The sequence below is a fragment of the Equus quagga genome, chromosome 14, assembly GCF_021613505.1.
Source record: "Equus quagga isolate Etosha38 chromosome 14, UCLA_HA_Equagga_1.0, whole genome shotgun sequence".
Taxonomy (NCBI): domain Eukaryota; kingdom Metazoa; phylum Chordata; class Mammalia; order Perissodactyla; family Equidae; genus Equus; species Equus quagga.
The window spans coordinates 21,171,627-21,232,574 of NC_060280.1; the positions used below are offsets into that span (position 1 = coordinate 21,171,627).

The 60,948-nt window shown below is 36.0% G+C and overlaps 2 protein-coding genes and 3 pseudogenes across 2 annotated transcripts; 3 read left to right on the forward strand and 2 right to left on the reverse strand.

The window, feature by feature from the left end:
- Positions 1 to 7,349: 7,349 nt before the first annotated feature.
- On the reverse strand, positions 7,350 to 8,294 carry LOC124225210 (olfactory receptor 502-like). Its single transcript, XM_046637720.1, has one exon. It carries the CDS (start codon positions 8,292 to 8,294, stop codon positions 7,350 to 7,352), a length of 945 nt encoding a protein of 314 aa, XP_046493676.1.
- Positions 8,295 to 11,065: 2,771 nt separating this feature from the next.
- On the forward strand, positions 11,066 to 17,847 carry LOC124252231 (olfactory receptor 10T2-like; annotated as a pseudogene).
- Positions 17,848 to 29,320: 11,473 nt separating this feature from the next.
- LOC124225187 (olfactory receptor 502-like) lies at positions 29,321 to 30,265 on the reverse strand. Its single transcript, XM_046637677.1, has one exon. It carries the CDS (start codon positions 30,263 to 30,265, stop codon positions 29,321 to 29,323), a length of 945 nt encoding a protein of 314 aa, XP_046493633.1.
- A 7,504-nt stretch (positions 30,266 to 37,769) lies between these two features.
- LOC124252235 (olfactory receptor 10R2-like) lies at positions 37,770 to 45,866 on the forward strand (annotated as a pseudogene).
- Positions 45,867 to 55,586: 9,720 nt separating this feature from the next.
- On the forward strand, positions 55,587 to 56,572 carry LOC124252236 (olfactory receptor 10J4-like; annotated as a pseudogene).
- The last annotated feature ends 4,376 nt before the right edge of the window (positions 56,573 to 60,948 follow it).

Genomic DNA, 60,948 nt, shown 5'->3' on the forward strand with positions numbered 1-60,948 from the left:
ATGGAGAAAGAATAGTCTTTTCAACAAATGGTTTTGGAATAATTGGACTTTCATAGGCACAAACAAACAAAGAAACCTCAACTTAAACATCACAGCTTATACAAAAATTAACTCAAAATGGATCATAGATCAAAATGTAAAGTATAAGACTTCCAGAAGAAAATGTAGAAGAATTATTCCTGACTAGAGTTAGGGAAGCGCTCTTAGACAACACCAAAAGCTCAATGCATAAATGAAAAGATTAAGAAATTGGACAGTATCAAAATGCAAATTAAAAGCATAAATAGACACCACTACACACCCATTAATAGGCTAAATTTAAAGAAAACCAATAATACCAAATGTTGGCAAGATTTTAGAAAAATTGAAACTCTCAAAATAGCAAGTAGGATTGTAAAACAATAGAGTCATTTTGGAAAATGGTTTGAAAATTTAAAAATGAAAACTGTGTCTCCCAGCAATTCCATCCCGAAGTGTTTGCCTAAGACAAATGGAAAATCACATCCACACAGAAATGACTTCACTGTTCATAGCAGCTTCATTCACATTGGCCCAAAACTGGAAACATCCCCCACCAACCGCTGAGTGGATTAAAATAAGTGATATAGTTCACTGCTGGTGGCAGTGCAAACTGGTGCAGCCCCTATGGAAAGCAGTATGGAGTATCCTCAGAAAATTAAGGATAGATCTACCGTATGATCCAGCTATTCCACTGCTGGGTATTTATCCAAAGAACTTGAAAACACAAAGGCATAAAGATACTTGCACCCCTATGTTCATTGCGGCATTATTCTCAATAGCCAAGACTTGGAAGCAACCTAGGTGCCCATCAAGGGACGAATGGATAAAGAAGATGTGGTATTTATACACGATGGGCTACTACTCAGCCATAAGAAATGATGAAATCCGGCCATTTGTGACAACATGGATGGACCTTGAGGGTATTATGCTGAGTGAAATAAGTCAGAGGGAGAAAGTCAAATACCATATGATCTCACTCATAAGTAGAAGATAAAAACGACAAAAAAAAAAAACAACACATAGCATTGGAGATTGGACTGGTGGTTACCATCGGGAAGGGGTGAGAGGGAGGGCAAAAGGGGTGATTAGGCACACATGTGAGGGGATGCACTGTAATAAGTGTTTGGGTGGTGAACATGGTATAATGTATCCAGAATTCAAAATATGATGTACATCCGAAAAAAAATTAAAAATAAAATAAAAAAATAAGTGGTATATCTGCGTGATGATATATTATTCGCCAGTAAAAACAAACAAACTGATGATACATACATTATTAATGAATCAAAATAATTATGCAGAAAGGAGTCAGATGCAATAGTGTACATGCTATGTGATTCTCACTTTATAAATTTACCAAAAAAGGAAATTAATCTCTATTGCCAAAAAGCAAATCCGTAGTTGCCTGTGACTGGGGGAAGAGAGAAAAACAGGTTGCAGAGGTTCAGAAGTAATGATCGGAAGGTAATTGAAATGCTCTTTTGCTTGATTGTGATTGTGGTTTCATAGTTGTATAAAATAGACAAAAGGCTCAAATTGTATAATTTAAATGGATGTTTTATTATACTTTGGAATAGTTTTTTTAAAACTCTAAAGCCTGCAGTTTGAATATATAGGATCTTCTTGTGTGATGGCATTGATCTTCATCTTGATTAGTGTGTTGGTTACATGAGTGGATACATTGGTCAAAACTGCTCAAACTGTATACCTAAGATATATGCGTTTTACTATACGTAAGTGTACTTCAATAAATAAAGTAGCATAAAATTTTAAACGTTCTCTTTCTGGCATCTTAGTGGGGTTTGGGGAGGAAGCAAAATTTGATGCTTGTATTTAATTCATCAACTTTATCCAGAAGTTCCTAGTTCCACACAGGTTTTAGAATTGATTTGTATATTTTCTAAAAAATTCAATTGGAATTTTATCTAGAATTACCTGAGTGTTAGAGATTAGTATAAGTAGAATTGACATTTTTATTATGTTGAGTTTCTTAACCCGGGGCATGGTGTGTCTCATTTTGTTTGCGCCCTTTTTTTTTGGTTCTTGTATTAGTTTTCTATTACTGCATAGAAGATTACCATTTAGCAGCCTAAAACACACACACACATATATTGTATACACAAATATTTTTCATTTCTAGTGTACTTTATTCTTTCATATACATTCAAATAACAGCCTGGAATTATTTCTTACAGCTTATCACTTTCCTTTAGCTTTTTATTGAAGTTCAGGTCTACAGACAACAAATTTTCCCAAATTGGTTTATCTGAAAATACCTTCAATTTTCCTTCCTTTTAAAAAGATAGTTTTATAGTTATAAAATTCTTTCTTGAAAGTTTATTTTCCCTTTTACACCTTTGAATATTTCATTCCAATAGATTCTGGCCTCCACGTTTTCTGATGAGAAATCAGCCATCAGTCACATCACTGTTCCCTGTGTATAATGCGTTCTTTTTCTTGTGTTACTTTCAGGATTTACTTTTTACTGTGGTTTTTAGCACTTAGCTATTATGTTCACAACTATATGTGTGAGTGTGTGTGTGTGTTTATCTTGCTTCGCATTCACTGAGTTTTTAGATTTCTAAGTTAATGTTTTTGGGGTTTTTTTAAACCAGATTTGGGAACTTCATAATTAACTTGTCAAATATTTCTATGGCCTTTTGCTCTCTCTTCATCTCTGAGACATTTTTCTTCCTTAGGTACTTGATTATTTTATGTTATTGTAAAATTTTTAAAGTCATTTTCTAATTGCTTGTTACTGGTGTATAGAAAAATAACTTATTTTTACATTGACTTTGTTTCCCTCAATCTTAAGATTTCTTTAATTCTGATCATTTATCTGCACTTTCTTATTTTCTACATAAAGAATCACTTCATATGACTTTATTTCTATATATCCAATCATTGTGCCTTTATTTCTTTTTCTTGCCATAGTACACTGGCTGGTGCCATTCATACCAGGAGGAATAGAAATGCTAATAATAGGCATCTCTTACTTGCTCTCAGACACAAAGGGAAATCTTTTGCAGTTTCAAATATAAATAGGTCTTCCTTAGATCAAGTATTTTTTCTTCTATTCCACTTTTGCTAAGATTTTTAAAGCATAACTGGATGTTGAAAATTACCAGTCTTTTCTGAATCTATATACCATCATGTTTTTATTTTTTAATCTACTATGTTTAGAATTCAATTTATTGCTTTTCTAATGTTAAATACACATTTCATTCCTAGAATGAACCCAGCTTTTTCTTAACGTATTATTCTTTTCACATATTGCTGATTAAGTTTACTAATTTTTTTTAAGAATTTTTCATCTATGCTCATTAAAGGTGGCCTATAATTTCTTTCTTTCTTGTCCTTCTTGAGTGTTAATATCAGGATTCCAGGTGTCATTTTGACTTCGTGTACCCTCTTTTCCATTGTTTCAGGGAGTTTGTGTAACACTGGAATTACTTCATACTTGAATGTCTTTAATATTTGGCAGGACTTATCAAGGGAATCATTCATATGTCCTTTTTCTTTGTGGGAAGATTTTTATATATTAATAAATTTATTTAATGGTTAAATGATTCTTCAGTTACTTTTTCTGTTTTAGTTAGTTTTGATTACTATTATTCTAGGAATACCGTTTTATCTAAGTTATCAAAATTTTGCATAGAATTATTCATAATTACTCTATAGTCTTATCAATAGCTGCAAAATCTGTAGTTATATCCCAGTTTACCTTCTTTATATTGGCTATTTATACATTTTTAAATTTTTCTTGATAAGTCCAATAAAAATCACTATTAAAAACACATATTTGGCATTGGTGGTCTTAATTGCACGTTGATTTTGTATTTGATTAATTTCTGCTGGTAATTGTATAATTCTTTTCCTTCTACAACCATGGTTTTATATTACTATTCTTTCCTACATATTGAAATAAATGCAAATGTTATTCATTTTTAGCCTTTTTGTCTTTTCTAGTATTTCTATTATAAGTTTTCTTCTAAGAAATTATGTACCTGCAGCACAAGGTTTTATATGTTTATTATTCCATTTTTTTCTAATTTATATTTGATTTTTGATCCCTAGTTATTTAATAGTATATTAATTCATTTCCAAATAAATGGATGTTTTTCTAATTATCTGTTATCGCTTTCTAGCTTTATTGCACTGTATTTAGAAACGATACTTGTTAAAATGAAAATTGTTAAAACTAATTGAGACTTGCCTTATTTCCTGCTCAATTTTAAAAAATATACTATTTCATAAAAAATAACGTATTTTCTGCAGTTGGTTGCTGTGTTCTAAATATGTTCTGTATGTGTTTAGTGTTGTCAATTTCGTGGTTCAGATTTTGCACATAATGCTACTTAAGAAAATGATAAAATCAATTATGAAAAAGTCAATTATTAACTTTTTCATTTGGTTTAGCAGAGATGAGTTTTAGACTTTTCCCAAGCTGTTAAATTTTTTTATTGACTAAGAGAATTAGAACGTGCCAATAACATTTATGTACAAATGCCAAATAATTCCTATAAAAACCATCAAGTCCAACCAAGAAAATAATTTTTGTTAAGCTTATGTTTTCATCATAGGCTCACTAAGATTTAGGCATGTAATTTGGCAAAGGACTTGACAATTTTGCCCAGAAAAACCCCCAAAGGATTCCAAAGTCTATAGTAGCACCTCTTTTAAAAAAATCCAAAGGTGTTTCATAATTTCTCTGAGAACCCTATATGTGGCATGCAGGGTAGGCAATTCATTTCTCAAATACCCCCACACAGGGTCCTTATGTTCTGCCTGTGATCCAGTACAGAATCATAAACGGTGCATTTGCTCGGAATTCTCTGTGGAGATGACACGGCAGTTAAGATCTCAGATGATGTGTGTCATCCTCTTTACAGAGAAAGGTTAGCAAAAATCCTTTGACTTCTCCAAGGACAAATTGACTTTTGTGAACTTTCTATTTCCCCTAAATTCTGAAAAATGGAATGTCAGCTGTGTCAAATGTAACATTGCATATAATAAAAACAACTCTTTAATTATAAAATGCATCTAGACAGGGATGACAGTGTATGAAATATATTCTATTTCATGCTTTGAGTGCAGTGATTCTGATAACTGGAAACAATGCTTGTGGGGACCCTGGAACTATACCTAACAATATTACAAGATGCATTAGTTTCAATTATGGCCATGAGGCTCCCAAGCTAGGACGTGCTTCTTCTGTCTCTTGGGATCCAGTGCAAAAACCTGTGAGGATTATGCTCCCCACAGAGAAATGCCTGAAATAACAGCTGCTGCGGTGAATTTTTCAGTTATGAAGTTCTATATTATTGTTTTGCATACTTTGGTCATTATTTTTGGTTTTCTGTGATTGTATGCATTTTCTGAAATTGTCCTTTATCTTTTTAAACCAAGTAATATTATAGTCTGTGTCTATTAACTCCCGTATCTTAAATCTTAGTGGTTCTGTTTCTATTGTCTGTTGTTTCCACTGGATCCCACATTTGATATTTTGTTTCCTTTTGTGCTAGTCCTTATTTCTCACTGGGTGCTGGTTATTGCGTTTGAATAATTATTGGTAGGAATAATTGAGGCTTGAGTTGTTTGTTTGCTTATGCAGTTCACCCTGAGGCACCACCTGTCCAAGGCTTGAGACTCTCTAGATCTTCAGGGTGGCACACCTGGGCAAGACTTGGTCATTCCAAGTTTCCTCTTATCCTGAGGATATACGTGAGGCGTATCAGTCAGAATTCTCACCTGGACCTGGGGTAGGTTTGGACATAGCCTTCTCTCATTTCAGAAGAACACTAAATCCACAGCTTGGGATGGGAACTCTTCCTCTGGCTTGTCAAATGCTCTCGTGGCAAAAGCATTTTTGAATGTCAGGTCTACTTCCCTGGTTGTCACAGTTTCTGGTGAGGGAATTTCTTATTCTCCTGTAAGCTCTAATGTGAAATTTAAGACACAGTTAACATTTTATCATTTGTTCTAGTTGTGCTCACCATGAGACTGATTAAAATTACCAAGCCTGCCATAGGTAAATTATATGGTTGTGAGTTGAAGATTAGACTTGCACAAATGTACACAGGAAACACCATATCAGACAGGAAGTGTCCTCATCTCCTGCATCCTGGCTGAGATGTTATCTTCCCGGTGAGACAGCACTGACACTCCCCGCCCCTGGCATGTTAATCTCCATTACTCTGCTCTGCTTTTTCTTTCTCCACAGCACGTATCCCCTTCAAATAGTCTGTATCACTAACTTGTTAGTTTTATTGTCTCTCTGATGCTATAAGATAAATTCCATGAAGGCAGATTTATTGGATGCTTGTTACCTATATTCCCAATAGCCCAGGACAATCCCTAGAATACAAGAATCATTCAATATAATTTTTGAAGGTATGAAAGAAGAAATGAATGAATTAGTGATAGATGGCCTATGAGTCTGTCAGCAAAAATATAAAATTTGTGTCTGAAACACTAAAGAGGGGACAGGAAAGGTAAATAAACATGGTTGTCGTCATATAGAGATTGATTAACCTTCTCCAATGGGCAGTCACTCAGGAGAGAGACAATCCAGTTCCTTCCCAATTCCTGAGCAGGATGTGGGCCTGACCATGAACGAGTTACTCCAAGAGTTTGTTCCACTCAGTCCCTGAGGAGTTCAGGAACCCTGTTCATTCCCACAGAGAAGTCACCTGTTTTAATCTGACAGAATTCACAGGTCAGAAGGGACATCTATCCTGCTCTGAGGACCCCCTATATGGTGACTAGAGCCAGAGAACAGGTACACAGGCCAGAATTTTATGGATCCACAAAGCCCATCCTCAGCAGATAACCTTCCTGCAAGAAAACCATCTCCACTGATTTTCTATCTGGCTCCACTTTATCATTTCCTCTATACATTCAGTACATTCAGTTGTATAATTACTCAGTTGTAATGATAATTGTCACACTTATTACAGGGTAAACTAGTGTTGAAAAAATGAACACTGTCTTAAAGGTTTGGGGGTAAAATATCCTTAATTTATGGCAGAGAACAGCTATGGAACAAAAAATAGGAATAAAAGTTTTAAAAGATTTCAACAGTTAAGGTTTTTTGTGAACCAATATGCGTTTTTAATTATAAATTTAACTTAATTCTTTTAAAAATTACTCACTATAGGCCTGATTTAAATTTGGTACCAGAAAATGTACTCCATACCCTTACTAAAAAGCTTCACACTGGCTAATGACATATGGACCAATATATTTTGACCACAGACACTCCTTGTCCTTTTATTATTATATTTATGGCATATTATTACATCAAATACTATAAAATAACAGATTAATTAAGAACATATTTTTCTAGCAAGCTCTTTCTTCAGAGCTCCTTTAATCTCATTGCTCCTGAGGCTGTAGATGAGGGGGTTCAACATGGGGATCACCACCATGTAGAACACAGACACCACCTTGTTCTGGTCAGTTGAGTAGTAGGATTTGGGCATCACATAAATGAATGTGATGGTCCCATAGTAGAGAGTGACCACTGTGAGGTGAGAGGTGCAGGTGGAGAAGGCCTTGTGGCGCCCCTCAGTGGAGCGCATCTTCAGGATGGTGATGAGGATGTAGATATAGGAGACGGCTATGACAAGCACTGTGACCACAATGATGGAACCAGCAGTAAATGAGGGGACAACTGCAGGAATACTGATATCTGAACAGGAGAGTTCAACTAAAGGAGCAAAATCACAGAAAAAATGATTGACTTGATTTGGTCCACAAAAGACTAAAGAAGAAAAGGAAATAGTAAAAGAGCAAGCATTGAGAAAACCACCCACATAAGCCACTATGAGTAACTGGACATAGACTTGTGTGGACATTTTGGTGGAATAAAGCAGTGGGCTGCAGATTGCTACAAAGCGATCATATGCCATGGCAGCCAGAAGGAAGCACTCCACTGACCCAAAGAAAACCGCTGAACCAAGCTGAATGGCACATCCAAGATAGGAGATGGTATTTCTTCCCAACAGAAAGTTTACAAGCATATTTGGTGTGACAGAAGATGATAAACCCATGTCAGCAAAAGCCAAGTGGCTCAAAAAAACATACATGGGATGATGGAGCTGAGAAGAGATTCTGATAATAATGATTGTACCAAGATTGCCAGATATGGTCACCAAGTAGATACATAGGATGATCATGAAGAGAATGACTTGAAGGATTGGGTCATCAGTTAAGCCCAATAAAATGAACCCTGTCACTTCAGTGTGGTTCCCATCCCCCAAGGCATCCATGACACAATGTAACTACTACCAAAATGAACCTGTGATGAAACATTACATTAAAGAGGTTGTAAATTTGATAGCTTCATTGTCATTCATACATATATGGGAAGTCATTATAAATAAAAGTATTGAATAATCAGTGCATATTTACATGTGATGATGAGGATCTGTAGTTTTAAAATTATTTTTAGCAGAATTTTCGGAAAACTTTCTTCAGATAATGTCACCTTTTCTTTTTATATTATATTGTTTCCACAGATGCACTTAAGGTCGCTTTGAGGTCAAAGAATAAATAAGACAGACGGAAAATACAAAAAAGACTGGTTAGTATATCAAATATGCACACATATATATAACTTTACATATATATATATGAGGTTTTGTCATACACATTTTAGTAATAGCTAATATTTACTACAAGCTTACTAACTGATAAGCATGGGCCAAGAATTTATAGACACATATATATGTATATAGTCTATTTCATTTCCCATAAAATAATGTTAATTAATCTCATTATTTTATATATGTGTAAACAGTCTAAAAGAAGTCATGTAACTTGCACAAGGTTACACAAGTGGTAGAGTCAAAACATGAAGCCCAGGAAGTATGACTGTCCATTCCTCTAGAAACTATACAATAAATGAAATTAAATAAACTTACCATGAAGTCAGTACATCTGGCAATAAGTGGACAGCAGATTATCCTTTAAGCCTTCTGGTAGTTATGTATAGAAGAGGCAGCTGATTATTTACACATTTCACAATCTCAACCAGTTAAATAACTTCTTTTAAAAAGAAGAAATAAAATTATTCTTGATACTATTCCACAAAGGAATTTCAAATTAGGGTTATCAATGAGGTCCTCTATTGTAAATTTTTTGATATTTTAAAAATATTTGTAACTCAAAATATCATTATTGTATCAAGTAATTTGAAATGTCAATGTAATCACTATGCAATAAGCATGATTGATAGTCAAAAAAATTAAAATACACCTATTCAACAAATCAAATCACTTCTTCCTGTAACAATGTTTCTCATTTAGAGTTTTGTAGAATAAAATAAGATTATTTTCAACTTAATATGTAGCTGAATAAAGTATAGCTTAAAAGCTGAAAAATGTTCACCCAGTTTGTGACCAGGTTGACCTTCATCTCCAAATTTTCTGACTTTATAATCCAAGCTTGTCTAATGTGTTATTGCCTTGAAGCTAAAGCATTTTGACCCATAAACAAAGTAAGTCTTTCTGCAAAGGTATTTACAATATCTTTCAATTTTTAAATCTTCAATTTAAACATGTAAATCTTTACATATCAATAAATGCCCAGAGTATCTCAAAGATAGTGAATTTACTATCTTACTATATAATTGGGGAGTTTTGAGTTTGGATAGCGTTGAAAGACCTTATAAGAATTTATTTCTTGTGGGTAGACAAACAGGGAAGCCTGATAACTGAGATTATGCCTGTTTATTCACATGAACTGATGGTGGAGACAGCAATTCAGCCAAAGTTGCTTACTAGCTGATTGCTTAATTACATCTTCCCTGTTTCCCCACCATGACTTCTGAGTACAGATATAATTTTAGGGAGTAAAGGGTTCTCAAATGGTAAATGAAAATCAATACATGTGATTCCCTAAAAAAACCAAACTCTTACCTCTTGGAATAAGAACTCAATCTTTCAGCAGCAGAGTAAAGTCATTGTGGTTATATAGCTATCTTTTACGCCTTTGGGGCTAAATCTCTGAAGATTCAAATGTGGTTTCAAAAGCATAATGGAGCATCACTATGTTCTGTAGTGAATATTGAGCAGTTCAAATTCACACACAAAAACAACTAACCTTTCAAGATTCTGTCAATTCTCAAGTGGTCAATTTATTCTTTTGTTTCTATCTAAGTGTTCATGCATAGATATATTTATTAATTATTAGAGAATTTAGTAATTTATTAAATTATTTAATAACTATTAGAGAATATAATATAAAAAATTGTCTTATAGGTAAATATTGGTCCTAAGTTTACTTTGCTATTTCTTATTAAGAAATACTTGGCACCAAACGTCAGGTATAAAAAGATAACTTTAGCTTTATCCATTCCATATGTGTTTATTGATAAGTATTTTGTACTGATATCTATAAGACATATCCTTAATTACTTTGGGGGAATATGATATGGAAGTTGATGTAAAGTTGAATTTTAAATAACAAATTTTTAAAGACATGTATGTTAGTTATCATATTAAAAGTAGGAAAATAAAAGCCTTGAAAGTTGTATAGAGAACTATGAAGACAAAGGGGTTTGGATGACTTCCAGGTAAGAAATAGCCTCCCAGGTCAATAACCTCAAAGTGTTGCATCCTGAGTAGTGCCTTCTGATGGTGGTGGAATATAGGTATCTTCAACCTTAAGATTAAATCTTACCCTAATTCTCTTGCTAATCTTAATTTTATTATCTTCTATCCCAACCCCTGAAGTTCCTCTTTTGAGAAACTGGAGTTTGCCATCAACAAAACGATAAGAACAAACATCCATTCAGGGCTCACTTTTTGCCAAGAACTGTGCTTAACAGTTTACACTGAGTTAATCTTCACAACAATTTCACGATCTAAGTTCTTTATTATCCTCATTGATCAGATGGGAGAACTGAGACTGAAGAATTAATCCACTTGTGCTGGGTGATTCTGACTCACATTGTCAGCTTCCCACTTCTGGTGCTGCCATAATATGTCCACTTCAGCCTTCCAGTCCTTCCCTGAAACCTAAGATTTTCTGGGAATCCATGAGCAGCATGCTCAGTCCACAGGCAAGTAAGTCCCAGTGTGGAAGCAGTTAAGGTCCCAGGGCCAACACTAATCAATGGAGGCTGAGATTCAGAGCATATACATTCCTCCCCCACTCTTCAGCTGGACAATTCTAGAAGACAATCTCTGGGCCTCTCACATGTCTTAGTGGAATCAAATCACTGTTGCTACAGCAGTAACCTTGGTCATACAGCCAGGAAGGAAGATATCAATGGGGAAAATGGAAATCTCTCATTTGCAGGAATGAATGAAGAGAATCGAAAATGATAAATACTAGTTTAATATAAAAATATATTGTATTCTTCTTAATTTCTTTAAAATACATAAAATTCAGCAGATAAAAAATTGTAATATTGTCTTGTGAGGTCTTTATGTATAGAGTGTATAGAGATGTAAGACATATATGCAACAAATATAGGAAAAAGATGGAAGGAGGAAAATCAACATGTAGGGTCTTAGGGTCTCTATAAATTATTAACTCTAGGCAAACTGTGAATATTTAGGAACATACATTCTTATCCTAAAAGCAAGCACTAATGCAAAGAGATATGCCTAAAATGCCAGTGGAAAAATTTTAATAGAATTTTTAAAAATTCAAATAATCTAAAAGATGACAGGAAAGGGTAAGAGGAGAACAACATCAACAACAATATCTGATAAAGAGCATCCATGAAAAATGTTCAGCTAGCATCATTCTTAGTGGTAAAATGTTGAAAGAATTCCATCTACATTTGGGATAAACACAAGGAATCTATCCTAAGGACTTTTATTCAACATTATACTAGAGGTCCCAGGTATTTAAATAGGGTAACCAATAATAAAAATAGTATAAAGACGAAACAGGAAAAAGTAAAACTGTCTCCAATTGTAGATGTGTTCATGCAAAAATGCTAAGAAAATGTTAAGGAATATGTAAAACGTACTATAACTCATTTAGTAAGAGCACAGGATGGAAGTATAATATACAAAAGCAATTCTATTTTTATATACTGGCAGCAAACAATGGAAATATTAAAATGAAAAAAATACATTTATACTATGTTAAAAAATAAATATTTAGGAATAAATTTATGAAAAGCTATACAATACACCTTCAAAAAATTGTAGAACTTGGAGAAATTAAAGACATAAATAAATGGAGCATAATATACTACGTTCATGGATTGGAAAACTTAATACTATTAAAGTGTTAATTCTCCAAAAATTTATATATGTATTCAATGCAATATATGGATAAAAATTCTAGAAGGACTTTTTGTATAAATAAACAAACTGATTCTATGTGGATATGCAAATTAACCAGAACAGTGAAAGCAATTTTTAAAAATGAAGAATAAATTTGGAGAATTTGCACTACATGCCTTGAGGACTTACCATAAAACTAAGATAGTGCCGTGTGGGGAAATGATGGACACACAAGTCAAAGGAACAAAACGTCCATAAATAGATCCCCATAAGTACTGGATATATCCATAATATACTGATCAATTGATATTGAACTAATGTTAAGCGTAATTCTACGGTGAAAGAATTTTCAGCATATGTTATTGAAACAACTCTTTATTCATATGGAAAATGTGACCAACAATCCTTATCTCATACTCTACACAAAAATTAACTCAAAAAGTATCACAGGTGTAAATACAAAACTTATAAAATTTCTAGAGCTACACATATGAAAAAAAATCTTTGTGACTTTAGAGTAAGCAAAGATTTTTTAGGTAGGACACAGAAGCACAAACCATAAAAGAAAGAAAAATGACATATTGGAATTCCTCAAAATTTAAAATATTTGCTTTCCAAACAGAAAAGTCCAGAACACTGAAAGGGAGAAAATGTTTGCAATACATACACATGAAAAAGGTCTTGCATGTAGATTGTATAAAGAACTCTTAGAACTGAATAATAAGAAGACCAAGAGCCTAATTTTTAAAATGGGGTAAGCTTTGAACAGGTACATCAAAAAGGAGATATACAAATGGGCAGTAAACATGTGAGAAGATGCTTAGCATCATGAGTCATCAGAGAAATACAAGCTAAAATTAAAAAGAGGTGCTCTTGTACAATTATTAGAATGGCTAAAATCAAAGAATAATATCAAATGTTATCAAGGTTTTGGAGCAACTGGAATTCTCAACATTACACATGGGAATATAAAACCATATAACCATTTTAGAAACTAGTTTCTTAAAAATATTTTAATATATAGGTGTAAATATTTTTATATCTACTATAAGATCCAGCATGCCCACTTCTTTGTATTTAACTAAGACAAGTGAAAACATATATTGGTACCCAGGTCACTTGAATGTTCATAATAACACCTTAATTCACAGAAGCCCCAAAGTAGAAACAACCTCAAAGCCTGCTAACAGGTGAGTGGATAAAAATTTGATATATCGATATAAGAGAATACTACTCGGTAATAAGAAGAGATAAATTACTCATATACAAAACATGAATGAATCTCAAACTAAATATATTAATAGAAAAATGTCAGATATGATGGGCACATGCTATGTTATTCTCCTTTATAAAACTCTAGGAAAACAAATTAATCTATATTGTCAAAAAGTAGATCAACAGTTATTTGGGGCCAGGGACAGAGGGAAGTATGGACTGCAAATGGACATGAGGAATCTTTAGAAGGCGATTGAAATGTTCTCTTTTATTATTATTAAGTTATTGAAATGAATAACAAGGATCAATGCTATCAAAAAAGATAATTTTTTCTCTTTCAGAACAACTGCATCATTTATAAAGTATTATTTTTGCATTCAAGAAAATGGGCTGCTAAGTCAAACAAGTAATTCTCACTCCGATGTTATTTATTTGTGTTTTGTCTCACTTCTTTCCTTTTTCTAAATCTCCAGTATTGATCTTCCTCTTTCTGTTCTTTCCAGAAGCTGGTAGAGGAAGTTTAAATGATTTGATTTTAATTGATGACTACTCTGCCTGACAGAGTTATCAAGTTATTCTTTCCTAGTTTAATTTTTTGGCATATTCAGTTAATGCTAGGCCACAGTTTCTTCTCTTTCTTCTTTGCAAATGCTGATGATAAATTCTATGCACGCAGACGTCATTGGCTGTTTGTTACTTATATTTCCCATAGACTCAGACAGTGCCTACAATATAAGAGCACACAATATAATTTTTTGAAAGAATGAATGAAATGATTAATGGCCTATGTTATTATTTCCAAGAAGATTGTTAACACTGTTATGAAGAAAATTCAACACACAGATTTCTTCATAATTGAAGAGAGGAGCAGTGGTATCTTTAGCTCCATTTTCCAGAAGGAAATGACACTGTTATTTCCATTACTCTACCTGTAGCAGATTTCCTTTGCATTTGGAAGAGTGGTGGATGGAGATAATAGCAAAGATAGACTGTGTCTGGTTTGAGGATACAGTAGATAGAGGATGTGGTGGAGACTGAGGCAGGAGCAGTGTCTAGGGATCAGTTTGCGATCAGCACCAAATATGCGGGGGTATCTGGATTTCCTCCTCTAAGCAGTGTGTAGCCACTCACTATTTCTGTCACTATCAGTGATTTAATACATCCTGTTTTAAGAAATCTAACACTGGGTCACCATGTAGTGATGAAGATAAAAATGCAGAATTGTGACTACTAGACAAGCACGGAGGCACCATATTCACCCTATGGGATAGGTCCAGGACAGTAGCAGAGGGAATAAAAAAAGAGGATAAGGATGCTAGTAAAAGGACATCTGGAATTTTGAAGTGACTTATTGGATAAAAAGATGATGGAGGAATGAAAAATAGAGCCTGATAGCAGCTCTCTGATGACTGTAACTAACTTAAATAGGAAGTAGAAGAGGAAATTCTGACTTGGGGAAATACAGCTAGATTAGTTCTGAAAACATTGCATCCAATTAGTGGAGATCATTCCAGCACTGGAGACGTGCCAAAGGAAATTGGAGGTTCCTTTTTGCTAGAGGAGGAAATTGGAGAGTCACACAAGGTAAGTGGTACCTGAAACAATAAGAATGGAAAGATGTTTCCATTAGAGGTAAATAGACAGGGAAAGCTTCCAAGGAAAGAGACTGGAGTGGTCTTCACAGTAAACCGTATGGGTCTTGGCTGAATTGCTTGGGTAGATGAATTTCCCGTGTGAGGGTCTTGTGTTTGCTGTGTAACTGTGCCTGTGGCGCTCTCTCCCCTGATCTTTACCTGTTGGCTGCTCATTCCCATTCTACTCTCCCCTTAAGTATGTCACCTCCTCAGAGAGGGCTTCCCAACTCCACAAACAAAAGTAGTCATTCTCCCACATCACAGAGATCCTGTGTGTCTGGTTCCTTGTTGTGTTTCCCATGTAAAAAAGTCTGGCACATCATATGCATTTAGTCAATATTTGTATAATAAAGTTATAACTTATATAATCACTTAATCACTCTGTAGCTTGCTCTGTCTTTTACAAAATCAGAAGAAAAATTTCCAGCACATAGACTGGTAAGGATTACACAAGACAGCTCTGTCTAACCCCAGCATATTGTCCGGCACATTATAGGTATTAAATTAGGTACTGGTTACCGGTCTAACTCCTCTTTTACTCTTTGCCCGTAACTACAATACAAATAGAAAACACCAAATCTTCAAATAACAACATCTTTGTTAGTTCTACAGAATAATTCCCAGCCAGTGTTTCTCTCTTTCTCTTGCACACTATTTCATTTTCCACTGCTAACTCCTTACTATTTTTCTTTCTTTTTCCCTTTAAAAATGACAGAAGTTAAAATCAAAATTCTATGGCATGTCTTCATATCACTTTTCTGCCCTCATCTCCTACAAGGTTAGATGTTTAATTAAAGTCCGAAATAGAAATATGATTTGTAAATTGATCTGATGAATGGTACTTGGTTCTATTCAGTTCTGCACTTCACAGTAAACTGCATAACAAGTATACCTGCTAGAAAACATCCTTGAGGTTCTGACAAAAGTCCAAAAGTTGACTAGAACACAATGATCAGAATCTGCCATTCTAGAATGCGACAGTATCTTTGAAATCATTTTGTCTCCAAGCTAGTCCATTATATTGTATTAGGCATCAGGAAAAGAACTTCAATAAGAAGCTCTTAAGAAATTAAAAATTATTTATACGTATTAAGAACTAATGATATTACGTATCTCAAGCTCCAATTACCATGGATAGGAATCAAGAAGTCACAACATGTTAAATTAATTTACGTGGTCTAGTCATTGTCACAATTAACACCTTCAGAGCTGCTTCATAACGGTGCACTGAAAAAGTGAAATGAAAGAGTGCTGCATTGAAAGAAAAGTCAGTTCTTTCAGAAAATGTCACTGATCTCCCTAAATTTTTTAAATGTCATATCCATTTTACGTGATGCAAATGATTGAATTATGTTATTTATTTGATCAATAGTTTACCAAGCACTTCTGAGTACCAAGGTACCAGTGACATTACAAAATCCAGTGGATCAGAACAAAGTAGTTTAATTCATATTTTGCCTCTTACCTGCAGATCTTGATTGGGAAAAAAGAGAGATTAATAGTGCTTTTGTGAGTAGAATTCTAGAAGAAATTTGGACCTACGCTCTGTCATTTATGCAGATTCTCATACTAGAATCACTCTCATCATTCTGATTCCTGAACTTGACTTCAGTCAGGTGCACATTGCATCCCTTTCTCAGGCTCTCCCATGAAGACGTGCCTGCAACTTGCCCAGGTGCCCTTGATTAAAGTCCAAGTGACATCACTGCATAAGGATCTTTTTATAATCATCTCAGAGTCTTAACTTCAAGAACCTCTGCACCCTTGGAACAAAGTTGCTTTGCCCACCCCATTCCTTCTATGGGGTTTTTCCAGTTTCCCAGACCTGCCGAGTCTCCTTTTTGTGGTATTTTTCTTCTCCCGTGTGACCATCTCAACTGCAAACATGTCCATAAAGGTGGCTATCAAGCTCATTCACAACCTTCACACCTCCATGTGCTTTTTCCTCTGTGGCCTGTCCTTTTCAGAAACTTGTACCACTATGGTAATCCTCCCTGAATGTTAATGGACTTGCTATCAGACAGCAAGACCACTTGTCTTCCTGAGTGTGCCACACAGATGTTTTTCTTCTTTGGCTTGTCAGGCAATAACTGCTTCATCATAGCTGCCATGTTCTATGACTGATATACTACCATTCACAACCCACCACATTATGACATCTGAATGACCCATAAAATCTGCTTAAAAGCACATGATCCCTCTTGGGTGGTTTGGTTCCTGCTTTCTCTGAGCATTGTCATCACTGTATTCAACTCACTTTTTTGTTATTCCAACACCATCTAGCACTTCTGTGACATCTCTGCTATGGTTTCCCTTGCTTGTAATTATACTTTATATCATGAAATGGCTGTTTTTGTACTCTCTGCCTTTGTGTTGGTGGGAAGCTTTATTTTAGTTACTATTTCCTACATCTTCCTTGGGTCCATAGTTTTGAAGACGCCTTCTGCAAAGGGCAGGTATAAGGCCTTCTCAACTTGCTCCTCCCACCTCACTGCAGTGTACACCCACTATGGGTTTGCTTGCTTTGTTTATTTGAGGTCCAAGGACAGTGATACATTCTGTGAGGATGTGTTTATGGCTGTGACATATACAGTACTGACACCTCTGCTTAATCTCACCCTTTACAGTCTGAGAAACAAACAAATGCAGAAGCCCTAAGGAAAGTCCTAGGTAATGCAAATAGGTTTATCCCTCAAACGGTAAATAAAAGAACCCAAAACATTTAAAAATGTACAGATACTGATAAATAAAAGTGGAAAAACAGGACTACTTCCAAAAATTATCACTTTGTATACAAAACAATTAAAGTACTACCTAATTACCGTATGTATTCTGACATCACCATTGTTCTAGTACAAACAGGATACAGTTTTAACATATTTTTAAATATATGAGTGTGTTAGATTGTGTGTGTAAAGATAAATGCATACGCTAAACAATTTAAAACATGTTGTGGAACACAGTATTTTCATGATAGTAGTTAGATGAATCTTTCTGTATTGTAGTTTTAGTGTCAATTCCCAAAACTTTTTGACTGGCCCTATGTCTTAAATATTTTCACCTATTTTTTCCTAAAGGCTTATAGTTTATAGTTCTACATTTTACATTTAAGACTATGATCTGTTTTGAGTTAATTCCTGTCTGACTTGTGAGGTTTAGGGTGAGGGGTTTCCACCCTCCATGGACGGCCTATTGCTCCAGCACAATTTTGGAAAAGCCTTCTATCTTTCAGTGGATGGTTTTTGCACCTTTTGAAAAAATCATTCAGGCATATCTGGTGGGTCTTTCTGTAGTTTCTCCAGTTGGTTCATTGATCTGTGTGTCTGTTCTTCTACCATTACCACACTGTTTTGATAACTGTAGCTATAAAATAAGCCTTTATATCAGGTAGAATGATTCTTCCCACTGTATTCTTCTTTTCAAGATTATTTTATATATTCTAGGACCTTTCCTCTTTAGTAATGCAAGTATTTAGAGCTGTGAATTTCCCTCTCAGCACTGCTTTAAATGCATCTCACATTTTCATATGTTGTCTTTTAAAATTTTCATTCTGGAAGAGTGACATCAACATCATGGCAGAGTGAACTTGCCCAGGACTCTCTCCCCTCCAACATACAACAAAAAGGGACATCCATACTCCAACAAAGGACACCCTAACATCATATAAAAACCTAGGAGAGACACGCAGCCACATGACAGAGGGCAGAGAGGCTGGAGCCTCCCTCATAGGAGCTGGAATGGGTAAGAGAGATCTTTGCTCCCTTCCCTAAAGACTTCAATCAGGACTGAGGGGGTATCCATGAGGGAAGGAGCTGGGGAGGGCATGCTGGTTCACAGGATCACCCAGGGCTCCCTAGGGCCCCTGCAGCCTAAGGGGAAGCTCTTTAATGGGGTGAAAGCTTTCCTGGGGTGTGACCTCATCAAGCCAACACCCCAGGAGACCACATAGGCAGAGCTGAGTGAGAAATCCCAGACTGCACGCAGGAGAAAGTGCCCTTTTCCCCACCCACCCCTTGCCGAGCTGCTCCACTGCCTGAGATTTTGACAAAAAGCAGAGGGCTCAAAATATGTGGCTCTCGACCCCCACCCAGAGGTGATAGGTGGTAACTGCAACCAAGTAATATCAGAATGAGAAAGACCTGCCCTTCCAACATCAGACACTACATCAAATCTCCAGACCGGAGAGAAAATGACATGCACCCAGAACTCAGTCCTGAGGACACAGAAGTATGTAAGCTAAACGACAATGAACTCAAAATAGCTATCATGAAAAAACTCAATGAAGTAAAAGAGAATGTAGAGAAACAATTCAAAGAGTTCAGGAGCTACTTCACAAAAGAGATTGACACTATAAAGAAGAATCAAGCAGAAATATTAGAGATGAAAGACACAATGGAAGAGATAAAATAAAATATAGATTCCCTGAATGCTCGAGTGGACATCATAGAGAAGTAAATCAGCATAATCGAAGATGGACATGTTGAAATGCTCCAGAGAGAGGAGGAGAGAGAACTAAGACTAAAAAGAAATGAAGAAACTCTCCAAGAAATATCTGACTCAATGAGGAAATGCAACATAAGAATTATAGGTATTCAAGAAGATGAAGAGGAGAATGGAGCAGAAAGCATGTTCAAAGAAATAATAACAGAGAACTTCCCAAATACAGAGAAAGAGAGGGGAATATGTATGGAAGAGGCTTCCAGATCTCCTAGATTCGTCAGTGTAAAAAAGACCTACTGCAAGGCATATAGTAGTAAAACTGGCAAAAATGAATGACAAAGAAAGAACGCTAAGTGCAGCAAGGCAGAAGAAAATAACCTACAAAGGAACCTCTATCAGGCTTTCAGTGGATTTCTCTGCAGAAACCTTACAAGCTAGGAGAGAATGGAACAACATATTCAAATCTTTAAAAGACAAGAATCTTCATCCAAGAATACTCTAACAAGCAAAAATATCCTTCAGATATGAGGGAGAAATTACATCTTTCCCAGACAAACAAAAGCTAAGGGACTTCGTAGCCACAAGACCTCGCTATAAGAAATCCTCAAGAAGGCCCTCATATGCAAAAAAAAAGAAAAAAAGGGAGAAAGGGTTCACAAAACACAGAGTAAGGAGATAAATAGGTAGACATAAGTAGAATAGGATAGCAAATATTCAACTATAGCATTAGGCTAAAGGGAAGGAAAACACCAAAAACAAAGACAATCTTGTCACTTTAACCACAAACTCACAACACAGGTTGGAATAAGATATGAGAAAAACAACTTAGGGGGAGAGGAGGAAAGGGACTGAATCTGGTTTACACTAAGGAAATAAGAGGCCATCAGAAAAGGGACTATCTTATACTCGAGATTCTAAATACAAACCTCATGGTAATCACTAAACAAAGAAGCAGAACAGAGACATAAAAAATAAATAAGGAAAAAACAAAGAAATATATCATGAAAAAACTACATAATTCACTGGGTGGACCAGAACACATGGGATGAGAAAAAAAGGAAATGCAGGAAAACCAGAAAACAAGTGATAAAATGACAGCATTAAGCCCTCATACATCAATGATCACCCTAAATGTAAACGGATTGAATTCTCCAATAAAAAGACACAGAGTAGCGAGATGGATTAAAGAACAAGACCCAACAATTTACTGCCTCCAGGAAACACATCTCAGCTCCAATGACAAACACAGCCTCAGAGTGAAGGGGTGGAAGGTGATTCTCCAAGCCAATGGCAAACAAAAGAAAGCAGGTGATGCAATACTCATATCAGATAAAGTAGACTTCAAGATAAGACAGATAAAGAGAGACAAAGAGGGCAGTATATAATGATCAAAGGGACACTCCATCAAGAAGAAATAATGCTTATAAATATCTACGCACTCAACATAGGAGCACCAAAGTTCATAAAGCAACTATTAACAAACCTAAAAGAAGATATTAATAATAACACAGTAATAGTGGGGGGCCTCAACACCCCACTCACATCAATGTATAGATCATCCAGACAGAAAATCAACAAGGAAACAGTGGAATTAAATGAAAAGCTAAACAAGTTGGACTTAATAGAAATATATAGAACACTCCATCCAAAACCAGTAGGATACACATTCTTCGCAAGTGTGCATGGAACATTCTCAAGGATAGACCATATATTGGAAAACAAGGCAAGCCTCAATAAATTTAAGAAAATAGAAATAATAACAAGCATCTTTTCCAACCATAATGCTATAAAGCTAGAAATTAATTGCAAGAAAGAAGCTGAGAAAGGGACAAAGATGTGGAGACTAAACAACGTGCTATTGAACAAGCAATGGACCATTGAAGAAATTAAAGGAGAAATCAAAAAATATCTGGAGACAAATGAAAATGAACACATACCACACCAACTCATATGGGATGCAGCAAAAGCTGTATTAAGAGGGAAATTCTTCGCAATACAAGCTCACCTTAACAAACAAGAATAAATCCAAATAAGCAATCTCAAACTACACCTAATTGAATTAGAAAAAGAAGAATAAACAAAGCCCAAAGTCAGCAGACGGAGAGAAATAATAAAAATCAGAGCAGAAATAAATTCTGTTGAAACAAAAAAGGCAATAGAAAGGATCAATGAAACAAACAGCTGGTTCTTTGAGAAGATGTATAAAATTGACAAACCCCTACCCAGACTTACAAGGAAAAAAGAGAGAAAGCTCAGATAAACAAAATAAGAAGTGAAAGAGGAGAAATAACAAGAGACTTCAAAGAAATATAACAGATTACAAGAGAATACTATGAAAAACTATATGCCAACAAAATGGATAACCTAGAGGAAATGGATAAATTCTTAGACTTACAACCTCCCAAAGCTGTCAAGAAGAAACAGACAATCTGAATATACTAATCACAAGGAAAGAGGTTGAAACAGTAATCAAAAGCATCCCAAAGAATAAAACTCCAGGACCAGATGGCTTTCCTGGGGAATTTTACCAAACTTTCAGAGAGTATTTAATACCTATACTTCTCAAGCTATTCCAAAAAATTAGGGAAGATGGAACACTTCCTAACACATTCTGATACCAAAGCCTGACAAGGACAGCACAAAAAAGGAAACTACAGGCCAATATTGCTGATGAACATTGATGAAAAAATCCTCAACAGAATTTTGACAACCTGAATTCAGCAATACATCAAAAGGATTATACATCATGATCAAGTGGGATTCATACCAGGGACACAGGGATAGTTCAACATCTGCAAATCAATCAACATGATACACCACATCAACAAATTGAGGAATAAAAACCATATGATCATCTCAATAGATGCAGAGAAAGCATTTGACAAGATCCAATAGCCATTTATGATAAAAAAAAAAAGAAACTCTTAACAAAATGGGAATAGAAGGAACTTACCTCAACATAGTAAAGGCCATATACGACAAATCCACAGGCAACATCATACTCAATGGGCAAAAATTGAACACTATCCCACTGAGAACAGGAACAAGACAAGGATGCCCAGTATCACCACTCTTATTCAACATAGTACTGGAGGTTTGGGCCAGAGCAATTAGGCAAGAGAAAGGAATAAAAGGAATCTAAATAGGGAGTGAAGAAGTGAAACTTGCACTGTTTGCAGATGACATGATCTTATATAGAGAAAATCCAAAAAAATCCATTGGAAAACTAATAGAAATAATTAAAAACTGCAGTAAAGTTGCAGGGTACTGAATAAACTTAGAAAAATCAGTTGCTTTTCTATACTCCAATAATGAACTGACAGAAAGAGAACTCAAGAATACAATTCCATTTGCAATCGCAACTAAAAGAATAAAGCATCTAGGAATAAATTTAACCAAGGAGGTGAAGGACTTACACAATGAAAACTGTAAGACATTACTGAAAGAAATTGATAATGACATAAAGAGATAGAAAGAGATTCCCTGCATATGGATTGGAAGAATAAACATAGTTAAATTGTTGATACTACCCAAAGCAATCCAAATCAGAATCCCAATGACATTCTTCACGGAAATAGAGCAAAGAATCCTAAAATTCATATGGGGCAAAGACAGACCCTGAATTGCTAAGGCAATCCTGAGAAAAAAGAACAAAGCTGAAAGTATCACAATCCCTGACTTCAAAATGTACTACAAAGCCATAGTGATCAAAGTGGCATGGTACTGGTACAAAAACAGGCACACAGATCAAGGGAACAGAACTGAAAGCCCAGAAATAAAACTACACATCTATGGACAGCTAATCTTCAACAAAGGTGCCAAGAATATACAATGGAGAAAAGATAGCCTCTTCAATAAATGATGTTGGGAGAACTGGACAGCCACATGCAAAAGAATCAAGGTAGACCACTACCTCACACCATACACAAAAATAAACTCAAAATGGATCAAAGACTTGAAGATACATCCTGAAACTATAAAACCCCTGGAAGATAATATCGGTAGTACCCTCTTTGACATCAAACTAAAAAGGATCTTTTCAAATACCATGTCATCTCAGACAAGGGAAACAAAAGAAAAAATAAACAAGTGGGAGTTCATCAGACTAAAGAGCTTTTGCAAGGCAAAAGAAACTAGAATCAAAACAAAGAGACAACCCACCAATTGGGAGAAAATATTTGCAAATTGTATATCTGACAAGGGGTTAATCTCCATAATATATATAGAACTCACACAATTGAACAATAAAGAAGCAAACAACCTGATCAAAAATTGGGCAGAGGATATGAACAGACATTTTTCCAAAGAAGATATACAGATGGCAAATAAACACATGAAAAGATGTTCAATGTCACTAATCACCAAGGAAATGCAAACAAAAACTACTCTAAGATACCACCTTATGCCTGTTAAAATGGCTATAATCACTAAGACTAAAAATAACAAATGTTGGAGTGGGTGTGGAGAACAAGGAATGCTCATACACTGCTGGTGGGACTGCAAACTCGTGCAGCCACTGTGGAAAACAGTATGGAGATTCCTCAAAAAAACTAAAAATAGAACTACCATATGACCCAGCTATCCCACTACTGGATATCTACCCAAACAATTTGAAATCAATGATCCAAAGTAGCCTATGTACCCCTATGTTCACTGCAGCATTATTCACAATAGCTAAGACATGGAAACAATCCAAGTGCCCATTGACTGATGATTGGATAAAGAAGATGTGGTATATATACATATACAATGAAATACTACTCAGACAGAAAAAAGACAAATTCATTCCATTTGCAATAACATGGAAGGACCTGGAGGGAATTATTCTAAGTGAAATAAGCCATTCTGAGAAAGACAAACAGATGATTTCACTCATATATGGAATAGGAACAAATACCTAGACAGAGAAAACAGTTCAGTGGTTACCAGGGAAAGGGGGTGGGAGGAGCGCACAGGGGGTGAAGGGGAGCACTTATGTAGTGACAGTCAAAAAATAATGTACAACTGAAATCTCACATTGATGTAAACTATTATGAATTCAATTTAAAAAAATGTCATTCTGTACTGTGTATATTTTAACTACTGAAGTTCCAAATCTCCTTTTTCTTATTTATTTTCTGTTTAGAGAACTTCATTTTGTGATTACTTAAAGGTAGATTTGTTGGGAAAAAGTTCTCTTAGCTTTCCTTCATCAGAAATGTCTTTATTTCTCCTTCATTCTTGAAGGCTATTTGTGCCAAATATAGAATTTACATTTGCAAATTCTTTGCTTTTTAGTACTTGAAAAATATTGTGCCACTTCCTTCTGGCCTTCACAGTTTCATGAGAAACTTGTTGTCTTTTACATTACTTTTTCAAATAAATAATGAGTCCTTTCTCTCTGGGTGCTTCCAAAATTTTTCTTTGTTTTAACTTTTTAGAACTTTAATTATGCTGTGTCTTGCTATGTATCTCTTTGGGTTTATCCTGCTTGAAGTTTGCTGAGCTTCCTGAATCTGTAGCTCTATGTCTTTCATCAAATTTGGGAAGTTTTCAGCCTTCATTTCCTTAAATACTTACTCAGTCCCTCTTTCTTTCTCCTCCTCTTCTGGGACTCCCATTTTATGGATGTTAGTTCAGTTTTTATTGTCCCACAAACCCATGTAGTTCTGTTCTTTTTTTCAATTTATTTTATTTTTGTTTAGATCAGGCATTTCTATTTATCTTTATTCAAGTTCACTTATTCTATCCTCTATCATGTCTGCTTTACTGTTGAGCCCATCCAGAAAGTTGTTTTATTTTTTATGTCAGTGATTATATTTTTCAGTTCTATCATTTTCACTTATTTTTATAACCTATTTTTTTGCTGAAATTTTCTTTTTTTAGTAATATCAAGAAAACTAATGGTAGCTTATTGATGTGCTTGTTTGATGGCTGCTTTAAAATCTTTGTCAGATAGTTTGAACATCCCATTCATCTTGGTATCAGCATATATTGTCTTTTCTCATTCAAGTAGTGATTTTTCTGGTTCTTGGTATGACAAAGGGTTTTCAATTGTATCATAGACATTTAGGATATTATGTTATGAGACTCTGGATCACATTCAATCATTTTTTAGGAGGAGGTCCCCCTGTTGAGTGTTGCTGCAACCAAGAGATGAGTGTAGATGTTCAGCTTCCTGCTCAGCACTATTGACACAACTCTGGAAAAAATAGAGTGATGACTCACACTGCCTCCTTGCAGATGAGTGAGATGGAAGATCAATTCTGCCCTCTGCCCTGTTGGCTCCTTCTCAGTGATAATGGGACTTCCATGCCTCCTTGCTTCCAAGAAAGCTCAGGTCCTTGTTTGGCCACACTGGCTCTAGGGAAGGAGGAAGTGTAAAGCTGTTCACACTGCTTAGTTGTTACAGGGTAGATGTGGAAGCTCAACTTCCCACCGGAGCACTCACAAATAGGGTTGGAGTAGAGGAGAGCAGAGTATAATTATCTCCACCTCACACTCCCTCAGTAAGTCTCATTGCTTCCAAATGACAGTGGAGGCTCGTTTCCTCACTAGACCCCACAGACACCAGCCTGGCTGAGGAATCAGAGGGTGGATGGACCAAAGATCAGCTCCCTACTTGGCCTCATTGAAATCTGGGGGAGGGAGAGAGGTATGACTTTTGCACTGGTGTTTGTCTGGAATAGGGCAGGTAGTGCCAAAAGGTTTTGTGTTCTGTTAAGACCACCCTTTCCCCAGTTATTTGGCTAGAAGGAACAGGCTTTTCTTAGAGCTCTTTTTGTAGCTTTTGGTGGTTCTGGTTTGGAGGCTTCTGCAGCACCCTGTGCAGGATATATAGAAGCAATAAGAAAACTCAGGGACTCATTGCTATGTGGTTCCTCGGGTCCCATGTTCTAGGAGTCTGCCTTCTTCCTCCTTTCAGAGTCTTCCTATGCTTGTTTGTTGTGTCACATCTAGGGATAATTTCAGTAACGATCAGGAGGACCTAGAGGAATGGATCTGCTTCGTCTTCAGTGGAACCAGAAGTCTATGCCTTCAAACATTTAAAGATATTTATCCACCTTCTTATTTACTTTGTGGCATAAAATTAGTCTAGCACAGGTTAGCCTGATATATCCCAATGTAGAAGTCTCCACACTTACTTTGAAGACAAAGAGTTGGCTAGAATGGGATGTGTCGGAGTCAAATGAAAGTCCTTTAGTGGTGAAATATTCTCAAAGAGTTCCTCCACAGAAAGTATATGCTCTAAAAGAAGTCAAAACATTAAGAGGATATTTGTGACCTTGAGGTTTGGCTCAATCTTGTAAATCACCATGAATAATACCTGAAATCTAGGGTGCAATCTCATCTTATAGCTCCTATTGCTGATGCTCTTACTACTGCTACTATTACTAATGTTTGGTTTCTAGATCTTTTAACTCTCCAAACATGCAAACACATAAGGGAGATAAATGTTCTTCAGAAGAGAGTGATTATAAAACTTTTACTAAAATAGGCTAAACTAGGCTGGGATTGTAGTTGCCAATCTGAGTTAAACAGTGTTGAGGCAGTGGCATAATTGTGGTGAGGATGGTTTTGTGTAAAATCCTGTCACAGTTGTACCAGGATCTGACACATTCAATCACTTGAATCAGCCTGACATTCAACAGATTCAAAGGCAGCAGAGTCAGTGATTCATACCAGAGCAAAATCTTCATTCAGCCATCCATTCATTTATTAATTTTTCTTTCATTCATGTCAAATAGGGAAAGGAGAAAGACATTGTAGCTGTCTATATGAAACTGCCAGCATTGTGGAGAAAACAAATACTGATTCTGTAACTACAAGTGCACTGAGTATTCCAAAGAAAATACACAGGATTCTAAGGGGGATAACAGTTGTCCTTAATTAGGTCTCAAGTTTCAAGAAGGCTTCTAAGAGGATGGGAAACAACATTTAGGTTGGTACCTATAGCATAAGAAGGTGTTAGGTGAAGGGAAAATGCATCCAAGTAGAGGTAGTGAATGTGAGAGGGTCCTGAGGCAGCAAAGAAATTGAACATGTTTAAGGATTTAAAAGAAGACCAATGATGGCTTCCTAGAGTTTGGCTGTTGGGGATTAAGGGAAGAGCAATGAGAGAGAGAGAAATAAAACAGGGGCCATATGCAGGACTTTGTAAACCATGTTAAGAATTGTTGCCTTTACTCTAAGATCTTTGGGGTATATTAATGAAGAAATTAATCTGTTTAGATTTATGGCAGTGGTTGGCATATGAAGAATGAATTGGAAGAGAGTAAGAGAGGAGAACTAGTTAGGGTTGTACTAGTACGGATTACCGGAGAAAGAGAGAGAGATTTATTTTAAGGAATTGGCTCATGCAATTGTGAGAGATTTCAATTCCAAAATCCACAGGACTGTTCAGTAGACTAGAAATCCAATAAGAGTTGATGTCACAGTCTTGAGTACGAAAGCAGACTGGAGACAGAATCCCTCTTTTTCAGGGGCCCTCAGTTTTTTCTCTTAAGGTTTTCAACTGATTAAACAAGGGCCACACACATTATGGAGGGTAATCTGCTTTACTCAAAGTCTACTGATTTAAATGTTAATCACATCTAAAAAATACCTTCACAGCAACATCTAGACTGGTTTTTGGTCAAACAGCTGGTCACCATGGCCTAGCCAAGTTAACACATAAAGTTAGTTACCACAGGAGTGCTACTATAAAATAAATATATAAGATGGTAACTGAATATAGAAGGACTGACAATGAAAATGAAGAAAGTAAGAGATAATATTGTTTTCGGAATGTACAAGACTTTGTGATTGAGTGTAGGCATGTCGAGGGGGAAAAAATAAATTTCTCTCCGTTTCTGAATCAATGAATTGATTGAATAATGGTGCTTCTTACTGGGTACAGAACACTGAGGGGAGCAAGTTGGTGGTAGAAGGAGAAAATTAATTTAGTTTTAGGCAATTTGTGCTTGAGTTTCATTAGTCAAAAATATTTTTGTCTAAAACACTAAACAGAGGACAGCGAATGAGAAACAAATGTGGTGGTCATCAGGATATAGAGGTAAATTAAGCTTCACAGAGTAAACACCATGCAGTTCCCTCAAGCTTTCTTAACAGGATGTGTGAGTCTGACCATGAACAAGTCACTCCAAGAGTTTGTTCATTCAACCCCCGAGGAGTTCAGGAACCCTTCTCATTCCCATGGGGAAGTCACCTGTTTTGACCTGAGAGGAAACTTCACAGTTTGATCAGGGGTATTTCATCCCATTCTTTTATGAGTTATCCCCTTACTAGGCTGGAGCAAGAGACCAGGAACACAGACCAGAATTTACGGGTCCAGAAAGCCCATTGCCAGCAGATAAGCTTTCTGCAAGAAGAATGTCTCCAGTAATTTTACTGTCTGGTTCCACTTGGTCAATTCCCCTTAGAATGTACTCAGTCATAACTATAATTATCACACTCACTTCAGGATAAACTGCAGTTAAAAATGGACATAGTCTTAAAGGTTTGGAGGTACATTTATCTTAACTGATGGCAGAGAGCTACTTTTGAAATGAAAAAAATTATAAAATAATTTTCAGCATATTAAGTATTCTTTCATATTAACCAATTTGTTTTACTAATTGGGCCTCTGACTTAAAGTTTGATCTCAGAAAAACCACTCCCTACCTTTACTAAAATTCTCCACATTGACTAATGACACATGGACCGATGTATTTCTACCACAGACACTCTTTGTCCTATTATTATGTTTATTGTATATTATTACATTAAATAACAGATTAATTAAGAAAATATTTTTCTAGCAAGCTCTCTCTTCAGAGCCCCCTTAATCTCATTGTTCCTGAGGCTGTAGATGAGGGGGTTCAACATGGGGATCACCACCATGTAGAACACAGACACCACCTTGTTCTGGTCAGTTGAGTAGCAAGACTTGGGCACCACATAAATGTATGTGATGGTTCCGTAGAACAGAGTGACCACTGTGAGGTGAGAGGTACAGGTGGAGAAGGCCTTGTGGCGCCCTTCGGTGGAGCGCATCTTCAGGATGGTGATGAGGATGTAGATGTAGGAGATGACTATGACAAGCACTGTGGCTACAGTGACGGAGCCAGCAGTAACTGAGGGGACAACTGCAGGAATACTGATATCAGAACAGGAGAGTTCAACTAAAGGAGCAAAATCACAGAAAAAATGATTGACTCGATTTGGTCCACAAAAGACTAAAGAATAAAAGCAAATAGTAAAAGAGCAAGCATTGAGAAAACCACCTATATAAGCCACTACAAGTAACTGGACACAAACTTCTGTGGACATTTTGGTGGAATAAAGCAGTGGGCTGCAAATTGCCACAAAGCGATCATATGCCATGGCAGCCAGGAGGAAGAACTCAGCTGTCCCAAAGAAAACAACTGAACCAAGCTGGGTGGCACATCCAAAATAGGAGATGGTATTTCTTCCCACCAGGAAGTTTACGAGCATATTGGGTGTGACAGATGATGAATAGCCTATGTCAGCCAAAGCCAAGTGGCTCAGAAAAAAATACATAGGATGATGGAGCTGAGAAGAGATTCTGATAAGAATGATTGTACCAAGATTGCCAGATATGGTCACCAGGTAGATACACAGTATGATCATGAAGAGAATGATTCGAAGGATCGGGTCATTAGTTAAGCCCAATAAAATGAACCCTGTCGTTGAAGTGTGGTTCCCATCGCCCAAGGCATCCATGACACAAAATGTACCTGCTACCAAAATGAACCTGCAATGAAACATTATATAAAAGAAGTTGTAAATTTGATGGTTTCATTTTCATTAATACACATAGACACTATTATGAACAAATAATTCAAGCTGCGTTTGGACTTTTCTTTTGCTTCAGAGTCTAGAGTTTATATATTTATGTGTAGTGAGTCTTCTATATTTTAAAAATTGCTTTTAGTAGAAACACTAGAAAATCTACTTCAGATAATGTATATCTTTTTTGTGTTATATACTTATAAAATGTTCTTAAATTGCCTTTAAATATAAAGATTGAAAAATATAAGCATTATGAGAATAACAAAATAAAATGATAAGTATAACAAAAAATATATAAATATAGGATTATGTAATGGAGACTTGGGTAATAGCTAACATTTATTGAATGATCACTAAATTGCAGGCACAGGGTTAAGAGTTTTATACCTGTAGTTTTATTTTAATTTCCATGTAATAATATTGAGTAGTTTTATTTTATTTATAAATGAAGAAACTGACAATGTTAAGTAATTTATCTATCTAAATTTATGTAGCAAGTGGTGGAATCAAGATGTGAATCCAAGGCAGCTTGAATCCAGTCCATTTCTGTAGGAATTATGTTATAAATGAAACTAAATAATACTTATGGTAAAGTTGAGTCTCTTGGAAATGGGTGGACAGCAAATTATTCTCTACTTTCTGATAGCTAATGTATAAAAGAAGTGCCTAGTTAATCACAAAGTTTACAATTTCTATCAGTAAAATAAGAATGTTTTTTAAAAGGAGAAATACAATTTTCTCCATAGGACAAAGAAGAAATAGAAAAGAATTTCAAATTAAAGTTATGAATGAAGTCACCTATTCAAAATTTGTTACAGAGGTTTAATATTTACAATTAAAATATTGTTTTGTCAAGTAGTTTGAAATACCAATCCATTTACTATGCAAAACATTATGTCATTAATATCTAAGACATAATTAGAGTACATTTATTTGAATAAATCAAATCATTTCTTAATGTAACACTGTTTTCTAATTGGAGTATAACAGAATGAAATAATATTAGTTTCAATATAATACATAGCTGAACAAAGTTCCAGCCTAAAAAGTTAAGTTTACTGAAGTTCACCCAGAGAGTGGCCAGGTTAAACCTCATCTCCAAGTGTTCTGACCTTACATTCTTGACTTTGTCCCACGTATCTGGTTGCCTGTAAGCTAAAACATTCAAAACAATAAACAAACGAAGTCTTTCCACAAGATATTTACTAATCGTAAATCCTCAACGCATCTCAAAGCTACTGAATTTATTAACATTGTGACTGAGTGCCAAGTTTAGAAAATATTGAAATATCATGTGAGTTTCTGGTCTTATAGGTGAAAAAATGAGGATGCTGGTACCTTGAATTGTGCTTGTTTATACACACTGAATAGACTAAAAACAAGCTAATTCAGCTAGCTTTACTTGCTAGCTGATGGTGAATTACATCTGCACTGTTTCTCAACTATGGCCTGAGAGTACTGATAAAACTTTAGAGACCAAATTCTTCTCAAATGGTAAACGAGAATCAGTACGTCAGATTAACTCACAAAAGCCAAAATCTTACCATTTGAAATAAGAATGCATTCATCTGACAGCAATAAATTCAAAGTCATTGTTATATAGCAGCCATGCTATCTTATTATTGTTTGCATTTGAGTATAAATCTCTGAAGATTCTAAAGATTCAGTTGTGAATTCAAAATCACTGGGGATCATTACACATTCTCAAGTGAATATTGGGCAGTTCACTTCACACAAACATAACTAGTCTTGAAGGGTTTTGTCAATTCTCAAGTGGTCAGTTTTTTTCTTTTTATCTAGGTGTTGGCGCACTTTCATTTGATAATTGTTGTGGTATAATATAATATATTATCTCATAGCTAAATATCAGTTCTAAGTTTACTTTGATATTTCAGGTTAAGGACACTAAACTTTACATATAAAAAAGTAACCTCAGCTTCATTCATTTTATGTGTCCATTTCATAAGTGTTTTACGTGGCATATGTAAGGCACTCCATTAGGTGCCTTGCAGAATGGAGTGGAATGCCATGTAAAGTTGAATTTTAAATAACACATTTATTTAAGATGTGTATATTTTTTTAGCAAAAAGTATAAAATAAATATCTTTAAAGTTGTGTCGATAGAGAACTGTGAAATAAAAAGAGCTTTGGATGACTTCCCGATCAGACTTAGTCTACATGCCTCAAAGTGATGATTATTGGCTAGTGGCTTATTTGATTATATGGATGGTGGGAGAAACAGCTATCTTCAACCTGAGGACTCAATCTAATTCTCTCACTAATTCTAGTTATAGAAAATTCTAGCTCACCCTCCTGATGCGCCCTTAAATGGTCTTTGCACTAATAATACCAACCAACTTTCATTCAGACCTTACTCTTTGCCAAGCACCATGCTTAACACTTTACTTACATTTTCTTATTTAATCCTCACAATAATTTAGTGAGCTAAGTATTCTCATTATCCTAATTTTACAGACAGAGAACTGAGGCTTACTTTAAGACAGCTGTCCAAATGTTCTCAACTGGTTGAATTAAATCCACCTTTAAAATTCAGATCAGAGTGAATACTGGAATGTGTACTCCTCATTACTGCTGTCGTCTAGTCAGCTTCAAGACCTAAATGCTAAGTGATGACCACTGGTTCCCAACTAGTCTCTGATTCATAGTTTCCTCTCTCCACCCTCAACACTGCCTATTTTCCTAAAACTGACTAGCCCTACAGTCTGGCGCTGAGCACTAGGTCAGTACTCAGGATCCTAATTTCCTCTCCTATGCTCACCAATGACCAACTCCTGTTGATCTTACCTCCTATATTCCTACCTAATGTGTCCATTTCTCTCTATCTCAAACCTGCCATAGTTGTACTAATTGATTTTCTTATATGTACGATTGGTCTTCTGCACAACAGTGAGAATGAGCTATTAATTTAAAATTTTTAGTATTATTCATTTTTAGTGCTATCAAATAATTACATGCATGTAGTTAAAATGGCTCATAGAGAAAACAATGATACTTTCCCCATTCTTTAAAAGTCCAAAGTCCACTTCCCAACAGGGAACCACTCTTGACTCTTTCAAGATTAAGATGCCTCAGTATCTGTAAATAATGTGCTTTATTGGAGAAAAACTAGAATTTCTCTCTGTGTTCCTGCTAGTTTTCAACTATTTATTTAATTTGAAAATAATTCATACAAGGAGAAAATCAGTGGTTTTTCCAAGTCTGAGAAGATCATTACAGATATTACTTGTTGAATTTATTATAACAAAGTCAGAACAGAATAATCAATGAGTTAAATACCAAAAAAGAGAGTAAATTTTAATTTAATATATTATTGCAAAGATAAAAATTAATCATTTCTCACAGCTAACAGGCAATAGAATGTGGTGGTATCTTGAAAGTTACATAACAATAAGCAGATAGATTTAAAGTGGAATCTCACAAGTGAGTTTATTACTAATAAGCAACTCAATTTTATTCTAGCGAAGTAGAGGATAAATATAAATCTTATGCCCCAAAAAACCATGTTTTTAGTTTCTTTAATTGACTATCATACATATTTTTTCCAACATTTTACCCATATCTCTATAACAAGATTTTATGGTTAACTAAGTTCATTGTCATCTTAGTCTACGTTACTTAAAAATTCAGTTTCTAAATCTTTCAAGTTTCCAGCTATTATTATAAGTCTTCTGGTTGTAACTCTAATTTTAATCAAAGCTAAGTTAAATAACTTGGAATTTAAAGCTTTTATTTCTACAGTTTATACCTTTTTTATTGATCCAGAATTTTTATATATTCATCTATTGACATTCTGTACACTTCCACCATTCACATAAATACACACGTCTTCCATTCTTTCTATCCTTTCAATATAATCACATTTTGATTTTCTAAAACTTTGAAACTTTATGTAATATACATTTCACATTTAATTGTTTTACTTTATAGAAAATATCTTATGAACCCCTACTTTATGAGGATAAAGATATCTGTACACCTACACTTCTTTGCAGCTCTTTTCCCAAAATTGGCTTCCATATTTCAGTCCCCTCTACCTTGGCACTGCATTCTGTAATTAAAATTGTTTTATAAATTTTATATATTGATTACAAAATATTAAAGTAAATAAGTCTTTATACTGTTACAACTATATAAATAATATTCACTGGAGAACCAGGACTTTTCCTGTAATTGCACCCTTATTTGCTTTCTTCCCTTTCCCTGTCCTGCGTCCCTGACTCCCTCACCAGTTTCTCCTGGGAGCATTTCCTTAATAAATCACTTTAAAACAAACCTTCTCAGGATCTGTTTCTAGGAGAACTGATCTAAGACAACATTGATGAAGAACACCAAGTCAGGGCTTGCTCAGTGTGATCTCACCCACCCCGCCCTCCAAAAAAGACAAAAAATAAGATCAGTCCAACAATATTTCACTAATTATGCAGTTCAAAGACATATTAGAGCATATGTATAGGGGAGTAATTTCTAGAGTGGACTTATTTATAGAATGAATTGTTGGAGTGGCATTGTCCCTTCCATAACCTTTGGATAAGGTGGTGTGGGTAGGGAGATGTTGCACACACTTGATACCTATATCACATGCTCTTGCCTCAATTATGATTTTAAGAGCATATATGGATGGTTATAACTCATGTTGTCAGTTTCCCGCTTCAAGAGTTAACCACTAATGTCTCCACTAAATGTCCCAGTCCTTCTCTGAAGCCTAAGACCCTCTGGGAAGTCAGTAGTAGCCTGCTCAGTCCACATGCAAGCACATCTAAGATGTGGGGACTAGCTAAAACCCTTAGGTAACCCCTAATCAATGGAGGCTGGAATTCAGTGGATAGACATCCTTCCTCATTCTTCAATTTAAAAATTCTGGAAGGCAATCTCTGGACTTCTCACATGTCCCAGTGGAATCAAGCCACTGTTGCCACAGCAGTGATCTTGTGCTGGGTTTTGCTCCTTGCCTGTCTCACCGCTCTTACTTCCTCACTCCTGCTTCCTTGGGTCACCTCCCTCATAAAGTGCCTCATGCCAAATCCTCGTCTCAGGCTCTGCCCTCCAGGAAATTCAAACTAAGACAGAAATGCCCCATCCCCAATCACAAAACAATTAAGGAAGTATCTGAGAATCACTCCAAGTTTGACATGTAAGCCCTGGAATGCAAAGGAATGACATCTGACTCATGCCTGAAAAGGCCTAACATTGAGAAGATGGCTGGATCTCTGGTCAAGTATAGCTTTTGCTGTTGCTTACCTCTTGTCCCTTCTCTGAACCCACCACCGAAGGAGCCAGTGGCAGCCTAGTGGGTAAATGAAGGGAAGTAGAAATGTGAGGAGTTGCTGGAGATGCTGACCATACTCTCATGCACTCTTCTAGTAATGCAAGCTTCTGAGTTTGGGACAGACACGGAATGCCAGTGGAAGGGGTTGCTAGTAGCAAGGTGAAACTTTAAATGGGAACAATCATATAAAACCAAAAGTGATGACTAAATAATGTACAAAACACCCACGTAGAACTGCATAACTGAAAATTTCACCGTGCCTGCAGTTGTATTGTGCATTTCTCTTTGGCAAGGATAATCCTCACAGGTTTTCACATTGGATCCCAAAAGACAGCTCAGGCAGAGGAGCCATTCTACCTTAGAAGTCTCATGACCATAACTGGGACCGATATATCCTGTAACTGTCAGATATAATTTCAGAGTCCCTGCAAGCATTGTTTCCAGTTCACTGCACTCAGGGAAGAATATATTTCGTATATTGTCTTTCCAGTCCAGATGCATATTACAATTAAAGAATCATTTTTGTTATAAGCAATGTTGTATGTAACACAGCTGACATTCCATTTTTGTCAGGATTTAGGGGGAAAAGAAAGTTCAAAAAGATCACTTTTGTCTAAAAAAGTCAAAGGATTTTGTTAACCTTTTACCATAAAGAGGATGACGCTTGTCATCTGGGACTTATGTGCCATGCAGACACTATACATAATTCTGAACAAATGTACTGTTTAGGATTCCTTACTATTATTCTTTCTCTTCAACTTTAGCAGTGACTGAAGTTAAAAATCAAAATTCTATGGAAAGTCCTTCATATAACTTTTCTGCCCTCACCTCCTACAAGATTGGGTGTTTAATAAACAATTGAAATAGAAATGTGACTTGCCAAATTGATCTGAGGAATTTGAGTTGATTCTCTTCAGATCTGTCCTTCAAAGCAAATCATGTAACAAGTATACCAGCTAGAAAAGGTCCTAGAGCTTCTTCTAAAAACTCAAAAGTTGACATAATGACCAGAAAAGCCATTGTAGAATGAGATAGTGTCTTCAAAATTATTTTGGTTTTAGGGTCCGCCTGGTGGCACAGCAGTTAAGTTCACATGCTCCACTTCCGTGGCCTGGGGTTTGCCAGTTCAGATACTGAGAACAGAACTACACATCGCTTATCAAGCCATTGTGTCAGGCATCCCACATATAAAATAGAGGATGATGGGCACAGGTGTTAGCTCATGGCCAATCTTCCCCAGCAAAAAGAGGAAGATTGGTGGCAGATGTTAGCTCAGGGCTAATCTTCCTCAAAAAAATATTATTTTGATTCTAAATTAGTACATAATATTATATTTGGCATTTGGAAAAGAAGTTCTATGAAAGTTATTACGAACTTAAAAATTATTGGTATGTCTCAAGAACTATTGTATTAAGAACTAATTATGTTGTATATCTCAAGCTTCATTTATTACCATGGATAGGAACCCAGCATAAGTTATAATGTGTTAAATTCGTTTATCTGGTCTAGTCATTGTCACAGTTATCACCCTTGGAGCCACTGTATCATGGGGACACTGATGAAGATAGTGTTGCCTTGAAAGAAATGTTTAAGTTCTTTTGGGAATTTTCACTTACTACTCCATAATTTTTAAATGGCATATTAATTTAAAATTAGTTAAATTTATGAAATATTGTATTCATTCAATAAAGAGTTTATTAAGGACTTCTGAGTGCCAGTGTATCATTAGATCACAAAAAGCATTTGAAAAATGTGGCAACACAAAATCCAGTGAGTGAGAACAAAGCAATTTTATTCATATTTTCCCTCTTAGATGCAGATCCTGGTTGGAAAAGAGAAACATAAAGAGTGCTTTTGTGAGTAGAAACCAGGAGAATATTTGGGCCCACTCTATGTAATTTATACATTGTCTAATGCTAGGATCATTCTCCTTATCACTCAGACTCATCATCTCGACTTCATCCAGGTGTATCTAGCTCCTTTTTCTCAGGCTTTCTCATTAACAGTTGCCTTACAATTAATTTCCAAGATGCCCAAGATTAAACCTAGGTGACTTTGGTGCAGCAAGAGCTTTTTACAACCATCTCAGTGACTTAACCTCAAGACTCTCTGTACCTTTGGAGCAAAGTTGCTGTGCCCACCAGGAAGATGCGCAATCGTACCAAGGTGAACACATTCCTTTTATGGGGATTTTCCAGTATCTCAGAACTGCTGAGTGTACGCTTTGTGGTGATTTCCTTCTTCCAACTGACCATCCTAGCTGCAAGTGTATCATAATGGTAGCCATCAAGCTTAGTTACAACCTTCACACCCCATGTACTTTTTCTTCTGTGGCTGTCCTTTTCAGAAACTTATACCACTGTGGTAATCCTCCCCCAAATGTTAGTGGACTTGTTATCAGACAGCCAGACCATTTCTCTTCCTGAGTGTGCCATACAGATGTTTTTCTTCTTTGGCTTGTCAGTCAATAACTGCTTCACCATGGCTGCCATGTCCTTATGACCATTACACTGTCATTCGCAAACCACTGCACTATGCCATCGAGATGACCCATAAGATCTGCTTTCAGCTCATGTTGGCCTCTTGGATGGTTGGCTTCCTGGTTTCTCTGTGCATTATCATCACTGTATTCAATTTGTCTTGCTGTGGCTCCAACCCATCCAGCACTTCTGTGACATCTCACATGTGGTCTTCCTTGCTTGTAATTACACTTTGTATCATGAAATGGCTATTTTTGTGCTCTCCGCCTTTGTATTGCTGGGCAGCTTTATTTTACTTAGGATTTCCTATATCTTCATTGGGTCCATATTTTTTTCTTTTTTCTTTTTCTTTTTTTTTTTAATTGCAGTAAGATTGGATTATAACATTATATGACTTTCAGGTGTACTTCGTAATATATTTCCAATTCTGTGTAGACTACATAATGTTCACCATCCAAAGACTGATTGCAATCCATCACAATACACATGTGCCTAATCATCCCTTTCATCCTCCTCCCTCTCCCTGTCCCCTCTGGTAACCACTAATCCAATTTCTGTTTCTATGTATATGTTTGTCATTGTTTTTATCTTCTACTTATGGGTGAGATCATACAGTATTTGACTTTCTCCCTCTAACTTATTTCATTTAGCATAATACCCTCAAGGTCCATCCATGTTGTCACAAATGGACAGATTTCATCATTTCTTGTGGCTGAGTAGTATTTCATTGTGTATATATACCACATCTTCTTTATCCATTTGTTGCTTGATGGGCACCTAGGGTGCTTCCAAGTCTTGGCTATTGTGAATAATGCTGCAGTGAACATAGGGGTGCATGTATTTTTATGCATTTGTGTTTTCAAGTTCTTTGGATAAATACCCAGCAGTGGAATAGCTGGATCATATGGTAGATCTATTCTTAAATTTCTGAGGAAAATCCATACTGGTTTCCATAGTGACCACACCACTTTGCACTCACACTAGCAGTGTCTGAGGGTTCCCTTCTCTCCATATCCTCTCCAACACTTATTGTTTACTGTCTTGTTAATTATAGCCATTCTGACCACAGTGAGGTGATATCTCATTGAAGTTTTGATTTGCATTTCCCTAATAATTAGTGATGTTGAATATCTTTTCATGTGCCTGTTTGCCATCCATATATTTTCTTTGGACAAATCTCTGTTCAGATCTTTTCCCATTTTTTAATTGAGTTGTTGTTTTTTTCATTCTTGAGACCTATGAGTTCTTTGTATATTTTGGATATTAACATCTTATTTGATATATGGTTTGCAAATATCTTCTCCAAATTGTTAGGCTGTCTTTTCGTTTTGTTGATGGTTTCGTTTTGTTGCTGTGCAGAAGGCTTTTAGTTTGATGTAGTCCAATTTGCTTATTTTTTCTATTGACTGATGTCAAAGAACATACTGCTTATGTTTTCTTCTAGAAGTTTCATGGTTTCAGGTCTTACATTCAAGTCTTTAATCCATTTTGAGTAGATTTTTATGCATGGTAAAAAATAATGGTCTACTTTAATTCTTTTGCGTGTAGTTGTCCAGTTTTCCCAACAATATTTATTGAAGACACTCTCCTTTCTCCATTGTATGCTCTTGGCTCCCTTGTCAAAAATTAGCTGTCCGTAAATGTTTGGGTTTATTTCTGGACTCTTAATTCTGTTCCATTGATCTGTGTGTCGGTTTTTGTGCCAGAACTATGTTGTTTTTGTTACTTCAGCTTTGTGGTGTATTTTGAAATCAGGGAGTGTGATACCTCCATCTTTGTTCTTTCCTCAGGATTCCTTTGGCTATTTGGAGTCTTTTATTGTTCCATGTGAATGCTAGGATTCTTTGTTCTGTTTCTGTGAAAAATGTTGTTGGAACTTTGATAGGGAATGCACTGGATCTACAGATTGCTATGGGAGGTATGGAAATTTTAGCTATGTTAATTCGTCCAAGCCAAGAGCACAGCATATCTTTCCATTTCTTTCTGTCTTCTTCAAGTTCTTTCAACAGTGTTCTATAGTTTTCAGTATATAAGCCTTTCACCTCTTTGGTTAAGTTTATTCCTAGGTATTTTATTCTTTTTGTTTCAATTGTAATGGGATTGTATTTTAAATTTCTCTTTCTGCTACATCATTGTTACAGTATATAGAAACACAACTGATTTTTGTATGTTGATTTTGTATCCCGCAATTTGACTCTATTCACTTATAATTTCTAAACATTTTTTAGTGGATTCTTCAGGGTTTTCTATAATATAAAATCATGCTGTCAGCAAAGAGTGACAGTTTCACTTCTTCTTTTCCAGTTTGGATCCCTTCTATTTCTTTTTCTTGCCTGATTGTTCTGGCTAAGACTTCCAATACTATGTTAAGTAAGAGTGATGACAGTGGGCATCCTTGTCTGGTTCCTGTTCTTCGAGGGATAGGTTTCAGTTTTTCTCCATTGAGAATGATATTATCTGTGGATTTGTCATATACGGCCTTTATTATGTTGAGGTATCATCCTTCTATACTCATTTTATTTAGAGTTTTTATCATAAATGCATACTGTACCTAGTCAAATGCTTTCTCTCCATCTATCGATATGATCATGTGATTTTTATTCTTCACGTTGTTAATGTGGTGTATCACGTCGATAGATTTGTGGATGCTGAACCATCCCTGGAATAAATCCCACTGGATCATGGTGTATTATCTTTTTAATGTATTGTTGTATTTGATATGCTAGTATTTTGTCGAGGATTTTTGCATCAATGAATATCAGTGATATTGGTCTGTAATTTTCTCTTTTATTTTGTGGTCCTTGCCTGGTTTTGATATCAGGATAATATTGGCTTCAAATAATTAGTTAGGATGTTTCCTTTTCTCTTCAATTTTTTGGAAGAATTTGAGAATGATAGATATTGTCTTCCTTGAATATTTGGTAGAATTCAACAGGGAAGCCATCTGGTGCCGGACTTTTATTTTTGGGGAGGTTTTTGATTGCTGTTTCAATCTCCTTCCTGGTGATTGGTCTATTCAAATTCTCTACTTCTTCTTGATTCAGTTTTGGAAGGTTGTATGATTCTAAGAATTTATCCATTTCTTCTAGATTATCCAATTTGTTGGCATATAGCTTTTCATAGTATTCTCTTATAATCTTTTGTATTTCTGAGGTGTCCGTTGTAATTTCTCCTCTTTCATTTCTGATTTTATTTATTTGAGGCTTCACTCTTTTTTTCTTGGTGAGTCTAGCTAAAGGTTTGCCAATTTTGTTTATATTTTCAAGGAACCAGCTCTTGGTTTCATTGATTTTTCTATTGTTTTCTTAGTCTCTATTTAGTTCATTTTTGGTCCGAATTTTATTATTTCCTTCCTTCTGCTAATTTGAACTTTGTCTGTTCTGATTTTTCCAGTTCCTTTAGGTGCAGTGCTAGATTGTTTATTTGAGATTTTTGTTGTTTTTTGAGGTAGGCCTGAATAGCTATAAACTTCCCTCTTAGAATCGCTTTTGCTGTATCCCATAGATTTTGCCATGTTATATTTTCATTTTCTTTTGTCTTCAGGTATTTTTTGACTTATCCCTTGATTTATTCATTGACCCAATCATTGTTCAGTTGCATTTTGTTTAATCTCTACATTTTTGTGGCTTTTCTGATTTTCTTCCTGTAGTTGATTTCTAGTTTCATACTGTTGTGGACAGAAAAAATGCTTGGTATTATTTTGATCTTCTTAAATTTGAGACTGGTTTTGTGGCCTAATGTGTGATCAATCCCGCAAAACGTTCCATGTACGTTTGAAAAGAATGTGCATCTGTGGGTTTTGGATGGAATGTTCTATATAGATCTACTAAGTCCATCTGGTCTAATGTGTTCTTTAAGGCCAATGTTTCCTTATTGATCTTCTGTTTGGATGATATATCCATTGGTGTAAGTGGGGTGTTAAAGTTCTCTACTATTATTGTGTTACTGTCTATTTCTCCTTTTATGTATGTTAATAATTACTTTGTATATTTAGGTGCTCCTATGTTGGGTGCATAGATATTTACAAGTATCATATCCTCTTGTTCGATTGTTTCCTTTATCATTATGCAGTGCCCTTCTTTGTCTCTTGCTACAGTTTTTGTCTTAGAGTCTATTTTGTCTGATATAGGTGTTGCTACCTCAGCTTTCTTTTCTTTGCCATTTGCATGGAGTATCTTTTTCCGTCCTTTCACTTTCAGTTTGTAACTGTCCTTAGGTCTGAAGTGTGTCTCTTGGATGCAGCACATATATGGGTCTTGTTTTTTTATCCAATCAGCCAGACTTTACCTTTTGATTGGAGCATTTAGTCCATTGAAATTTAAGGTAGGTATTGATAAATATGTATTTATTGCCATTTTGTTACTTTTTCTGGGTGTTTTAATAGTTCTTCTCTGTTACTTTTGTCTTCTCTTGCTCTCTTCACTTGTGGTTTGATGGCTTTCTTTAGTAATATGTTTGATTTCTTTCCTCTTACTTATTTGTTCATTTATTATAGGTTTCTGGTTTGTGATTACCATGAGGTTCATATGTAATATTCTACATACATAGTAATCTATATTGAGTTGATAGTCTCTTTAGTTTGACCACTTTCTAAAAGCTGTACTCTTTCACTCCCCTCCTCCAACATTTTATGTTTTTGAAATCATATTTAATCTCTTATTTTGTGTGTGTCTATCCATTACCCTCTTGTCATTAAAATAGGTAATTTTACTACTTTTGTCTTTTAACTTTCATATTATCTTCATAGGTGGTTGATCTGCTACCTTTACTGTATTTTGCCTTTACCAGTGGTTTTATTGACTGGTTTTTTTTTTTTGATAATTTTATTATCCTTATTTGTGGTCTTCTCCTTCCCACTTAAATAAGTCCCTTCAGAATTTCTTGTAGAGCTGATTTCTTGGTGATAAACTCCTTTAATTTTTGCTTGTCTTGGAAACTCTTTTCTCTCCTTCCATTCTGAATGATAACCTTGCTGGATAGAGTACTCTTGGCTGTAGGTGTTTTTCCTTTCAGCACTTTAAATAAGTCATGACACTCTCTTCTAGCCTGCAGAGTTTCAGCTTATAAGTCTTCTGATAGCCTTATGGGCTTTCCTTTGTATGTCACATGTTGCCTTTATCTTGTCGCTTTTAGAATTTTTTCTTTATCTTTAATTTTGGACTTTTTTTCCCCAAAGATTGCACCTGAGCTAATATTTGTTGCCAATCTTTTTTTTTCTTTTCTCCCCAAAGCTCCCCAGTACATAGTTGTATATTCTAGTTGTAGGTCCTTCTGGTTGTGCCATGTGGGATGCTGCCTCAGCATGGCCTGATGAGTGGTGCCATGGCCACGACCAGGATCCAAACTGGTGAAACTCTGGGCCACTGAAGTGGAGCGCATGAACTTAACCACTTTGCCATGGAGCTGGCCCCAATTTTAGACATTTTAATTATAATGTGTCTTGGTGGGGGCCTCTTTGGGTTTATTTTGTTTGGTGTTTTCTGTGCTTCCTATATTTGCATATCTGTTTTCTTCCTTAGGTTAGGAAAGTTTTCACCTATTATTTCTTCAAGTAGATTCTCTACCCCTTTGTCTCTCTCTTCTCCTTCCAGGACACCTATAATACGAATGTTAGTGGGCTTGACATTGTCCCTGAGTTTCTTTAGACTGTTCTCATTCTTTTTAATTCTTTTAGCGTTTATCTGTTCAGCTGGGGTTTTTCTCCTAATCTTTTATCCAGCTCGCTGATCCATTCTTCTGTATTATCTGCTGTGCTATTGAGTCCCTCTAGTGAATTTTTCATTTCCAGTGTTGTAATCTTCATTTCTGATTGGTTATTTTTTATATTTTCAAATTCTTTGTTGATGTTCTCATTGTGTTCATCTAGTCTTCTCCCAATATCAGTGAGCATCCTTATGAGTTTTTGTTGAACTCTTTGTGAGGTAGATTGCTTGTTTCTGTTTCATTTAGTTCTTTTTCTGAGGCTCTTTCCTGTTCCCTTGCTTGGAACGTATTCCTTTGCCTCCTCATTATATCTCTTTCTCTGTGCTTATATCTATGTATTAGGTGAGTCAGCTATGTCTTCTGTTCTTGGAGAATTAGCCTTATGTAAGAGATGCCTTTTGAGGCCCAGCATTGTGCTTCCCTCTTATCACCAGTCCAAATGTTCCAAGTGACGCCTGTGTGGGCTACTTGTGTCCTTCTGCTGTGGCAGGGTTGCTCTTACTGCAGGTACTCAGGGAGTCTATGCTTTCCTTCCCTGACTAGCTGTTTGTAAATCAGGTTTGGGAGCCTCAGCACCATTTGCTTCAAGGTCTAATAGCACACTCCTGTTGCAGTTTTCCTGTTAAATAAGTAGGCACCCAGTGTAGCTGGTTGCTAGGCTCAGGGGCTTAAAGTTGCTGTAGGCATCAGGCCTGCACAGTTGTTGTCAGCTCTCTTAGAATTGCAGCTGTGTAGGGCTGACCCCATGCATGGGAGAACCCAATTGTTTCAGGCTTTGGAAGGTGAGGCCAATCCCCTTTATGGCTGTTTGTGAAGAACGGGTCTTCTGCCACTGATAAACCCCACCCCCTACATGTCCACACACACTGTCAACACAGTCCTGGCCCATGCACACTTCCTGACCCCCTGGAGTGTACCCAGTCACCCCACTGCAGAGACCCCCACCTCTCCACCACCATCCCCACAGTTCACTTGGTACTCACACAGGCCCTCTCTCACAGAGGCGGACACACTCACCTGCCTGTAGAGGATCCAGGCACCCAGTCTATGCAGGCTGAAAAGTTGCCCAAGGGCTTGTTATTGGATGGGGCTGGTCCCCAGGGTATGCTGCCTATCCTGGCTGAACTGGATTAAATCTGCACTCTAGTGGATGTGGCAGACCCCTGGGCTAACAGGCCAGAGGAAAAACTCCAAAGGCATCTGCTAGTGTCTGTGTCAGCACACCTGTATTAGGTCACAACAATGACTACCACCAGTGTCTCAGTCTCCAGAGAGGTCTCACCTCTCACCTAAATGCACCCAGAGCCTACCAGGTGAGTCTATTTTCACCAAAGGACTGTTCGCCTTTCTTTATGGTGATTTTGGGTTACTCTCTGGGACAGATGAATTTGTGTGTGGGCCCTTTAAGTGCTGGCTTTATTCCTCTTATATTGATAGCTTTTCTGGGGGTGTTCCCCATTGTTAGCAAGCAAAGCCAGATAGTATGACACTGGTCTCAGTTGTGCTGAGTTTGAAGGATGCATATAGAGGTAATGTGCCCCTGCTCAGGTCCCCACTTCTCCAGGGAAGGCTGTATACCTTAGGGTGTCTCCCGCCTAGCTGGCTCTGAAGCTCTACCACTCACAAAGGTGCTTTTTTTCCTCTCCAGAAGGAATTTCTGCCTCTTCCACTTCAGTCAGGACTGTCCCTTTTTTGGGGTTCTTTTTATCCAGTTTTTGGTTCTCTCTCTGGGATAATTTTTCCAAGAATAATTGTAACCTGGTTGTGTTCATGGCAGAAGCTGAGTTCAGAGTTTATCTATGCCACCATCTTGAAGAGATCTCTGGGTCCATATTTTTGAAGATGGCTTCTTAAAAGGGAAATATAAGGCCTTCTCAACTTGCTCTTCCCAAATCACTGTAGTGTGCATCCACTATGGATTTGCTTGCTTTGTTTATTTGAGGCCCAAGGACAGTGACTCATTCCATAAGATAAGCTGATGGCTGTGACACGTACAGTGCTGACACCTCTGCTTAATCCCACCCTTTATAGCCTGAGAAATAAAGAAATGCAGAAGCCCTAAGGAAGTATTATCTAATTGTCCTGGTATCACCATTTTTCTAGTTCAAAAAAATAGTAAAATATTTTTAATATGTGTCTGTGTGCATGCATGTATGTTTGTATTTACACATATATGCATGTAGAAAACAAATCAAAACGTGTTTTTCAACACTATATTTTCATAATCCACCATTGTTAGTGTATAGAAACACAATTGATTTTTGTATGTTGATATTTCACCCTGCAGCTCTACTGAATTTGTTTATTAGTTCTAGCAGTTCTTTGGTGAGTCTTTAGGATTTACTATATATAAGATCATGTTATATAAAAATAGAGACAATTTTACTTCTTTTGCTCTAATTTGGATCTCTTTTCTTTCTTTTTCTTGACTAACTGCTCAGTCTAGGACTTCCAGAACTATGTTAAATAGGAGTAATGAGAGTGGGCATTCTTGTCTTATTCCTATTTTTAGAAGGAAAGCTTTCAATCTTTCACCACTAAGTATAATGTTAGCTGTGGGCTTGCCATATATGGCCTTTATAATGTTGAGGTACGTTCCTTCTATGCCCAATTTGTGTGTTTTTATTATATTGTGTGTTTTTATTATAAACAATGTTGAATTTTGTAGATTATTTTTCTGCATATTGAGATGAGCATAAAATTTTTATCTTTCATTCTATTAATGTGGTGTACCATATTTAACATTTGCATTTGTTGAACCATCCTTACATCCAGAGATAAAACTCACTTTATCATGATTTATGGTAATTTTAACATGCTCTTGCATTCAGTTTGATACTATTTTATTGAGAATTTTGCTTCTATGTTCATCAGGCTATTGGCTTGTAATTTGCTTTTTTGCAATGTCCTTATCTGGCTTTGCTATATAGGTAATATGAGCCTCATAAAATGAGTTTGGGAGCATTCTCTACTCTTCAATTTTGGAGAAGAGTTTGAGGAGGATTGGCATTAATTCTTCTTTAAATGTTTGGTAGGATTCACCAGTGAAACAATCTGGTCCTTGGTTCTCCTTTGGAGGTTTTTGATTACTGCTTCAATCCCTTTCTTGTTATTGGTGTTCAGATTTTCTATTTCTTCATCTTTAGTCTTGTTAGGTTGTATCTTTCTAGGAATTTATTCATTTCTTCTAGGTTATTCAGTTTGTTGCCATATAGTTGTTCATAGTAGTCTCTTATGATCCTTTATAATTCTGTGGTATCAGTTGTAATGTCCCTGTTTCATTTCTGATTTTATTTGAGTCTTCTCTCTTTTTTCTTAGTTACTCTCTAATTAAGGGCTTGTCAATTTTGTTTATTTTTTCAAAGAAACAGCTCTTAGATTTGTTGATCTTTTCTATTTTTTTTCTGGTCTCTATTTCATTTATTTCTTCTCTTATCCTTGCCATTTCCTTCCTTCTGCTAATTTTGGGCTTCTTTTGTTCTTTTTTTAATTCTTTGAGATGTAAAGTTCGGTAGTTTATTTGAGTTATTTCTATTTTCTTAATTCAGTCTTTTTTGTTTTTGGTGAGGAAGATTGTTGCTGAGCTAACATTTGTGCCAATCTTCTTGTATTTTGTATGTGAGACACTGCAACAGCATGGCTTGATGAGTGGTGAACCCACAAACCCTGGGCCACTGAAGTGGAAAACACAAACTTAATCACCACACCACCAGGAAGACCCTGCAGTCATTTTTTATTATGGTATAATTGACATATAACCTTATCTCAGTTTCAAGTGTACAACATAATGATTTGAAATATGTATATATTGTGAAATGATCATCAGAATAAGTCTAGTTAACATCTATCACCACATATAGTTACAAAAATTTGTTTCTTGTGATGAGAACTTTTAAGATTTACTCCTTTAGCAAATTTCAAGTATTCAATACATTATTGTTAAGTATAGTTACACATAATACATTAGATTTCTAGAACTTGCTCACTTTATAACTGGAAGTTTTTACTCTATGACCAACACCAACCCATTTTTCCCACCTCTTCAACCCTGGAAACTATCATTCTAGTCTTTGTTTCCCTAAGTTCAACTTTTTTAGATTTCACATAGATTTCATTCAGTATTTGTCTTTCTGTCTCTGACTTATTTCACTTAACATAATGTCCTCCAAGTTCATCCACATTATTGCAAATGGTAAGATTTCCTTTTCTCTTTAAGGCTGAATAATATTCCATATTTTATATATCTGAATTTCTTTATCTGTTCATCTATCAAAGGACACTTAAGTTGTTTCTGTATCTATGCTATTGTGAATAATGTAGCAATGAACATGGAAATGTGGATACCTATTTGAGATATTAATTTCACTTCCTTCAGGTATATACCCAGAATGAAATTGCTGCTTCACATGGTAGTTCTATTTTTAATTTTTTAATGAGCTTTCATATTATTTTCCATAATGGATACACCAATTTATATTCCCATCAACAGTGTACGAGTTCCCTTTTTTCCACATCCTCTCTAACACTTGTTATTTCTTGTCTTTTTTATACTAGCCATTCTAATAGGAGTGAGGTGATGTCTTATTATGGTTTTGATTTGCATGCCCCTGATGACTAGTGATGTTGAGCACCTTTTCATAACCCTATTAGCTATTTGTCTGTTTTCTTTGGAGAATTGTCTTTTCAGTTCCTTTAAACACTTTTTAATCAGGTTATTGGTTTGTCTGTTTTTTCTATCTATTTTTGAGTTCCTTATATATTTTGATAGTAACCCCTAATCAGTCATATGGTTGGCAAATATTTTCTCCCACTTTGTAGGTTGCCTTTTCATTTGGTCGACTAATAACAGGATACACCATGCTAAAAGCATGGAGGGTAAAAATATATGATCATCTCAATAGATTCAGAACAAGCACTTGGCAAAATTCAACACCATTTCATGACATAAAACTCTCAATAAATCACATACAGAGGCAATGTATCTCAACACAATGAAGGCCATAAGTGACAAGCCCACAGCTAACATCGTAGTCAATGGTAAAAAGCTGAAATCCTCTTCTTCTAAGATCAGGAAAAAATCAAAGATTCCCAGTCTTGCCACTTCTATTCAATATAGTCCTAGAAGTCCTAGCCAGAGTGATTAAGCAAGATAAAGAAATAAAAGGCATCCAAATTGGAAATGAAGGTGTAAAATTGTCTCTGTTTTCAGATAACATGATCTAATATACAGAAAATCCTAAAGACTACTCAAAAAACTATTAAAACTAATAAATGAATTCAGTAAAGTTACAGAATACAAAATCAACATACAAAAATCAGTTGCATTTGTATATACTAAAATAATTATGAAACTTTATATAAAAGAGGGCATACTGTATGATTCCATTTGTATGAAATTCTAGAACCTGCAAAACTATGCCATGATGGAAAAATAATTAGAACAATGCGTCCCTCTATATGGAGGAGCTAGGACTAACTGGGGAGGGGTAGGGGGGAAGTTCCTGGGCTAATGCTAATATACTGTATGATTAGCGATAGTTGAGTTACACAGGCCAATGCATTTACCAATATGTAGTTATTGTACACTTAATATTTGTATATTTCACTTTATGTAAATTTCCATAAACTTGCATATAACGAAACATGTAAAAGGTATTGAACTCTAGTTATTGATATGTGTACAAAAGTGTTTAAGAGGAAGTGTACTTATGCCTGCAATTTCCTTTGATGTGTATCATAAAAAATAAGATGATTAATAGACGGACAAAATACAAAGAGGTATGTAATAAAGCAAACATAGTAAAATCTTAATGGATGGCATAATGGATTTTCCAGAAATGATGACAGCAATAATTCTAATCCCATAGACTCTTCCAGAACTTTGTCACTGTCCCATCAAGAGTTGTAATATATTTCCAACTCCTAGAACCTGGATGATACTTTATAGATGTCTGAATGAAAAGAATGCAGTTCAAGTGAGGTAGGGCATAAAAGTTGTATGGCATCCACTTGGCTCCCATGGAATGCTCACTCGCAGAGCCCAGTCACTACGCACAATGCAGAAAGGCTGAATCCCTGTTTTAGGTCTCAGACAATAGCCAGCATAAACAATCATATTAGAATGAACAAAACATTCAATGTCTCTGTCATCTCTGTAGAGCTCTGTCTATACTAATTCAGTTGTTTAAATCCACTAAGTTTTGGGGTAGTTTATTATACAACAGTAGATACTCAGAACAATCTAAGCAGTAGATACACAGATGCTAACAGTATAATTGTTTCAGCATGGCTCTATGTTTTAAAAATTTCATGAAATACTGGGAAAAAAATTTTGAGTGGTGCTGCAGCGAAAGGAGATTTTTGATTACAGTGGATTTTCCTGTTCAGCAAGGCCTTCTACAGAAGAGTTACTTCATGAGAAAGCAGTCACAACAATCATTTGATGTGTTCATCTTCTTTTCTAGCTTTCTTCTAACTGATTCCCTGGACAGTAGCCTGTAAGATACCCTCCTTCTAGCCCTGTATATAGGACAGAAGACTTATGGGACTTGGCAAAATTTCAGAACTATAAAATAGATGCTAGTGAGTAGAAAGTAAAATATACCTAAGAGAATTATCCACATTCCAAGCTGTATTTGAATAAGTTGGATTTCAATTACTTGATTTTTTTTTTTTGGATAAATAAGAACAAATTTCACTGAATAATCATGGTGCTATGGCAGAATAAAAATAATGTTTTGTGGATATCACAATGAGTTCTAGGTCCACAGAGGACATTCTTCCTGGTAACTAATGGAAAGGAAGTAACTCCAAGTAGTGTTAAGGGATAATGCTCTCAGGTGAGAATGAAATTCTCATTGGAATGTGCATGCAACTCAGCTCCAGCCACAAGGAAAAGAGAAGACTCTATCCTATTGTTATGGGAGATTTTGTAATTTCAGACATAGAGTGAATGTATCACAGGCATTCAAAGCACAAAATGACTTAGAACTCATCCCTACATGATATTTCAGAAAGAACTCTAGAAAACTGTACATGAGCAGTGTGAGTAGACAGACTAATGTTTTCTTCTTTTTAAGAGATTGAAAGTGATTCTTCTTTGCCATAAGGTTAGAATTTTATTTTATATGCCTATTTACCATGAACATTGTGTTCTAGCCACTAATGGCCAAGTAGATATGGGTGTTAATCAGCAGAAGGTAGTGAAAATACTAAGCATACAATTGGACAAAGATAAATGCTGTTGTTTTCCTCTTCCTGGCATACTTAGGACACAGACAACAGCACTGAGGGGAGGCTAGAAAGCTGCAAACTGAGAACAGGACTGAAAAGTGTACATCGTGGAGAAATATGCCAAGAGGTATCAATTTCACACAGCCAACCAAGTAGAAGAGCAGGACAGTGTTATAGGCATCTTGTGAGCAGGCAAGTATCGCCAAGCACCTGTAGGAAAAGTTATGCATAAACCATGTGCTATTTTAGCAAATGAGAATGGAACTAGCAGGTACTAAGCATTTATTGTCTGATAGGTCTATATGCACAGTATTGTCACTCTGCAAGGTGGTATACTTAAGACCATGTTACAGAGGAGAAAAATGGTTATCAGAGAGGTTACATTACTGTATGTAATTTATATTAATTGAAGAAGAGCTTGGATTTGAGCACAGGCCCCTGTAAATCTGCTCAATCCTCTAGCTCATAACAAAATAGACTCCAGTGTAATTCCAGGTCTAATCTCAAGGCTAATTAGGTGATTTCGGTGTATCAAAAGAATTAAGCAGGAAAGAGTAAAGAAAAACGTGTACAAAATCCTTCCACAATTTCCATATTTCACCCATTATTTAATTGTAAATTTCACTATAAACCAATGGCAATTTGATTCTTTGTATGTTTCCCTCTGTTCTTCCTTTGGTTACTCAGTGTGACCATTTGATTTCATAATTATGCAGCTGTGACTTATAAAAATAACAAGTATTTTTGTGGATCTAATATAGACCATTGAAAGAACTAAAGAAATAAGTTTTCATATATATGTGACCTTAGAAAGCCACTTACAACCAGGAAAAACATGAGCTTCATGAATCTCTATGTAAATTTTGTTAAATTTCCTGTTGGAATTCATACCTATAACTCAACAAAACATATTCCTTTATTTCTCCTTTAAAAATATCAGTATCTTTTCTGAAAATTATAGAAAAGCTGACTCAAAGCTGACTTTTATTCTGATTGGAGTGGAAGAAAGTTAAATGAACTTTTCCAAAGACTTGGTGATAGATAGTCACCATTTCTCCACCTTTGAACATTGCTCCATGAGCAGAAACTAAATGTGACTGCCAGAAAAATCCTCCAGTTCAGTCTAGTGGGGAATGATGAGTAACATGGTGGTCCCAGCCATCCTCAGCCCAGCCATGGTTTTGACATATCTCTTGGGAGGTAGATTGATGTACAGTGTCCACTGCCCACGGTTCTGATATAGTGATGGGACAAGAGAGTCTGCAAACTGGTTTATTTCAAGAATCAGTGCAAATTCCTGCAGGTCTGGTTTCTATTTCAAAGAAATTAGACAGGCTAAGTCCACCAGATCTCTCCTCAAGGGTAGGGGCATGGATAAACTTGGAAATGGCTTTTTCAGGGAAAGAAATAATTATGTCGCTTTCAGTCTAGAGAAGTGGTATAGCCCAAGGTGGGTGAATTTATCACAAAATTCTGGGTCAGAAAATATCACCCTCTGTCCCTCGGAGAGTGACCAGAAGTAATGGGAACTATGTAATATTGGCATATTCTCAATTACTAGTTCCCTTGAGTATTATGAGGAAAGTAGGATTTATTATCCACACAAATGGGAAAAGGAAGTAACAGATTACAGTGAGAGTTTCAAAACCTAGGTGTGCCAATTTCTCCTGAAGTTTTTCTTTTCTCTTCTTGGAAAGACCTGCTAGAAACTTGGGATGGATTTGAATGAAGATATGTAACTCTTGAGAAGGATCTCCTGGTGATCATGATATGCTCCCTATTGTAGGAGCAGTTATGGCAATCATGTGTTATTTGATACCACAGAAAGTGAAGTATATTGTCTAGATCAGAATATAATAGTTCTCTTTGCTTTGTTCCAATATATTTGTTCCAGAATATAATAGTTCTTTTTGCTTTGTTTTGCTTGGTTTGCTTTGTTTGTTCCAAACACTCCTAGAGTTTAGATGGGGCTCTTTTTGGAGGGGGAGAAACACACTTTATTCATTAAACAGGCATGTATTAAATATCTATATGCAATTATTATATTTCTAGATGATGTGGCTGTATCTTAATGAATCTTTAAATGTATTAGAAGAAACAGCCAACAACCTTTAGTACATGTCCAAATTAAGTAAATGCTAAACGGTGAAAATAAGATAGTTTGGAAGAATTAATCAGTGCACCTAAAAAAAAAGACAAAGTGAAGTTTCTTAAGGAAGATGACAACTCGTTCACTGGGTTCTCATGACACAAACCTTTATATTTACCAGGCTATGCTGCAAGTAGTGTGGACAAAATGGTGAAAAAGCCCTCTACTGACTAATATATAAGTCAGGCATGTTGAAATGTCATCATGATGGAATAAGATGTGAACACAGATTTCATTAACTCCCTCAGAGTGATTGGGGATGGATTTCTAGGAAGGTGACATTTGAATCAGGTTTAAAACAAAGACTGCAGTTTAAGAAATAGAAAAAGGCAGGAAGAACACTGCAAATAGAGAAACAATGTGTACACAGTAGGAGACCCATGACATGCTATGCTTGGGGACAATGGGCTGTTTCCCATGTAGGGGAGGTTGGTGGCAGAAGAGCAGGTGGACAGGTAGACCTTGAATGCTATACTAGGGCACCTACACTTACAGGGACCCTTTAATCTACTAGTTGAGAAGGTCTTCTCCAGAGTCACTCTGCCTGGTGAAAATACGAGCTCTTCCTTTAACAAACTTTATCACCTTCGCAAATGAAGGAACTGCCTAAGCCATAGTTTCCTTATCTCAAACATGGGCACAATACTACTATTTGTTTCATAAGATGTTTAAAGGATACATAAGAGAGGTGTTCTGGATACATTGGCTGTCCTGATATTCCTGGAATGTGTCAAGCTCATTCCCACCATGGGGTCTTTGCACTCGCTATTTCTTGTGTCTGTCGTGCTTTCCCCCTAGATCTTTAAATGGTGGGCTGCTTCCTGCATTCCAATCACAAAGTGTCAGTTCCATAGAAAGGACTTTCCTAACTCTACAGTCCAAAGTAGCCACCTAGTCCCTCACTCTCTTATCACTTTACTTTAATTCTCCTCATAGCATTTTTCTCTATGTAAGATAGGAGAGCTCATATGTTTCTCACCCCATGTTATATTTTCCATGCATACAATTGACTAACGCATCATAGACATTAAATAAATATTTGTGGAATTAATACATTGGCTTTGGATAGTCAATTAAGCAACCCATTCCTTAGTTTTCATTTTTCTGACATCAGGATTGAAATATCCACCTCATAAAGTTGTTGAGAGAAATTTAGTGAGAAAATTCTATCAAATACACAGCATATTGACCAGCACATTTCAGATGTTAAGTAAATACTGGTTACCTGACTTGCCTGTTGTATGTTTTTTGCCCAATAATTCAGTATGTAAAGAACACACAAACTTTTCAGCTAAAGGTATATTTTCTTCTTTTTTCTTCAAGCTTTGTGGATCCTACAAAATACTTTCCAGTGTGTCTCTACCCTGCTTTCCCCAGTCCCTCAACTCCACACCCATGTCTTTTCACTGTTTTCCTTTCCTTTTCCAACAATGGTTCTTGAAACCAAACCCCATATTGTATGGAAAGTCTTTGTGTTACTTTCATGCTGTCATCTCACACACAGAGTGGATATTTTAAGAAGTGATGAAAATTACCTAAGGCACTCTAGTTCTTATAAGAGCTGTGCTCCTAAGCAGCCCTTTCCACCAGTATATCAGTTAGAAAATATCCTCGAAGTTTTCCTGAAAGTTCAAGAATTGATCAGGACATCATGAACATAAATGAGCCATCCGGTACAGGGCTAGTCTCTCCATAACCATTTTGCCTCCGAGATCTGTCTGAATGGGAGACTGTTAGCGAATACCTCCAGCCTTAACTTATTGTCATGGATAGGAAACCAGCACAAATTCAAAATGGTAAATTCATGTATTAGGTCTACTCATTGCCATAATTGTTAGCCGAGCAACCACTGCCTTCTTGGGAACACCTCTGAAGATAGGATTACTTTCCAAGAACGTTTGGAAGCCATTCAAAAATTTTTCCTTACTTCTCCTTAAGTTGGTATTGATTCAGTCAATGTTATTAGTCACTTCTTTATGCCAGCCTGTGATTAGATGACACATAAACATTTTATACCTGTTGCTCTTCATACTCTAGTAGGTGAGAAAATAAGGGTTTTTTTCCATATTTCACTCTTTCATTCATACAGATTCTGACGGTAGAGGATGGAAAGGGGTGATAACTGAGGGGGTTCCCAGAATATATTTGGGCCTACTTCATGGCATTTATACGGATTCTCCTACAGAAACTTTCTCCTTATCACTCTGAGTCCTGACCTTGAATTCATTCAGGTGAATTTAGCTCCCATTTCTCAGGCTCTCTCATTAAGGGTTGTCCTGCCCTTGCCCACAGGCCCTTGATTAAAAACTAAGTGACATCAGTACTTTTTACAATCTTATCAGCATATTGACCTCAAGAACATCTGCACCTGTGGCCGAAAGTTACTGAGGCTACTAGACAATGGGCAATCACACCGCAATGAGCGCATTACTTCTGTGGGGATTTTCCAGTTTCCCAGACTTGCAGAGTCTCCTCTTTGTGGTCATGTTCTTCTCCTGTGTGACCATCTCAGCTACAAATCTGTCCATAATGGTGGCCGTCAACCTCAGTCACAACCTTCACACCCCCATATACTTTTTCTTCTGTGGCCTGTCCTTTTCAGAAACATGTACCGCTATGGTAATCAACCCCCACATGTTCGTGGACTTGTTATCAGACAGCAAGACCATTTCTCTCCTGAGTGTGCCATGCAGATGTTTTTCTCCTTTGGCTTGGGAGCCAATAAGTGCTTCATCTTGGCTGCCATGTCCTATGATCGTTACACTGCCATTCACAACCCACTGCACTATCCCATCTTGATGACCAAAAAAATCTGCTTTCAATTCGTGATGGCCTCATATGTTATTGGGATTGTGGTGACCCTGGATGTCACCCTTATAGGTTTTAATTTGTCTTTTTGATACTCCAACACCATCCAGCACTTTTTTTGTGACATCACACCTGTGGTCTCTCTTGCCTGTGATAACACCTTTTTTCAGAAAATGGTTCTTCTTGCATTCACTGCCTTTGTGTTGCTGGGAACTTTTATTTTAATTATGATTTCCTATGTCTTCATTGGGTCCATAGTTGTGAAGATGTCTTCTGCAAAGAGGAGGTATAAGGCCATCACAACTTGCTCCTCCAACCTCACTGTGGTGTCCATACACTATAGATTTTCCTGCTTTGTTTGTTTGAGGCCCAAAGACAGTGACTCATTCCATAAAGATATGCTGACGGCTGTGACATATACAGTGCTGACAACTCTGCTTAATCCCATCATTTACAGTCTAAGAAACAAAGAAATGCAGATAGTCCTAGGGAAAGTACTAGGCAAGGAATGTAGTTTTTTCCCTCAGATGGTAAATGAAAGAGCCCTGAACTCTTGTTTAAAAATTTTAGACCATTGATAAATAAAAGTGGAGTACTTCCAATAAAAATCATCACTAAAATATGTTCTAATTGCCTAATATAGCCTGATCTCACTCCTTTCCTACTAAAAACCCAGATGTAGTTTAGTTTTTAAATATTTTAAAATGAAGTAAAATATTTAAAAATGTTTATTGCACGTATATATGCATACACACACATGTACTTATATATGTAGTAAACATATCAGAAAATGTTCAGATGTTCAGAACACTGTATTTTCATAATTTCGGTTGCCTTTAGAGAAGGAAGAAAATTATATTAAAAAGGATAAAGAATGAAAGAAAGGGGGAGAGACTGAGAAAGAAAGAGAGAGGAGAGGAAAGAGAAAGATCACTAATTTACTTAATCAAAAAAAGAGAAAGCACAAACACAAAAATTTAGACTTGAAATGTGTAAAAGACAGAAATACAGAAAAATTTCAAAGAAGTTTAAGAAAATACCTTGCTCAATTCTATTCACAGAAATATGAAAACAAGATGGGAATGTATGAATTTCTGGAAAAATAAACTGATGAAAGTTACTGGAAAAGAAATATGCATTTTTAATATACCAAATTCCGAGAATAGTATTGAAAAGTTTGTCAAAGAGCTTTTCTTCCCATTCCCCAACAAAGGAGTAGGCTTCATGATTAACTTCTTCAAGTCCTCAAAAAGCAAATAATTCAAATATTGTTTGAGTTAAAGCACAGATAAAGATAAATAGCTTCTAATTTATGGAAACCGCAGAAGTGGAAGGTGCTACATACAACTGAATCTAACTGAGGCCATTGTAATAAGGTTCTCACACGGATTGTAGAAGATATTAGATGCTATAAGGAGGTCTAGGCATTTTGAGGTCACATTGTCTAATGGCGCATCCATATGGTAAGTGCAATTATCAACACTGTGGCAGGACTGAGGGACTGAGATGGGGAAAAGTGTCAAGAGGCCAGTGGCAAAGTCTTTAATAAATGAGAAGAAGAAACTGAATAGTCAGTAAAGGACTCTGAGGGAAATAGTGTAATGTTTCATAACGGGATAATATTGGTGTCAATGAGTGAATTGTTCTGTCATGAAGATTGTAAATAAATGGTTTAGAAATATGGTAAGGAGATAGGAGAATGTCAGCATTGTTTATTGGTGCCTATAAAACAGGGAATTGAGCAACTTCTCTTCGGTAGAGCTGAGAAACAGATGTGCCCTTCTTGGACAACCAGGTTTATTTAAGATGAAGAGGTAGAGAATGTACTCTTTGAAAAGTTGATGGATGAAATAGAGAAGACTCCAGCATGAAAGCAAAATATGCTAGGAGAAATCCCACAAAGAAAGAAAAGTCAAAAGAGAGGAAGCATAGAGTTGTGCTGAAGTGAATGCAGGTGAGGAGAGTTCCCGAAGGGCTTGCAACTGGGATTCAAATCACAGCTACATTGATCAGAGGTGGTGTCAGAGTCTATTGGGTCTCCAGGTCTCATTCATTGTTCAACATTGAATTAAAATTTGGCTAGAAGTTTCCTGACCAGCCATTTCAAAAATTTCACAATTACGTTTTCACAAACATTCCCTGCTTAGTGTGAAAGTCTCTACCTCCTCATGTAATTACCTTAAAATTTTTCATTTCTTTAATTATTTTAAGTCTAAATTTTGACCGAATGGGATTCATCCCTGGGATGCAAGTTTGGTTTAATGTATGCAAATCAGTCAATGTGATATACCACATTAATAGAATGAAAGATAAAAAAGGCATGGTCATGTCAATAGTTGTGGCATATCTACACAATGGAATATTATTCAGCCATAAAAAATAAGAAAATCCTGCTGTTTGTTTGTGACAACATGGACGTATTTGGAGACATTACGCTAAGTGAATTAAGCCAGACACAGAAAGAAAAATACTGCATGATCTCACTTATATGTGGAATTTAAGAAAGTCAAATTCATAGAAGCAGAGGATAGAATGGTGGTCAACTGGGGTTGAGTAGGTAGGGGAAATGGGGAAATGTTGGTCAAAGGGCACAAGTTGCAGTTAACGGAGGATAAATAAATTCTAGAGATCTAATGTACAGCATGCTAACTGTGGTTAATAATACTGTATTTTATACCGGAAATTCGCTAAAATAGTAAATTTCAGGTGTTCTCACCACACCAAAAAAGGGTAACTATTTGATGAGATGGATTAGCTTGACTATATTAATCATTTCACTGTATATATGTATGTCAAAACATCATGTTGTACACCTTAAATGTATGCAATTTTATTAAAAAATAAAAATGTATTAAAATTCTTTTAAAGATTGAAGAAAACATGGCAACTAGAACTTTATTCATATCATTTGAATGGAAACCATTGTAATTTTTAAGAAACAGTTCTTGGATTATTGTGAAATTCTTGAAAGAAAAGCACATGACATATTCGTTTCCTCAGTTCACAACCTAGTGCTAGGAATAAAGGGGACACTAAACAAATATTCATTCAATTAGAGTTAATGTTTAACCAAGAGATATTTGTATAATGCTTGCTCTGTACCAGACACTGTACTTTGAGTTAAGGACAATTAGTTCAACCTCCCACATCATTACTTTCACCCACTCACCAAAGTTTCTACAACTTCATTTCCCACTCTAAATGACCACTTTACTCCTATTTTCCTTTATGTCTCAGTTTAAATGTCATTTCCCCAGTAAAGGCTGCCTTGAGCCTCACAAACAAATGCATTTTCCAAATGATATATGAGGAACAGAGACTGAGAAAAGAGCTACAGCCTGGGGCTTTAGGCAGTGTGGCAGGGTGAGTATATATTCACTTGAGGTCAAGAATGCCAAGGCAGCTAAGACTTGTGAGGCCAAGATTCTGGAGAAGAAAAAAGATAAGTGAAGTAGAGAAGTGAGCATGGAATTCTATGTGTAATTTTTCATTAATGAATTTGACTAGTCCCAAGCTGCACATGGTCTGATGAAATATCAAAACACCAAATGGAAATCAGCCTGTGGGAGGCTGAAGATCTTAGCAGAGATTCTGGCATTTTGCAGTGCTCGTTTGAAAAAGTTTAATAGATAGGTCATTTAAGTTAGAGGGGACCCATAACATGTTGTGCTTTTATTTGAGAGTCCTGAAGGACCACATTTTAGGAGAAATTGCTACATCCCAGAAATAAGGTCAAACCAGAAATAGATTATCCCCAACAAATCACAACCCCCAACCTACGCTGAAAACACCACCACCATTCCACTAGGATGCAAATTCAGGGGTTATACTGGACATGGAGACATCAGTTCTTATTTACATTTCCTCAAAAGGATCAGTCCAGTGCTCTATCTTCCTGCTAGAATAAAATTGAACACATTTTGAAAGAAAATAATCTCATCTAGAGACTCTACAATTTTTATCCATATTGTCCATCATTCACTAAAAAATAAATGACAAGATATGTCAATAAACAGGACCAAAAGAATAAAAACCAGGTACTTCAAAACAAATATTAAAAATATATCTAAGAAAAATAGAAGAATAAAATGAAGAATCACACCACAGAACTGACTACAAAAGAAAAACAAAAAAAAGAAAAAGAATCAAGTTTAAGTCTTAGAAATGAAGAATAAAATTAGGAATTCAGCAGATAGGTTAATAGTAGATTGGACAGATCAAAAAGGAGAATTAGTATACTGAAAAATAGGTCAGTAGAAAACATATATATTATAGGATGGAGGGAAAAATTATCGAAAATATAAGTAGAGTATGAGAGCTATATAGGAAATTGTGAAAAGATCTAACATATGTGTAATTGAAGTTCAAGTAAAAAAGGAGCAGTAGAAGAAATTTCTGAAGAAATATTCAGTGATAATTTTCCAAACTGGTCAAAGACTATGAGCTACAAATTCAAGAAACTCTGCAAATTCCAAGCATGATAAGGATAAGAACAACCACACAGAGGAAAATCATAAAAAGACGACAGGAAGCCAAAAGCAAAACAAAATGTTAGAAGCTTCCAGAGGGAAATAAAAAACATATTCCCTTCAAAAGAGAGAGAGAGAAAGAAGAAAGATTGATAGCTGAGTTTTTGAAGGAAATGACAGAAGCAAGAAAACAACTGAATTTTAAAAGTGCTCAATTTTTTTAGCTTGTAACCTAGAATTCTACCCCATATACAAATCTCTCTCAAAAATGAAAGTGCAATAAAGACTTTTTATGACAAAATACTGTTAAAAATCATCACCAGCAAATCTGCATTAAAAGAAAAAAAAGAATGGTTTAAGCAAAAGAAAAATCAATGCTGGTATAGGCATAGTGTTAAAGAAAGGAATGAAGGGCACGAAAAATAAATATATGGGAAACTAGAGGAGGTCCAAGAGGTGAGGGAACAGCTTTGAGGAATAATTAA

Excerpts from the sequence above, each read along its gene's own strand:
- LOC124225210 (XM_046637720.1), bottom strand. The coding sequence starts at position 8,294 with ATGGATGCCTTGGGGGATGGGAACCACACTGAAGTGACAGGGTTCATT.
- LOC124225187 (XM_046637677.1), bottom strand. The coding sequence starts at position 30,265 with ATGGATGCCTTGGGCGATGGGAACCACACTTCAACGACAGGGTTCATT.